General features: G+C 39.2%; 1 protein-coding gene across 1 annotated transcript; it reads left to right on the top strand.

Annotated features, from left to right (window-relative positions):
• The first annotated feature begins 13190 nt into the window (after positions 1-13190).
• BBX (BBX high mobility group box domain containing) lies at positions 13191-61329 on the top strand. Its single transcript, XM_053454981.1, has 17 exons — positions 13191-13383; positions 16310-16376; positions 39286-39456; positions 41610-41852; positions 43234-43432; positions 45039-45148; positions 46227-46307; positions 46995-47075; positions 51638-51718; positions 53729-53809; positions 53974-54808; positions 55084-55219; positions 55485-55630; positions 57483-57572; positions 58499-58690; positions 59019-59208; positions 60104-61329. Exons 3-17 carry the CDS (start codon positions 39295-39297, stop codon positions 60186-60188), a joined length of 2712 nt encoding a protein of 903 aa, XP_053310956.1. The 5' UTR covers positions 13191-13383; positions 16310-16376; positions 39286-39294; the 3' UTR covers positions 60189-61329.
• The last annotated feature ends 10760 nt before the right edge of the window (positions 61330-72089 follow it).

The raw sequence follows: 72089 nt of genomic DNA, 5'->3' as shown, positions 1-72089 counted from the left end.
GTCGACTGGGACAATATGTGGGCAACTTTCAGATATCTGCTGGCCCACAAAGCAGGCTCGGCCAATGTGTAATGCCAGCCCGCAACTCTTTAAAGCTATGGGAGCATCTAGGACCAAGGTGTAACCTAACCAACCCTCCACTTTGGTTCCCCTTTTTCGCAATCCAGAGTTCCCAGCAGGTTTGAACCCAGCTTCTTTTAGTTGTTGGCAAGCCCATGGTATCAAATAGGTGAAGCACTTTTACTGTATAAACTGCTCACAAGATTTCCATACCCTTGAAGGGAAGCTACAGTTACCCAACTTAAAATACCATGGCTGACTTTCTGCACTACACATGCTACGTTCCTACTACTCCACTCTATACCTTGCTAAAGAAACCTACTCCACCCCCCTCATCTGCTCCCTGTCTCGTAACCCTAAACGACTCTTTTGCACTTTCAATTCCCTTCTTCGACTTATCCCTACTACCCCTTCCACTAACCTTAATGCCTCTGACGTTGCCACATATTTCAATAATCAAAACGATACTATCAGGTATGACATCTGTACAGTCACCACCCTGCCATCACCCTCCCTCTGACTATGTGCCACCCTACCCACTGACCTCTTCTCCCTTCACTACATTACATCAATTCTCTTCTGTCACTGAAGAGGAGGTACGTTCTTTTATTCTTTGCTCTTGTCCACCCAATGACCTGATGCCTTCCCATCTCACCCAGTCTCTTTCATCTACTCTTGTCCCTACTCTAGCTCACATCTTCAACCTCTCCCTCACTAATGGATCTGTCCCATCCTCCTTCAAGCATGCTACTATTACTCCAATCTTGAAAAAGCATTTACCGCCCCATCTCTCTACTTCCTCTCACCTCTAAGCTTCTTGGAAGAATTGTTTATACACAATTAACTAAGTTTCTTGATTCCAACTCCCTACTTGACCCTCTTCAACATTGCACATTAACGCCTTCCCATATTCCTTTAGCTCACCTTGCCTAGTCCCTCTCCTGCAATACTTTTACTGGTGTGGCTGGTCCATCCCTAACAACAGCACTTTTACCTATTGTGTAATACACCCTAAATCCCAGGACCCTCCTCACCTGTTGTCTCTGTAAGTCAAATTGTTATTTTACATACTACTTGTTATGTCCTCTCCACCCATTGTACAGCGCTATGGAATTTGAAGGCACTATATAAAACAATAAATAATACCTTAGATAATGTACATGATACACAAATGCTTCATTGCCAACAAACATTATCGGTCATCTGAGGCCCTACTCACACCTTTTAAACATTTGTGCTCCTCTCCAACAAGCTGTCAGATGCTATCTCCAGACTATATGTACACTTCATCACAAGCACCACCCCAAGCACACTATCCCATCAATAGTTGCATGAGACCGAATTGGGGTAGCTAACAGCTAACATACTAGAAAATGCATATAAAGTGATCATCAGGTGGTACTTGTACCCCATGTGCCTCTCTAGAATCTACCTGGGACCGTCAGGTTTATGCTTCATAAGATGCACAGCCCTCAGGACTTACTTACACATGGACTTGTCCAGAGGTTTATTCAATGTGGGCCTGGATATTTAATACAATCAGTGAAATTTCCATGTTGCGGATTGTCCCTGACCCTGGTTGGCTTCCAAATCGCACTAATGACCTCATAAATAGGATCTGAAGGGCTACACGTATGGGTTCATGGTTCCAAGCAGCCATACAGTTCCATTAATTTGCAGCTAGGTCTCGGTCAGGCATATTGTGCGTTTCCTTGCTTGTAGAGCCCCCATAGCCGGATAGTTCATGGGAGTCTGGTTAAGGCAGACCAGACGGGGGTTTCCCGTTCACCCTGTGCCCCACAATGAGCACAGGGCAACTTAGACATATGAGGGGACTGGACAGGCAGGTAAAGAGTCTCCCCAGGAATCCACCAATGCCCCCTCCCAAACTCAAACATACCCCTTTTGTCCTCAGCTTCTTTTTTTTTTTGTTTTGCAAATGTCAGACAAGCCTTTTTGGTAGCATTCACCTTGCAGCTCTCCCAGAAATGCCATTTTTGTACACTCTTTTTTGTTGTAGAATTGTGAACTATGACCTTAACTGGGGCAAGTGAGGCCTGTATTTCTATACATATTAGTCTGGGTTCCTTTGTGACATTCTGGATTGGTCATTATTGCTCCAATGTAGTAGTCCAGCCACTCCTGGGAAAGTTCAAAATTTTTTTAAGATTTGTCCATGTATAGATAATGGCTCTTATTGTGGTTCACTGGAGTCCCAGACCCTTAAAAATGCTTCGTAACCCTTTCTAGATGTCAATGTCTTAGTTTCTGATCGGTTCTTGAATTTATTTTATTAGTGGCATCATCCGCCAAGACAGGTTCTATTTTATCCAAGACAGGTTCTATTTATTTAATGGTTAGGTTCAACGGGGTTGGAAGTAGACTTGTGTATTCGGATTTGTACCAATTGCAATTTTTTTTTTTAAACTTCTTTATTACAAGGAGAAGATAAAGCATACAGCATAAAAAAACAATGGTACATAGAGACACGGTGACAGACTAGATGCAGACAGGTACAAGCAATGCACAATTCCAAAAACACATACAGTGCAGGTAAAAACACTTCCTCAATCACAGAACACCGGGCCACAACACAGATATGTCCTGTCCCGCAACGAGATCAGAACCCCGGTATGGGGCGAATACCTTTGAGGACCTGAAGACAATACCACTCCGTGGTATTGAACGCTTGAAACAGTGACAACCTGGTGGCGTTATCTAAAGTTGCGATATATGGGGACCAGCGACTCAAAAGATATTTAACTTTGCTTTCCTTATGAAGGACAGCTTCAAGCCAGTCCATATGAAACAAAAATTGCAGTCGCGACAGAACCAGAGGAAGCAACGGAGGTTGAGGAGCAATCCATTGGGACAGTGTTGCCCGTTTTGCCACTGCGGAAAGTATAAGCAAGAGAAATTTAGCCCTCGCTACAGGTGGGGGAATGTATTCAGGGAATATGCCAAAAATAGGCCATTCAACAGATATTACAAAACGAATGCCAAGAGTGTCGTTGATATATGTTTGTAGGGCATCCCAAAATAGGGCAATAGAGCTGCAAGACCACAAGCCGTGCAGAAGATCGGCCTCAGGCAATTGACATTTTAAACAACAGGAGTGATCCGCTAAGCCCGTTAAAAAACGATGTTTTTATAGTGAAATGTTCTTGAGGAACATTTCACTATAATCCCTAGAAACCAGGACTTTAGGATTTAACATATACGCCGAAGAATCTGGTTTGGAGGTAGATTTGGGAAATCAGCCCTCCAGGAGGGAAGACCTGCGCCGTGGGACTCCCAGTCAATGACAGGCCTGAGCAGACTATAGATAGTAGATATCTTGAGCAGTATGACAGGGGACAATACCGTTACCTGGTCTAAGGGACTGTTAGAATTAGACCCAGAGAGATGAGGGAGCAGGGAATTAATATAATGACGAATTTGAACATAGTGAATAGGGTGAACGTTAACAGTAGGGAATTTAGATTGGAGCTGCAAAAAGGACAACAATTTACCCCCACGTGGGTCCAGAAAATCGCCAATGGTGCGACCCCCCACCCGGGCCAGGCGTCGAAAGACAATATCCTCCCTCCCATGCTGGAATTGCGGGTTACGAATCAATGGCAGGAACTTAGAGTAGTGGACCTCCAGGCCCAGGCGCCGTCTAACACGCCCCCATGCCTTTACAGTATGATACAGCAGCGGGTTGGATATGACCTCTGGGGGCAGGTTGACTTTAGATAGATGCAGGAGAGAGGCCAAAGAAATGGTAGGAGACAAGCATTGCTCCAGGGACACGTTGGTGAATTTAGACCCGCCTCGCAACCAATCAGCCGCAAAACGATAATTAGAAGCCAAATTATAGTCCAACAGATTAGGCAAATTCTAGCTTTTTTATTGCACCACAGGAATTTACGCAGAAGTGCATTATGATGTTGGATATCTTTATTCCTTAAGGTAAGAGGCAACATATGGATCGGATACAAAAGTTTGGGGAAAAAGGCCATTTTGTACAAGTGGCATCGTCCCAAGAAGGAGAGGTTAAATTTGGACCACGTTTTGAAAGAATCCTCCATTTGACGCAACAGAGGAGAAAAGTTTAGCTTATAAAGGTGTGCCAAATTTGTAGGGATATTGAGACCCAGATATTTTAAAGAGGGAAGTTGCGTCCAATTGAAGGGGAACGTCCCTCCCCAGCCACGTTTAGCCTGAGGAAAAATAGGAAGCGCCTCTGTTTTGAGCTTATTTATGAGAAATCCCGAGGCTTTATGAAAACAATCAAATAGGTTAAGAAGGAATGGCATTGCCGCTTTAGGGTTAGAAAGGTATAACAGAAGATCGTCAGCAAAGGCTACGATTTTGAGCTCAACATCACCTATTCGGATTCCCTCAAGCTCGACGGAGCGCTCAACAATTCGTATGAGGGGTTCGAGTGCTAGATTAAACAGAAGAGGGGACAGAGGACAGCCCTGACGAGTACCCCTGCCTAGAGAGAACCAGCGGGAATTCACATTATTCACCGTAACTTGGGCCATAGGCAAATGATACAGTGCACGAAACATCTGTATAAAGGGTAAACCAAAATGATGGAATTTAAAGAAACTAAAAAGATAAGGCCAGGAAATTCTGTCAAAAGCCTTATCAGCGTCACAACTAATTACAATAGAGGCTTTACTATTTGTAAGTTTAGCAGTAAAGATTGCTGAAATAAGGCCTCTAATATTCCGCGTAGAGTGGCGACCCTTAACAAAACCGTTTGAGAGGGGGAGGTAAGCTTCATTAAAACAGGTTGTAGTCGGGAAGCCATGATTTTGGCATAAATTTTAAGATCCTGGTTCAACAGGGAGATGGGGCGATAAGAGGATAGCAAGGCAGGGTCCCTGTTGGGTTTCGGAATAACTATAATGCGGGAAGCCGTAAACTCCTTTGGGGGTATCTTTCTCTGTAGAAATCCATTAAAAACATCAGTAAGATGTGTCGGTAAATAAGTAGAAAGTAATTTATAATATTCGGCACCCAGGCCATCTGGTCCCGGGGATTTACCGTTAGGGAGGGACTTTATGGCAGCCGCAATCTCGGAGGGGGTGAAAGGCGTAAACAACCGTTCTCGGTCGTCAGGCGTCAATTTAGGAATACCAGCCTGGCGAAACATTTGAAGCATCATATCAGGATCATTGGATTCTGAGGAATAAAAATCCTCAAAATAGTCAGCAAAGAGTCGTGTGATTTTATCGGGTTCAGTCACGACCAATTGAGAACCATCACGAAGCTGAGTTACACTATGATATTTAGATTTAGAGTGGCGGATAAGGTTGCCCAAGAGCTTACCGGGCCTATTGCCCCAGCGAAAAAAGGCGTTGCGAGTGTAATTATGGGAAAGCTGTGCCTTCTCAGTAACCCAGGCATCGATCCCGGCGCATAGCACTGAAGCCGCGTGCCCTCTGACCCGGAAGAAGACAGAGAAGACAGAAGAACTGAAAAAGAGGAAAAGAAGCTGAAAGAGGAAAGGAAAGGTAGGAAAGCATTAAGTGAGAGTGGATTGGTATGTGTGGATTAGTATATATGTGTGGATTAGTATATATGTGTGGATTAGTATATATGTGTGGATTGGTATATGTGTGGATTAGTATATATGTGTGGATTGGTATATATGTGTGGATTGGTATATATGTGTGGATTGGTGTATGTGTGGATTGGTATATGTGTGTGGATTGGTATATATGTGTGGATTGGTATATGTGTGTGGATTGGTATATGTGTTTGGATTGGTATATATGTGTGGATTGGTATATATGTGTGGATTGGTATATATGTGTGGATTGGTATATGTGTGTGGATTGGTATATGTGTGTGGATTGGTATATGTGTGGATTGGTAAATATGTGTGGATTGGTATATGTGTGTGGATTGGTATATGTGTGCATTGGTAAGTGCGTGAGAGTGATGGGTGTTATGCTGTACCATTTCCAATGTCTGTTTCATGATCTAATTATGCTCTAAAAGTACATCATAACTCCCATCACTCTATACTGTTCCATACAGTGGCAGAGCTGGGAGGCAGAGGCCTTGCACCCCCACCGCAGGACTCCTGAAAGGTAAGTGAACTTCAAAGAGGGAGAGGGTAGATAGTTAGGAGGGGGTAGTTGCGGCGGGCTTAAGGGGCTCTGCATTAATGCGGCCATATAGGACCAGTCAGTCCAGTCCTGACTGGGCCTATTTTAAGGTGGGGGCCACAGCTCCATCAGCCCCTAAGTCAATCCTGCCCTGCCACAGGCGCGGTCGCAGTTGCTGCTTGCTCCGGCAACAAGGTAAGTAGGGTGAGGGAGGGGGGTGCAGTGAGAAGGGGCAGAGGGGGGTTAGATAGTGAGAAAGGGGGAGAGGGGATAGATAGAGGCGGTACATATTGAGAAGTGGGGAAGGGGGTTACATAGTGAAAAGGGGGAACATAGTGAGAAGGGTCAGATAAGATGAAGAGAGGGGGTAGTGTGAATGCGTATGAGAATGAATGAATAAATGTGTGGAGGAGTTGTGTGAATGCGTATGACAATTAATGAATATATGTGAGGATGAATTGCTTGAATGATTTGTGAGACTGCATTAATGAATGTGTTAATGATTAAATGCAAAGATGGTACATGAAGGGTGGCCTTTAACAATAAATAAATAAATAAATATGGGCTGCTCAGCCTATTTTTTGTCCCAGTCCGGGCCTGCTGGAGAAGATCTGGAATCAGCACGAAGAAATTCCTTGGCTGCCGCAGGGGTGTCAAAAAAGTAGGCTTGCCCCTCATGGGTTTTCCTGAGCTTAGCCAGATAGAGAAGGGCGAACTTCACTCGCTTGTTGTAAAGTTCCATACAGATTTCGGAGAACTGACGTCGTTTGACCGTTACTGCAGCAGAAAAATCTTGAAAGAGTAACAGCTTGTGCTTGTGATAAAAAAGAGCTGTGACCTTTCTATAATCGCCCAGGAGCTTGACCTTGTCAGTATAGTTGAGGACCCGGAAAATCACCGCCCTAGGACGAAACGAAGCAGAAACAGGTAATTGACCAATACGATATACTCTCTCGATCACCAATTCACCCTGAGGAAGCACCAGGCCTAAAGACTTGGGAAGCCAAGTCGTTACAAGGTCGTGTAACGCTGTGCCCTTAACCTCCTCAGGCAGGCCAACCAGACGTATGTTGTTACGTCTACTACGGTTTTCAAGATCGTCAATACGGTCTTGTAAGGATGTGATTAGATGATCCTGTGAGCGGAGGGATGCAGACATGGAAGCGCTCCCATCCTCTATGTCAGAGACCCTGGATTCCAGAGAAGTGATCCTCTGTCCCTGAGAGACCAACTCAGCAAGAACGGCATTGATGGAATCAGACAGTTTCTCAAGCTTTGAATCCAAGAGTGGAGATATAACACCAACAAGGTCTTGAGCTGTCAGTGGATCTTTTGAGGAGGCAATGGACACAGAGGGCCCCTCCGCTACAGTAGAGCCTGACCCAGGAGGAGGCACCTGCTTGAAGGTCGCTGTGGATTTATCTCTTGCCTTGCTTTGCCTGGTGGATGATTTAGATGGAGGATCCATATATTTTTCCATGTGTAGACAAGGGGCCGTGAGGAACTCACCCCCCAGAGTAGAAGAGAATAGGGCAGCACAAGGAAGAAAGAAAAGAGAGAAAAAGAAGAGTATGGGGGTAGACGGGAAAGTAAAACCTGGTCACAGATCCTTTGATAACATAAAGTAGCAGAACAGGTAAGTACACAGCACAGTATACCACAGAAGCAGTGATCTAAGCACGGCGACCGCAGATACAAGGAAATGAACACAATCCCCAAAAAGAATAAAGAAAACCCGTACCCTGCCTCCCCACCTAACTAGAGCCCAACCTATCCCCAAATCTAACTAAGTGCCAGGAATGTCAGTAAATCAGAGCAGGAGCAGTCAGCTGAAATGTAATCTTGTGCACTTGAAGCTCGTCGCAGTTCCACTTGCCATGTGATGCACACCCTTCCCAAACCAAACCCCAACCTCCCAACCTAACTATAACCCACCCTTAACCCCTACCTAACTAATGATGGACCCAAAACCCTTACCTACCCTCCCAACCTAACTATAACCCACCCGAACCCGTTACTAACTAATAGCCGATGAAAATAACAGAAACCGCCAAATGGAAAAATAAAAGAACAAAATGAATCCAGCCCTGCAGGTGCACTGCCGGGGCCTACCTGACCGAACACTGAGGTCAGTCGCTAGTAGTGGCGCCGTACGGTGTAGCGCGGTGTAGAACCGTGGAGGAGCAGTAGAAGGGACCGCGGACGCGGTAATTTACAGCCGCGGATGTGGTGTAGCCGTCGGTGCCAATCCCCCGGAGACAAGCGGAGGAGCCAACGAGGTAGTAGAAACCCCAACCAGCGCACGCGGGGAAGGGAGATAGCCCCACAGGAGGGTATCGGCCGCAGTACGTACCACAGCCCCCAATGCAGGTGAGTTCGCCAGTCCAACCCCACTCCTCCCGGTACGGTACGGGGACTCCACCGCTATGCGAAGGGGTCACGGAAAGGCGGAAGGGCAGGAGGCAGTAAGAGGACACGGCTCCAACCGTGTGGCTGGAACCAAGTGGCAGAGTGGAGATAACGCCTCACTCCAGGCCTAACATGTGCGGTCCGCACACGGCTCCTGGGGAGTAAAATAGCGAGTGCTGCGGGACAAATCCAACGCCGGAGAACAAGCCCACAGCAGCGACGGTGAGCTGGATGAAAAATTGTGGCTTGAAAGCGTGGATGGTGATATTAGTAGCACTCAGGGAGCACAGCTAAAAAGCGGCCATCTCAAGAGCCCGTCTCCCGGAAGTCCCCCAATTGCAATTTTAATGAAGTTTCTAAGTTTAGGGATTCGTACAAATCCTGGAGCGCCCCCCCCCCGTGAAACAAACGAAAACTAAGCTAAGAGCTCAGAAATTTCCTTTTAATTTCATAGGTGCTTTCACTCTCATTCAAACACTCTCTTTCACTCTTTCTTAAGCTCTCTTGGAATGTCTCCCTATCGTCTCCCTCAACCACTTCCGTGTAACTGTCTCCACGTACCACAGCTCTGCATCTTATTTTTCATTTTTTTTGTTCATCTGTCTTATTTCTTCTGTCTCCTTTTTTATTTGAGCAACTGGGGAGAAGTTATAGTCAGTGGCTCAGCCCTTTTACAAAACATCAACATATAGCAGTAGGGGAGAGAAACAAGTTCCAGAGACACTAAGTGTCTGTAAGGGAGTGCGAGGTCTGTTTGTGTGTGTATGTGTATATATAGTATTCCGTGCATTGGGAAGTAATTGGGGCTCCATTGGCAAGTCCTGGGGTACAATGGCAGGTCCTATGGGTGCAGTGGCAAGTCAATTTTCGAATTTGGTGATAAAATCTGCACCATAATAAGAAGGTGGAGCTAAATTATGTTAATTATGTGGGTTGGACAGAGTAAGAGGAGCTTTGGATAGTAGGAGCGGTAAATTGAGTAAAAGTAAGCAATTGATAGCTGTTCTGCAAAGTGCACCTGGAGATGTTTTTCAACATTTTGTCAACCCTGGTAGATTAAGTAAGCAGCCTTTAAACTTTTTTAAAAATTGCAAAATATTTTAACTTTTTAGGAAAAAAGGTATACTGACACTTGTTAATCAGAAGACTGGGCAAAGACTTAAATGTTCCCCTTTTTTCATATTTCATGTGGGATGCAGAAAAATATTAAATTAAGGCAAAATGTATCAAAGATTAGAAAGGTGAATCACGTAATTAGAAAGGCAATCACCAAAGCAGCGGAGTCCAAAGCTGGATATTCTGTTATTGAAAGCTGTTGTGTGGTTCAGGTATCAAAGATGCAAACTATATTTACTTCAATTTCACTGTATGCCACATGTTCGCGCAGGTTTTCTTGAAAGTTTCCATGAGAAATGCTGCTCATTTACTTAGCTAAACGCAGCTATGACATAGTTACATAGTTACATAGTCATATAGGCTGAAAAAAGACATGCGTCCATCAAGTTCAGCCTTTCCTATATCTGTTAATTTGTTGCTGTTGATCCAAAAGAAGGCAAAAAAACCCCGGTTTCGCTCTTTCCAATTTTGCACTAACCAGGGAAAAAAATTCCTTCTTGAGTCCAAAATGGCAGTCAGATTTCTCCTTGGATCAATAAGCTGTTTCCCCATAATTAAAGATTATATCCCTGAATATTATGTTTTTCCAGGTATCCATCCAGTTGCAGTTTAAACGTCTGTACAGACTCCGATAAAACTACCTCTGTAGGCAGAGAATTCCACATCCTTATTGTCCTTACTGTAAAAAACCCTTTCCTCTGCTTTAGTCTAAATCTCCTTTCTTCCAGTCTGAACGCATGACCACGTGTCCTATGCATAGTCCTGTTTATGAACAGATTTCCACACAATGGTTTGTATTGGCCCCGAATATATTTATATAATGTTATCATATCCCCTCTGAGGCGACGTTTTTCTAATCTAAACAGATTTAAATTTGTTAACCTTTCTTCATAACTATAGTGCTCCATTCCTTTTATTAATTTTGTAGCCCGCCTCTGCACCCTTTCTAGTGCTATGATATCCTTCTTTAGAATAGGTGCCCAAAATTGCACAGCATATTCAAGGTGCGGCCTTACCATTGATTTATACAGAGGCAAAATTATATCTTTATCCCGTGACTTGATACCCCTTTTTATACACGACAATACCTTACTGGCCTTAGCAACTGCTGACTGACATTGCACATTGTTGCCTAGTTTGTTGTCTATAACAATTCCCAAATCCTTCTCATTTGTCGTTACCCCTAATTCACTACCGTTTAGGGTGTAGGTTGCTTGTGCATTTGCTACTCCGAACTGCATAACTTTACATTTATCTACATTGAATTTAATCTGCCATTTGTGTGCCCAGTCCCCCAGTCTATCTAGATCCCTCTGCAGCACAGTAATATCCTGCTCGCCCTGTATAACTTTACCTAGTTTAGTGTCGTCTGCAAACACAGAAACATGACTTTCAATGCCTACAGGTCATTTATAAATATGTTGAATAAAATTGGTCCCAGAACAGAACCCTGAGGGACACCACTTACATCATAGTTTCAAATACTTACCAGTGTGCCATGTAGCTGGTAAATGCTAACTGCTTATATGTGTGCACAAACATTAGGAGTTTTTAAAATTTTTAATAGTTCAATATTTATTACTTTGACTATCATTTTTGTATATTTGTACAGTGTGTCCTGTTTTAGGTATACACCGGTATTTATCACTGGTTATGTAAATCAATTCAGACTACCAATGGAGTTTCTCATTAATAACATACCTTCCAGAGGTGTAAAATCTTTTATTATTTTTGTTTCACAATGCAAAACGAAAAGTGTTACCAGGAGTCCTTTGAGCAAAAAAATGTTTTTTAATAACCTCCTGTATTTCAGACATGTTTTTAATTTATAAATATTAGTTTTATTGTAAATTATAAGCCTTTCCTAACTATCTCTCCAGTTCAATAAAATTATAAACTCTTCAGACAAGGCCCTGCCTTTCTTTTGATCTTGTGATTATGTCCTTGCCTACTTGCATATTTTCTGCCAACTGTACAGATCCCCTGAAATTGCAAATCTAATAACAATTGTGTGTGTGTGCACTATTCATATTCCTACACACCAAGTGTAAAAACTAAGGCATTGTCAGGAATGTCTAAATGGGGTTAGACAAAGCTTAAGATAAAAGAGAAAAAAATGTGCAGATCCAAAACAGTAAATGAAATGCAGAAAAACTAAATAACAAAAGTTCAAGCACATGTTATTATTATGATGATCATTATTTTTTTTATTTATATAACAATTTACGCAGCGCTTCTTACAATACATATATTAAAGGGGTTTCACAAGTCTAGAATTGAAAAAGACAAACCGATACATTGATCCCTGTTCGCAAGCTTACAATCTTCAGGGATTTGATGCAAGTGATATTTTGAACACACAGATGTACCATCCCTATAACATAACTATATATTATTATTAATTGATTTATAAAGCGCTATCATCTAGTAGTACATAGCATAACAATTTTACAGAGAAGGTCAGGAGGGCCCTGCAGAGACAAGCGTGCAACCTATATACATAATAATTATATGTTTGTATACTGAACCCATATAATGGGCATATTATTTGCGTAACCACATCTGTACTCTCTCCTCTGCCCTTTGCCCAAGTTATTACAGTTCTCTTTATGTGAAGCCCCTCTAAATATGTGTTTGTATGAATTAATAAGATCATCACGGGCAACAACATTACACTGTTGGGTTGGAGATCTCTTCGCTTGGATCTCATTTACTTTATGGCGCTAAATTATCAGCTGTGCCAATAAAACCCACTGCCGTGTGATCCTCTTCTAGTCAATGGAAATCACCTCCAAGAGATATGTTTTTTTTTTGCACTTTCTTAATAACCGGTGTGCTTGTGAAGGCATAGAGTGGATGCGTTCCACCTGTCATGTAAATGACAGAAGGTGACACAAGCTGTGACACCAACTCATCTTATGTACATGGGGGGGGCATCAACGCACAATACACTGCTTATGCACTGAGAACCAGAGAAAAGCTGACACAAAACCATATAGCAGCAGGCTATGGCATCCATTGGACCCCAAAGGCTACATTCTATCACATGTGTGGCTGGTTTTTTTTTGTCTCAGCCTTTCCTATTGCAGTCTATTTTATTACCAGGGGTATTTTTTCACTGACAATAGAATCTGCCCCCCAGTGTATTATCTGCCCATCCCCTTCTTCAGTTCAGCCACTTTGCACTGTTTGTAAGTACATTGCACTGTGCACATACTGTGTTCACCTGTGCCATTTGTTTCTAGAACAGAATGTTCACAAAAGGAAAGAAAACACAGACATTCTACCCGGACTTCAAGTGCAGTATGTTGCACATCTAGTGATACATACATATATATATATATACATGTATGTGAATGCGCGTGTGTGTGTGTGTGAGGGAGACCGGGCTGAGTGTAACAGGCCATCTGTATGGTTGTCCAGGCTGTCTCTCAGCCCCCGAGCCAATCCCAGGCTGCCTTATAAATGAATGTTTGCCGTTTTGTCGCTGCCTGTACACTATGTGAAGCGCTGTACGGAGCGGCTCAGAGGAACAGAGCCGAGTCCCCTTCCCTATACCTCCCCTGGTGTGAAATTGCAGGGGCAGTAGTGGGTGCACACTCTGTCACACAGAAAGAGAGGGGCTCCATGTCAAACTAATATATATTTATATATAAAAGGAAAAAAAAGTGGTTGTGTGGAGCACAAGGTAAGTGAACACATTGAATGACACTAGCTTATTCTTTGCATATGGCTCTCCTCCCTTCAAACACTTTGTATTCACTTAAAAGCTGCTCGGGTGCCCGGGAGGCAGCAGGCAGTCGGTAGAGTACATGCAGTCGAAGGCATGCGAGCAGCTGCTGCCTGTCCCTGTGACAATTTTCAGTCACTTTTTTGGGCCGGTGCAAACTTCAGCCGGGGGATGTGGTGAGTGTGTGTGTTATGGGTCCGCCTGCCTTGTGCTCTTCCTCCTCCCCGGGTCTCTAGGCCGGGAGGTGAGTGCACGAGAGCAGACATTGAGCCAGGCCACTGGTGCCAGGCTGCTTCCAGCAGCACCCGGGTGACAGGGAGGGTACCCAGCGAAAGAAGGTGGGTGGCATCGAAACCTGCTTGGCAATTAATGGCGTGCATCCCCCCTCGCGCACACACCCTAAACTTTATACATATGGTATATAAAAAAGTGGGTTATGCCCCCCGCACGGGGTCTATGACAATCCATTAGAGAGTGTGTTTTATTGCTGCTCCCATCTGCTCTTTTTTGTTATGGCCAATATAGTGTGTATGATATAAGTACCTCCCTCGTAATGCTTAAGCGAAAGTGCAGAAAGATGGGGTTAGAGAAGGATGGTATCATGGTATCTGGAGGCTTTGATGGCTGGGGTGGGTCTGTTGGTGGTGTTGAGGGGGGGGCGGCGGTTGATGTTATGGTTGGAATTATATTGTGTCAATAAGTTGAAGGTGGGGAGATTTGCTGATACAGAGACACTGACAGAGAGAGGGGGGAGAGAGAAAGCTCGGGTGGGAAGGCCTCGCGGTTTAAAGTCCCGTTTGGGTGTTAAGTCCCGACATGACAGGGTGGTGATGACAGAAAACTTGGAGGTGATGCACCCCGGCATGCCGTGGATCCCCCTACTCGACAACTACTGTGTCATATCAATCCACAGAGCTGATCGCCTGTGAAATTAGAGGAACCAGACTCCAGCTTTCTCCTCCCTCTTCTTGCCTCTCTGTCTTTTTTTTTTCTTGCAATACACTAGGTACATGTGGAAAGAAAAAAAACTTGAATGGTAGAATTTGCGACAAATATGAACTTATATTTGCAATCGAATCGTGAGATCCCTGCTTGAACCTGATTGTATTGTTTGTGAATATTTTTTTTCGAAGCGTTATTGTTTTAATGGAGGTCCAAACAGATCCCGTAGCGTGATCCGGCTCACGCAGGAGGTAAAAGCGAAACGATGCACGAACAAGGCTGGGGCATAAATGTAAGAGGGAAAGAGGCAAATCCTTTGCACCCCCCTCTCTTTACAGAGGTCATCGTCACATGCACTTGTTTACTGGGGGGCCGGGGTTCCATGATGGAACTTCGATCTGTCACTTTGTATCAGCTGGAATTCCTGAAAAAGTTAGTTTTAATTTCTCATGGAATGGTGCGAAGTGGGAAGTGGAGGGCACAGAGTGAGGCACAATGGGGTGAATTTGTTTTATGTAGCCATATACAGGGCTGTGTGCTGGGGGATTAGATACAGTCCGCTGGCCTGGGGCTTCGAAACCATTACATACCCTGCTAATGACACGTCCAGATCAGGCACCCTGTTTGAGATGCAAACAGTCCTGAGACCCAGTACAGTAAATACAGACGCACCATAGGGGAGATCTGGGGACACGGGGCTCCTGGTACCCATGTGGGTGTATGCACATGAGCCGTGGGGCCCACGGGAGGCAGCTCTTAGCTACTCAGTCTCTCACTGTCGTCACTTTTTCATGTGGGGTATCGCAAAGTGCATTCTGGTATTGTTAGATCGGGTGGGCTGGTCGTGGAGGACCCCGCTCGCTCCTTCCTGATTTCACATGGAGGTGTTTTGCAGAGTTTGCCGGGTGAGCTTTGCACTTCGTCAACCCTACCTCCCTTCTCAACGCAAGATGGACTCTCTCTGTCTCACTCACTGTGTGTCCCTCCTGTCTCTCTCCGGGTTGTCTGTCTCCTCAGCTTTAGAAGAGCGACATTTTGCACTGAGATGCAAACCCGATCCTACATGCCACCGTGATCGCTAGATTATCATCCTATCTCTTCCTCTCTGTCGACATCTTTTTTTCCCCTCTGCCCTCAGTTGTTAAGAAAAAAAATCTGATCCCGACTTTGTGGGGGTTTTATTTAGTACGTCCTCTGGATCCTCAGTCCTGTAATCTGTAACCGGCCAGGTTTGTGTCCGTGTGTATGATGAGAGGCAGAGCCATCCCCTGCCTGTACAGCTTTTCCTTGTTGTGTGTTTGTACCTAGGATTTGCAGTCGTTTCTAATGAGGTGGAAGTGCGTTGGGTGGGGGCTTAGATGACACAGTAAATGCATGGGGTCTGTTCTTTGAAAGTGCTATAAATATTACAGCATCGGATTGTGCATTCTCTCTTGTTTTTTTCTGGACAAGGGGATCCTTATCCAGAAGCGTGAAATATGTAGTCCCTCCCACAGAAAGTCGTGTAGACATAAGAAAGCAAAGTAATGTGAAGCATGGCACCATCTTTACCTTTTCTACTCTTATGGGAAATGCTATGGGAGTTGGAAACACGGTGTTTGCAGCGATGTCAGAATTTGTTATTCTTCCTGTTACATCATCTATCATAACTATAGGGGCAGATTTGTACTAGGAGATGCATGCACCTGGTATAAAGCGGAATACATAATACATTTTGTTATAATTCTAATGAAGATCATATTCTGACAAGATGACAATTCTTTTTATATAACTTGTTTAAAGTTCTTGAATTGTGAAAGTTACAGTAAAAACACCATCTTGCCAGAATGGTGTATTACAATGACAAGTACGTGACAAGGTAACAAAGGACAGATTATTTACCTTTAATATATATATATATTAATATATATTTATATATTTCTTTTTGTTTGGTACTTTATAGATCACTGTCACATGCCAAAAGTCCCGATACAGATTCTGTATTCTGTGATTCCATTTGCCTTTCTTTGGTAAGTATTTTCGCTGTTTTCTACAAAACAGTTATATGTGGATTATAGTATATGAAATATATGATATAATAATAAGTTATTGTATCGCCAGGATAAAATAATTTGACCGGAGGAAAAGAAGGGTTTGATTGTGAAGCAAACTGAGTTTTTTTTTTAATTAACTTTAGAGGTCTGAAATAATTAACCTGGTTTGTGTTCAGCATGCCTTATATATCATGAACATGCTTGGTGAGGTTTCAATCTATGACCAATTTAGTTTCACCTAATTATAATAATGTATGTATACCACTGGCATAATATATTATAATATATGGAAAGGAGGCCCCAAACAATACCACAAGCGAGCATTTCTTCCTGCATTTATCACAGTACTATGACTTCTAATATATATATGACTTATACAGACTTATAACAATTATCCTTAGGCTTTAAAACAACATGAGTATAGCTATATATTTTCTTTAGCTCTCGCTTTTCCTTGAGAGACACAGAAGTCAGTGCCTTGTGATTTTTGGTACTTCTAATGAGAGGAACTTGCTATTTTACCAATGAACCTGTGGCTCAGCAGTTTCCTGTACCACTTACCAATAAAGTCTGCTAGGCCTGACAAAGCTATGAAGAATTTTTTCTTTACATTGCCTGGCACGTTTCTCCCTCAGAAAGGACTGAGCTGGCCAGCAGATATAGATTTATTAAATATCATCTCATCAATGTCACTATGCATTACGCAGGGCTGGTCATTCAGGAGGAACTTGTGTGTTGACTCTACAGTGCTTAAGAAGTCAGGGAGCTTATTTTGACTGCTTATTCTTGGAAAGGTTTTAGTTTTCTTAAAGTGAAACTGCAACAGAGTTGAGCATACACAATCAATCTTTGTAATTGTCTACAGACTAAATGAATTTACCACAAATGTAACAACCTGGAAAATAAAGTACACATTATTGTATAGTTTTCATCAATATGTATATATAGTAATGCCAATAGCAAATGTAATTGATAGGTCAGCTTCAAAGGTTAACTATAACAACATAGATTTTGCATCATTAAATGCAATTCGAGAACCACCTAAAACTCACACTTTATGTGTTTTAATCTGTTGAATTGTTTGGTTTAAAAGTAAGGGCATACTTCACTCCAAGGAAGCGGTCGTCTCTAGCCAAAGCTGGTGAAACTAACATATTAGTTCATTTTTATAAAAGTCCCTTCTCCTCACCCACTCCTACAAAGCCAGCCAGCTGACCCTCTGCAGGTTAGGAGGGGTGCCAAAATAATTTGGGGTGGAATAATCATGCAAATCTTGAGAATAGAATTATCATGTCTAGTGATATTCTGATATGGTTGCTTATTTTAATTTTCAGATACCAGGATTAATTTTGTGTACTGAATTGCAAAATGTAAGATTTGGGAAAGTAACTTTAATAATAATATATTTTTAGAGTGCCCATAAACGTTTTAAATAATTTTTGTATTTTCTTTTAGAAACCAAAGTTATTTTACAGCTGCCGTTTAAATGTTCATAAAACAAGGTGTATCTACTGAGATACACCTATTTTTTGGAAACTGTCCGATTGACAGCTGGGTTGCAGATGTGTGCCAATCAGCTGAGGCCGAGTTCTAAATCACAACCTTCAACCTGCTTAGAGGGTTGCTCATTTTGGCTTACACGTTTTAGAGGAGGTCTAGTTAAGATCTTGGTAAACAAAACTCACTTCAGAACCAATGTATGCGTCGTCTACAGCACCTCAGAGAGAAATATAGATGTTTGCAACTGGTTTATGGCAAAGTACACTCAGTCCCTTTCTCATAGGGTGTGCTGTCATTTACCTCAACCTTAACACCAAATGCCTCAAGAGAGAACCTCGGTAAGGTGATTTCACATTTTAGTACAGATAATATTCTAAGTAAATAGTAATTTTATCATCCCCCAAAAATTGTTTCATGCCCTCTTTCATAATAGACATTTGCAACACCTTGTATTGTTTCATAACTGAAAAAAATACTATTGTTTTTGTCTTTGCCTTTTGTATTTGAGATTTGCAAAACATTCCAGACTTTGTAAATTCCAGTTTGGAAAATATTAGACTTGTACAATTAAATTTCAGTTATTTTTTTTAACACATTTTGTTAAATTTGTCAGTTCATTCGAATGTCCACTAACAAGAATGGGCCCCAACTAAACAAATGAAAAACGAAGCAGAGAGCTCTGTATTTTCATTTGCATTTCATTGGGTTTTTTTCCCTCTTACTCCATCACACACTCCCTGTCATTGCCTCTCTACCTCAGTGTCTCTGGTTCTCCTTTGCTCCACTTCTTGTTCCCTGTTTCTTCTATCTTTTCCGGTGGTCTGCTTGTCCTGGCTCTCCTCAGCGTTATCCTGACCTAGTGTAGCAGTTATGCGATAGAACAGAGCCTTTAGCGCATACCCTCTCCCTGATTGGAGAAAGTACTCTCCCCGGCCTGTACTACACAAGCCAAGAATAATGCAGATGAGTCTGTGGGGAAATAGAAACATTTCTATACTTCTCTGTCTCCCCAGATCTATATATATTATTCTGCCCTGGTATAGCTTTAGCGTACACCCTCTCCTCTTTACACCAGCCTAGAATAATGCAGATGGGTCTGTGGAGGAAGAGATCGTTTCTCACAGATCCATCTGGGAAGAGGCTAGGATAATGCTGGGGAGAGCCGGGAGAAGGATAATAGAAGAACACGTAGAGGAGCTGCAGTGAAGAAAGCGGAGGTATGGAAGCAGTTAGCCAGAGATGGTAGAGACATCGAGAGAGAATGTGAGAAATCATGGGAGAGTAAATGATAGTGAGTAACAATGAATTTAGTTTCCAAATCAAAAAAGTCTTCAATACTAGTATTTTTGGAAGCCACAGCTATTCTAGCTGCTTGTTATACTTTATCTACATCCTGATCAATAAACTCATTCTAAGACCCATGTATAAGTACTGAATAAATCAAAATATCCCCCCAAAATTTACTGTTGTGTGCACTGCGCCTCTCGCCACACCAGCTGCACCCTCCCTCTAGTTGTCTCAACCTAGACACATAAATTCAATCAATTTAGGATAGTGCGGTTCTTACACCCAAGTGTTAAAAATAAAAATGGCACCTTACAAATATGAATGTATATATGAAAAACAGAAAGGGAAAAAAAAACACTAAAGCGTAATATAGTTAACAAAAAAATATTTCAATTAAATGTGGGCAATGGCAACTCGCTCTTTGTTGAGCAGTCCACTGCTCATATGTTTTGCGTGGAAATGTATGTAATAGCCATTCCTTGTTTAAATGGGAACTCCCACCATTCTCAATGGATGTACTGCACTGGGAGAAACACCCTTCCTGGTCTCTTATGTCAAGTGACAAAAACCTGCTAGTACATATTACTAGGTAGCCTCCTGACACATACAAAAAACTGGGTGTTCCCCTATAAACTAGCATTTTTGTCCCCTTGCAAATGCATTGAGGGATTCATGAGAATTCCCCGCTCCATACATTTCAATTGTTTCTCAAGCTAAAGTGGCTTGTAGTACAGTGGCATGTTAATGTACTATGACCTTTTGAGAACAATCCCAAAGTTTCTCTAATAAAGAGAGAAACAAGTGACTGGTGCGTTGTTCAAGTTTACGTTCAGCTAGTATAAGGTAGCATGCACACAAACCTTTAGAGCCTGAGATATCACAATTGAAAAAGTCACTGATTATTTTGAGGTTTAAGTACTCTCTTCACAGCTCCCACTCTTACCTAGTTTTATTGTGCCTTTTCCTGCTTATCAGATGGTATACTCTTGTATACTAATTACACTGCATCGTAATCCACTGATCCCTGAGACTCACTGTGAACACAGGGGACATGCTGTCCTTGTTCACTGTGATGACATTATCCCTACTTCCTAAATTTCACACGTTATCTCCCATTGGAAACTTGTGGTTCCCAAGTTGCTACAAGTTTCCCCGGAAAAGACCCGAGTTCTCAAAAGCTTTTGTGACTTTTGACTTTTTTCTATGTGGGCCTAATAAAATCAACTTTGAATATGTTTTTTTCTTGGCTAATACAGCTATATTTTTTCTTCTTAAAAAAGTGAATGCTACATCCACAAAAAAGTTAACCCTTTCGTGAGGAAGATATAAATCATGCTCTAGTCCAGGGGTGTGCAAGTTATTTGGCCACTTCATCAGAATTGTGTATGTCCGTGGGCCGCACTAATTTTTCACTGTGAGAAAGTATGGCCTTTAATAAAATATCCAGATTAAAATAAAGTAAATGACACAAAACCTTTACTTTTCCTCTCACTGATTTCTGGGCCTAGAAAGTGTTGTGACTACAAATTCAGGATAATTAAAAATGAAATAGTTCTATTTATTCTAGGGATGCACCAAAATGAAAATTCTGGACCAAAACATTCACGGTTCACTTAGCCAAAACCGAAAATAACCCCCCCACCTTTAAAAATAATAATAAAAACTCACATTTTTAATAAAAGTAGGTAACATACCACAATTGGACAAAAAAATTAGCAATATGACTTAGCATGATAGGAGTGTGATTGCTAACAGCCCAGGCAACCAGTAAATGCTGGTACCTAGGCATGATGGGACTGTGCTTGCTGTGAGCAATCACACTCCTATCATGCCAAGTCAGCCAGTACATGCTGGTACAGGGTGGCTGTAAGTGATGTGCAGACCCCATACTGCTGGCAGCATCAATACACAAGGGGGGCAGCTAGCCAGGTTTCAGCATGTGCTGGCTGACTTGGCATGATAGGAGTGTGATTGCTAACAGCAATCACAGTCCCATCATGCCTAGATTCCAGCACTTACACATCCATGCTATCACACACACACTCATTCATTCATATACTCATTCAAACTCCCTCCTCACCCCCTTACCTGCACTGCAGCTCCTCGATGCCGCTCACAGACTTCAGCAGGGGGCGCGGCCTCCCTCTGCGTTCTCTGGTACTGAACAGAGGAAGCAGGACTGGAACAGAGTCATGTGATGTCACGTGAACTCTGCTGGGTTCCGCTTCCTCTGTTCAGTACAAAACACCCTCCCACAGGTAAGCAGCAGGGCTCTTATTGTAGCAGGGCTCGAGGTGCGTAAGATCAGTTGCCCTGGCTGCCGATCTTACGCGGGCCGCACCTGGAGGTCTCGCGGGCCGCATTTGGCCCACGGGCCGCATGTTGGACGCCCCTGCTCTAGTCTAATGCTCACCGCTGGTAAGGTGGGTTTGTTCCATGGGAGATGCCAGATAACACCACGTTCTCTTCTCTGTCAGCAAAAGCCAACATTGCTTACTCTGAGCTAGCAGAGACCGCGTAATGGCTTTTGGTGCTGTTGCTGTTACACCGACGCTATTTCAATGCCCAAACAGACATTCAGGCATTGGTTTCCAGCAGCATCAGCGTTGGTGCCATAGGAACCATCAGTACAAAAGGGGCCCCTGTGCTGTGATAACCCTGCCTCAGGTGTGATCAGGAAACCAGACCCACAGAGCCCTAATTCCTGATCCTCTGTGTGAGCGATCAGTGTGCAGTTCGAAGAGGAACGTTTTTAGTCCATTAAAAAGTGAAACAAAAATAGTAATAAAAAATAAGTAAATAACTAGAGGAAACCACCATGGTATCAATATGACATGTGATCTGATTACAAGTGAGATCCAAGCATGTAAAAGAGTTGTAAGAGTGAGCTCTGTAAAGACACCAAGTTAGGTTGCATTGAGGGCATTGGGAAACAAGCTGTAAAAAAAAAAAAAAACTAAAAAAAAAAAAAAAAAACTAAAAAAAAAAAACGTGCAACACAAAGTTAGACAACAATCTCATCACTTAACTCTGATTTCTATCTTTCTTATTTAGTGTATCTGCACAATTGAATAGAAACTTGAAAAAAATATAAACAAAAACCCCCCTACAATATATTAATTTGCTTGCCTTGAGTTTAGAGACACCTCACATACCTGGGATTTTCATGTATGTTTAATATTTAAAGATGAGCATCGCTTTTTGGAACTATAGCCTTAACACTTACAAATTGCAGAACTGAAAAAACTTTCTAAAAAGCACATATCTGTTTTATTTTTAAGATATATATATATAATTGTTTTCCTTTTAAACTTTCATTTTGCGCTGGTGCATCAGGTTAATTTACCTGTTGAATCAAGACAGCATGAGGTGTTCTAGTACGTTTTATGTCCTGAATAGACGTTCTTACGTCTTATGACCTGACGAGTTAAAGTTCTTACAATGTATTTTAATATGTACATTTCATGAAAACCATTTGGTTGCCGCTATTGACAATAACTGCAATAGAATCCTTTCTAGGGTTATATAGATAAAGGTATATGAGATCTTCTCGTCCTTGTTCGTGTTATTTGGATTCTCCATATACTGTACATTATTATAAAACATGCCAAAATAATGTTGAAGGGAGCAGCCGTTTTGATGATACCACTGGAAATTAACTTGTTAAGCTGATGGTTTACTGGCCAGATGTGGCCCCCAGTTTTTGCCATGCAGATATCTTGTGTGAAAGAAAACGTTGGTTATGTTGCATCAAATAGTCGATTTAATGGTATAGGTCCCTAGGGTCATGCTGCCTATGGACATGTGGTGCCAACTATTAAAGAAGGCTAGACAAAAGGGATGCTTGTAACACACTTTATAACCCATGTGGTCATACCAGAGTAATTAAACATAAAATTTCACTAGTCTGCCTCGAACTATCGTTTCTTGGTCTTATCTTAGATTCATGATATCCATATGCCCCCATGCATTTAAAAATGGAGATGTGTCAGTACTTAGTTTCTTCCTAGGTAGGTTATTATTGCACAGCAGAAGGTCAAGTGTTATGCTGGGTGCAGTAGTGCCCTAGAATCAGAATAACATATGGTAACATTTCTTTCATTGTACAAAAGTCCAGGTTTTTTTAACTGGATTTTGAATATGTGACAGCATATGATTTAAATGTCCTTTATAATGTAAAAGATATTTAAGACGGGTTTATCACCTGGCCTGATGCCAGCAAACCTTTTGGCTGTGGCTGTCCACTGATTATTTTATGAATAATGTGAATGGGATGAAGTAAGTCTTGAAATCATGATGAAAGCGTGACAAGGTCTGTCAAAATGAGTGAGCAATTGTACAAGGCTGAAAGCTTTTATTTGTTTTTTGTTATTATATGTTTTTCACGTGCAGCTCTTAGTAAGACACATAGTATCAGTATGTACACATGCGCCCGTGATGACTCTGCAATTGTTAAAATCCTGTTTGTTGCCTGTCTGGAATTCTTACCTAATGCGCTCATTGCAGTCATTCCAACACTTTTTTGTCACCTTAACCCCTTCCGTACCGGGACGTACCTGGTACTTCCTGGTTAACAGTCACCGGTAGACCGGGACGTACCAGGTACGTCTCCTCCAAAAAACGCCCCCACATCACCACAATCGCGGTGATCGTGGAGGCGCTGCTGCTGCCGTCTGCCCAGGACTCCTGGGCAGACAGCACAGCCTCTCTAAACCCGCCCCCAAGCCTACGATCACTCCCACGGAGTGATTTTGTAGGCAGAAACAGCGATTGCAGAAAAATCTGCAATCGCGGTTTCAGCTGCCACAGGCAGCTTCAGGCAAGGGGAGGGGGTGTTGAATGGGTCCCCACACAAGTGTGGGGGCCTGATCCAACACCCCCCTGCTGCCTGATCGCTCCATGAGAGCGTCAGTGCAGCGTTAACCCCTTCAATGCCGCGATCGCGGCATTCAATGCCGCGATCGCGGCATTGAAGGGGTTAATTGCCGTTTTGTAGGGGGCTCTGCTGCTGGTGGTCTGCCTGGAAGCCCAGGCAGACCAGCAACAGCAAAAACGACCCCCCAGAAGTCCTCTGATCAGTCCTGTAGGACTGATCAGAGAGACTCCTCCCCTACAATCTCCAGTCTATTGGAGATTGTGTCCCAACTGCCAGAGGCAGCTTCAGGGACAGGGAGACAGGGTTCTTTGGTCTCCACATGAGTGTGGAGACCAGCCCCCCCACCCCCTCCCTTGCTCAGTTAACCCCTACCCCCCCTCTTCCTCAATTAACCCCTTCAATGCTGCGATTGTGTATGACCCCCCATCGCAGCATTGCAGGGGTTAATATTAGTCCCCACAAGCTTGTGGGGACTAAATATCAGTCAATGCTGTGCTTCAATGGAGCATCAGCATTGAAAGAGTTAAAAAAAAATTAAAAAAATAATAATAATAAAGAAAAATAAAAAAAAATTAAAAAATAAATAAATAAATAATTAATAAAATAATAATAATAAAAAAAAAATAACAGCACTGACCTGAAAGTCCAGGGTGCTTCCAGGTCAAATGCTGGGCTGGGCTGGGCTGATCAGATCGCTCCTAGCCAATAGGAGTGATCGGATCATTATGGCAGCCCATGGATGACCCTGCTCTACAAAGAGAGAGGGGTCATCTAGGTTAATTATGAAAAAACACAAATTATTAATAAATAAAAAAATCATAATTATTACCTGATCACTTGTCGGTGACATTTTAAATCGCTGATTATTGATCGGTCTCCCTGATTGATGTCAGCGGCCTAAACCTGTCACTTACAAGTAATCTGATAAAAAAAAATATTTTAAAAATGTAAATGCACATGTTCCAGTTTTGCCCTCATAGCTTCCTCAAAAAATGCATGAACCATGCATGTGAGGCCTTGTTGGAATCAGGGGATCTTGGTGAACAAAATGTAATTTTGTAAATGATTAAAAATTAAATCAATGTAAATGATTAAAAATGCAATCAAATAATTTCCCTGTGAAGTTTGGCAGACATCAGTGAAGAAATGGCTGGCTGAAAACTGTCAAAACTACCCTAGTTGAACACCTTGACTTGTCTACTGTTCATAAATATATACTTTTATGGGGTAATTTACAGTGGGGGGGCTTCCAAAATGTCCCAAATGGGATATGGGCTCAGCAAACCAATTTCTGAAAATTCCAAATTTGAAAAGGAAAATGCGCATGTTCCAGTTTTGCCCTCATAGCTTCCTCAAAAAATGCATGAACCATGCATGTGAGGCCTTGTTGGAACCGGGGGATGTTGGTGATTTGTTCTGCAGTTGCACATATTCTATACAAAATATAATATAAAATCTAAAGCAACATTGCAACAAATGCAAAAAAACCAAAAAAATATAAAAATACCTCAAAATTTGGCAGCAATTGGCGATAAAATCCCTGTTTGAAAAGTGTCAAAATGACCCTAGTTGTACACCTTGACTTATCTACTGTTCATAAACATATAATTTTGGGGGGATAATCAGTATTTGTGACAACTATTGCAGTTATTAGACTACCATGCCAAATTTGAAAAAAATTACATTTCAAAAACGTGATGCATGCCTTGCAATATTTGCCCTATACTGGTCAAAATAGATAAAAATCCTGGCCATGTTGGGTGGTTTCCAAATCAGGACAACTTAATGAATATATTTGGGATAATTTTTTCCCATTGGTTCAATGTGTGTACAATTTGTATGTATACAAAACTGTAAAAAAATGCTTTTTTTTCATTTTTTCCCCACTTTTTCCAGTTTATTTCAAACAAAACAATGTACTACCCAGCTTAATATGGTTTCAAATGAAAGCCCTACTTGTGCTGAAAAAAAAAATATATGATTTGTGTGGGTGCACCAATTGATAAGAGAGAAATTACAGTTGAAGAAAGACATGGCAAAAACACAAAAACGGCTCTGGTCCTTTAGCGACACGTTAGTATCAAAATCCCGGTCCTGAAGGGGTTAAAGGGGAAGTTCTCCCTAAACATTTTCTAGGTTATAAACTAGTTTGAGTTGGGCTCTCCTCAACTTTCTTCTTCTGTAAGTTCAAGTTGTTAAGGGATGTACTACTTGTTATGTGCTGTTTGCTCATGGTACCGCTCTGTAGACAAAGCTGGCAATGTATAAATCTAATGAAAATAATAATAATGAGCATAAGTTGCTCCTATAAAGAAGGAGCATATTGAGCAAAGTTAAAAAGGTTATGGACATTATTGTCCATGAGGAGGCAACTAATATAGACCAACTGACCTCAATTTAATTGTAGTTATATTCTATTTGACTTATGTTTTGGTCTCTAAACTTCAGACTTCAGTGCAATAAAATACAACATAAGCAGGTTATTATCTTTTATATACATATCTGAACTTTTATGTGTATGAGCTATCAAATTAAAGGACAGTATTTTTGCTTATATGATGTCTAAGAGTTTTTTTCTTGGAATTATAATTGTTGGATTTTATTTAAGTCACTCAGATGAATTTTCAAACTGCCTGCAAACTCAAGATGTAAAGAATAAAGCAGTACATTCATAATATGATGCAGAGTCATGTTTTAAGAGGTAACCTGTAGTGGCTTAGTTAAAAATCTAAAGTTCTAAACAGTAATTTGTAAGTGAGCTGTGGGGAAATGAATAATCAAATTTTCAATAAGGCATTTTCAGAACCAATCTAATATGTGGTGTTGTTTGGCCTTGGCTGACCTGACCAAGGCAGAGGGTGGTAGATATTGGGGGAAAGACAGTAGCCTACAATCAGGTGGGACACTGAGATTGGTGCACAGGTGCCACTAAATGGCATTATTGCAAGGACGGGCAGCAAGATGGGAGAACTTCCTCCATCCAGCCATATAGAGAAGTGAATGATAAGGAGGGCAGTAAGGTTTGGGGTAGGAAGAGACAGGCAGATGAGAATGTGATAAACGTCAACAGTTGGTGGAATTTGCTAGGACTTAAACCAAAGCACCAACTCTAAATACATCTATGATCATCATCCCTGCCAGCAGTTTCAATGGCCAAATTGGGATACTTGTTTTAGGGGGTGTGATTCAAGGTGTGCCTGGGGTATGGCTTTACCAAGATAAACACTTTAGAGATTTAAGAAACACATTTGCTTAAAAAGACAAATAAGGTGGGTTTTTTTTGTTTTAATTTTCTGAGCTGTAAAACACAAAATACTGGTGCCCACCAAACATTATGAGCTCCTAGAAAAAAGGAACATCTTGGGATGAAAGATGGATGCTTGGGAGTTGTGGAACCTTAGTTTGTTTGTCTTTCACTTCCAGAAAATTCCCAGAAAACACCCTCCAATGTGTCAGAGATGGGATCTCCAGAATTGTACACTATACTCTAGGTGAGGCCTGACCAGAGATCTGTAAAGTGACATGATCACCTCTCTCTCCCTGCCACTAATACCTCTCGCTTTACAACCCAGCACCCTAATAGTTTTTTTTAACACTTTATTGTGTTGTTTGCTTACCTTTAAGTCATCAGAAATAATTACTCATGAGTCTCTATTTTCATTTGGTACTGACAGAACAGTGTACCGAATGCTATATTCTGCTATGGGATTTGTATGCATTTGTTAACAAACTGCAGCTGCCACACTCTCGACCATTCTTCTCATTTACTTAAATTGCATGCCATTTGACTGGTTCCACTCAGAAGGTCTACCCATTTGCAGACCTTTATACCATTTGTAAAAAGACATAGATTACCATTCAGACCTTCTGTAATATCACTAATAAAAGTATTAAAAAGCACAGGTCCCAATACCGATCCCTGAGGTTCACTTTGAATATAGATCATTAACTACAACCTTCTGCCTCCTGTTGCTCAACCATTGCATTGTCCATTCAACTATTTTAACTTCCAAACCCAAATACCGCAATTTATTTATGGGCTTTCTATGAGACAATGTCAGATGCTTTACTGAAATCTAGATAGGCGATATCCACACATCATCCCTTTTCTATTTTGAATAAATTAACCATTACCCCTAAAGAGGAAACATGTAAAACAGTTTTTGAAGCTCTGTCAAAACAGAACAATTAAATCTGGTATATGGATAAGTATATCTGTTAGTATTTTACCTCTTTGGTATGTAATTGCTCTTAGTTTAGCAAATAAAACCCCCTTTTTTGTATTATAAAGTGTCAAAACCTTGCGAAGTGCTCTGAACAATTTCCAGAACTACCCTTTACAGTTTCGCTACACAATTTGCAATTCTGGAGCGTTCTTGTATATTTTAATATTTTGCCTGTTGATTTAAAGCTAAACTGATCTAAAATATCATTGAGTACTTGGTCACCAGAAGGGGTTACATATAATTAATTTATAATAATATAATTTCTAGGATTTTTTATGTAACCTTTTGTGTTTATTGCGGAGGGGGGGGTGAAAACGTATGGTATATACCATCTGCTGAACTACTACTCCCCCATTCTCAGCAAACAAATGGTGAATGGTGGAAGCAATGCAGCAACAGCTGTTTGGGGATCAGTACTAGTTTTAGTTTGGAAACTTTTTCTTTTTTCTTTGCACTGGTGTAGGATTCCTGTTTATAGGTGCTGTATGTCTTATACATTTTTGCTCACTCTGAAAGGATTTCTAATTGCATATATACATATATTTGGCTACTGAGGTTTGTTTTTATTTTCTAGGAAAGTGCCTCAGGCCTAATTTGTGTTGTTATTATTTATTGTTTTATATAGCGCCTTCATATTCAGATTCTATATATGTTGTATATTACATAGAAACTTTAAATTTGACATCAGATAAGAACCATTCAGGCCATCTAGCCTGCCCATTATTCCAGAAGTAAGACTCGGGTCTTAATCAGTCCTTGATCTTGTCTTACATTCAGGATTGCTTAATGAATATCTCAAGCATGTTTAAATTCCCTTACTGTATTATCCTCTACTACTTCTGATGGGAAGCTCTCTCAGTAAAGTAACATGTCCTTACATTATATATATATAGTTGTAATGTGCATGTGTGTGTGTATATATACACTATATGGGCAAAAGTTTCGGGACACCTGACCATTACACTATTAGGGACTTTTATGACATTGCATTCTAAATACATAGACATTAATATGTAGTTGGCCCCCCCTTGTAGTTATAACAGCTTCCACTCTTCTGGGAAGGCTTTCCACCAAATTTAGGAGTGTTTCTTTGGGGATTTGTGCGCATTCATCCAGCAGAGCATTTGTGAGGTCAGGCACTGATGTTGGATGTGAAGGCCTGGCTCGCAATCTCGGTCCAGTTCGATGGGGTTGAGGTCATGGCTCTGTGCAAGCTAGTCAACTTCTTCTACACCAAACTTTTCTAACCATATCTTTATGGAGCTTGCTTAGTACACAGGGGCGCAGTCATGCTGGAACAGAAAGGTGTCTTTCTCAAACTGTTCCTACAGTTTCAGTTGGAAGCATTGTCCAAAGTAATTTTCCTTCACTGGAAGTAAGGGGCCTAGCCGAAACCCTGATTTCAATAATTGGTGTGTCCCAATACATTTATCCGTATAGTGCTGCTCAAAGCAAGGTCCATAAAGACATAGTTAGATTAGTTTGGTGTTAAAGAACTTGACTGTCCTGCACAGAGCCCTGACCTCAACCCCACTGAACACCTTTGGGATGAACTAAAACAGAGATTGCAAGCCAGGCCTTCTCATCCAACATCAGTGCCTGACCTCACAAATACTCTACTGGATGAATGTGCCAGAAAATCCCATAGAAACATCTAAAAACTTGTGGAAAGCCTTCCAGAAGAGTGGAAGCTGTATTAATGTCATTAAAGTCTCTGTTGGTATAATGATCAGGTGAGCCAATACTTTTGTCTATATAGTGTGTGTATAACTGCTACTTAGCATCTGAGGTTGTATTTACCTAATTTATAGACCTGCTAAGGAACAGATGATTGTTATTATGTCCTGATATGTAAAAACATAGATTATATATAGACTGTGTGCTTTTTTGGTATTGTATGATTAAACAGACTTCTTTTCATTTAGTGTGGACACTAAGTATTAGCATTACTTTTTTCCGTGTTTGCCCCTGTAAAATAATAATAATAATATTTACCTAAAATATTTTTTCTATGAAAAAAGATTGTTCTCATGGAATGGATACAATTCTGTACACTCTGATTTTTTTTATTTTTAAGAATATGTGCTGTGTATTTTGTTTCTTAAACATGCACTACATGTGTTTAATTTATTAAGAAAACGGATCCAGATCTTTCCTTTCTTCTTGACGGCATTTTGCATCATTGAAAAAAAATCAGATGACATGGCTAGTGAGTAGGTTGGATTTTAATGTGAACCTAAAAACTCCTCCTAGAGCATGAAAAGCAGCTTATACCATGCATTATTTTTTAAGCTTAAGCCATTTTAATTATATTGTAATAAAATGTTTTAACCTGGTCATGACTGCACTTCTCTCCACCAATTTCTTTTCCAGTTATGATGCAAACTACAAATGTGTTAAAAATAGAAATAAGATCAGCCAATTATGAATAACATTGGTTAGCTGGGCTTTGCATCCGCTGGAGAAAGCTAATGTTTACCGGCATGTTTCATGTACTCCTCATGCAAATGACAGGGCCCCCAATATTAAAGCAGACACTATTATCAGATCTATATCCCGAAAAATATATTTTCTTAACATAAATTCAGTTGTAAAAATTTGACAGCCTGTGAACTAAATGAATAAACCCAATTGTATGAAAGTGGTATAATCCACAGAATCCAAAATGTATCATATTGAGTGCTATATTGTTAATCTTTGGAAGCCACTTGCTCAAGCAGCCATCATAGTGATTTCTTCATGGTACTTCATGAACGATTTGGATACTTTGGATTTATGTGCATGTCAACTGTGCCAATTTCAACAATGACGTACCACAGAGTAAAGTGTTAAATGTAGCGTTTAATTAGCTCATTTGTTGTCATTTAGCATGTAGAAGTATAACATCATGATATGTAGGATGTTGTACTATATTTACAACTTCCATGGAGCTTTGGACTGTCCAAAAGCATCTTTTTACACAAATTACGTGTGGCCATTGTAATTCACCTATTATAATAAGCATCCAAGAACAGGCCCCTCTTCTCCTTCTGTAATCTTATGTTTAGTTAATGCTATTTGCAGATTTATATATTGTATGCTAGTCTTCCCTACTACTGTATCAGATAGTACTGCTTGCTTAACAGTAGTCACATTTGGTTGGTTCGTCACTGATTTGGAAATAAGTGAGAGCTGCAAAAAGCACATGAAAAAAACCATTGTGTGGATTCTTCTTCTTCTTATTCTTATTATTATTATTATTAGAGCTAAAACTAATTTGAGCTTCTTAGAAGTATAGAAATCAGTTTGTTGTGCTGTTTATCCTGCTAGGGGCAGCAAAGAGGTTAGATTGAATATATATTCATTTTCAGGCTTTTTTCCAGAACAAACACTAGGGGTCACCATATGACTTTGTTCTACACCATAGCACCATTTTCAAAGGCTACCTTGTGTTGTAAGTCTTCAGAGAAAAACCCATGAACAGTGTTGATAAATGCGCTTTATTTTTTCTTAGTTAAGTAAGTAACCTTTAGAGCTTTTTTACGTCAGGTATTCTGATGTTGAGAAATGTTCTCGACATTCACCCTGTGACTATTGTTTAGCCAAATGCCCGTCAATTGATTTTTGAGAGATAACCACTGTAACTGTGGAGATAAACGAGGCTGTAACACCTTTCGGATACTCATTAATAGGCTTTGCATTCGCTCAAGGCTTAATTCCCTGACGTCGATCCTATGTAGAAGATGGACCTTATGTAGCAATTTGTAAATCATGGATAGATTGGGTTTGTCATGATGAGAATCACGAGCATAACGCTGGCTCGTGGGACAATACTGTTTCCTCCTGTTTTCCAACTTTTTTGCAGTACACAGTATATACCTGGCTTGATGGTTTCCTATTGAGTTAACATTTAAAAAAATTAATTGCGTTTTTTTTAGTCTACATGTTCCACCTGTCAGCATACTTATAGTTATGATAGTATAGTATACGAGTAAACATTATTTATGTATCATAAAACAGGGCTTGACAAATTTGTTTTGAATCTAGGAGCCAGCTAAAAAAGTTAGGAGCAAGGATTTTTTTAAAACTAACAAAGTTTTATTTTCAAGACAAAAATTAATGATGTCCCAAGGGAATTCCCCCCTCTCCCTTAAATACAGGTCCACTTTTCGTCGAACCTCTAACTATTTTTTTTAAATACTAACAGTTTCGCTTTTCTTTTTTTCCCGCTCTCCTCCGAAGGTGACAATAGTCTCTCCATCACGAGGACTCCGCCCCCTTGAGCATCACGTCTTGAAAGGGGCGGGACGAAGAGCCTCACTGAGGCACTGCCACTCAGCAGCACGATGTGTGCAAGCCGGCCGCCTAATAAAATTAAAGCAGCCAGCATGCACACACGGCGGTCTTACTACCCCACCTCCCGGCCGCACCATGTGAATGTTGGTCTGCCAGCCCTCCCGGTGGGCTGGTCCGTGAGCCGGCAGACCAACGTCCACGTGGTGGTGGTAAGAAAGCTGAGTTCCATTGACTTGCATGGTTGAATGCAGTACCTGTATTCAACCTGCAAGTCAAGCCAGATTCTCAGGAGGGTCTGGACCCTTTCTGCACCCGTTAACCCTTTGTTTTCGGGTGACGTGCCCGGACCGTCAATTGTCATTACGAGGTTAAGGATGCTTACAATATTGCACATTAACCCCCTCCCATATTCCTTTAGCTCACCGTTCATAGTCTCTCTCTTGCAATACTTGTACCAATGTGGCTGGTCCATCCCTAACAACGGCACTTTTGCCTATTGTGTAATACACCCTAACTCCCTCTAGATTGTAAGCTTGTTAGAGCAGGGCCCTCCTCATCTGTTGTTTCTGTAAGTCAAATTGTTATGGAATTTGATGGCGCTATAAAAAACAATAAAAATTAATAATAAATAGAACCTCTCTTGGAGAGTGAAGTAGGCTAAGAGGTCTCAAAAACAAATCATGCAGGAAATTCAAGAGCAAATCAAAGCCATTGACATATGGACATATCAGTCTGGAAAGAGTTACAAAGCCATTGGGACTCCAGTGAACCAAGGTGAGAGCCATTATCTACAAAAGGAAAGAACTTGGAACGGTGATGAACCTTCCAGGAGTGGCCTATTAAAATTCTAACTAGAGCACATTGATGACCCACCCAGGAGGTCCCAAAAGAACCCAGAATGACATCAATGTTCACAAGTCCACAAAAGAAAGACACTGCAAAAATTGCATACATGGGAGAATTGCAAGGCGAAATACAATGCTACCAAAAAACACACACACACAACAAAATCTTAATGGCCTCTTAGACATTTGGGATATATTCTGTGGACTGATGAGTCAAAACTGGAACTTTTTGTAAGACATAAGTCCTGTTACATTTGGCTAACACTGCATTCCACAATAAAAATATCATACCAAAAATCAAACACTGTGGTTGTAGTGTAATGATCTAGGGCTGCTTTGGCGTTTTAGGACCTGGGCGACTAGCCGTAATTGATGGAACCATGAACTTTGCTCTCTACCAGAAAATCCCAAAGGAGAATGTCCAGTCATCAGTTCCTCAACCTAAAACTCATGATCCGAAGCTCTCAAGCAAGTCCACCTCATAATGGCTTAAAAGAAATAGAATGAAGTCTTTATAGTGACCTAATGAAAGTCATTTTTTTTTAAATCTGATTGAGATGCTGTGGTGACCTTAAAAGGCAGTTCATGCTCGAAAACCCTCCAGTGTGGCTGAATTAAAACAATTTTACCAAGACAACTCAGCTAAAATTCCTGCACTGTGATGTAAAAGACTCATTGCTAGTTATAGCAAACATTTGATTGGAGTTGTTGCCAAAGGTGACAATACCAGTTATTAGGTTTACAGGGGCAATTACTTTTTCATATGGATAAGTTAGATTTTAATTAATGCTTTAACTGCAATAAATTAAATGATCATTTAAAAGCTGCATTATATGTTTGTGCATTTTGTCTAACGGTGAAATGCCCTTCAATCATTTTATCTATCTTGAGCGGTCCTCTAGTATTATAAAAAGGACTTATAGCACTTTTGAAAAACTACCCTTGACACATATGCATGCAGCCTTGCGATTTAGAAACACACTAAAACAAGGGTCTGAGGATTCGGACACTCTGTGTCAGTTAAATTATTTACTTGTCATGTATGGCTGCTAAGTATTGGGGATTGCTGTGAAATCTGAAATCACTACTGAACGGCTGCATTTCAGACAATGGAAGTCCTCTACTTTGATGCTTCAACTGAAGCACTGTATGCAGCAAGGTAAAGTTTGCAGTAGTATTTTTGTGTTTTCTTTTTTCCCACACACATTCTACTTCAGGTATGAGTTTACAGCTCCTGGTATATGTCAAACAACAACCTAATATGTGTTCCGCAGCATCTCCTGAGTACAGTAATACCCCCATGCATGGGTTGGTTGGGGGATAAAAGGCCACATTTGGGACACGTGCATTTTTCAAATTGGAAATTTGACATGTGGTCATCCTGTGTAAATTGGGACGTTGTTGAACACAGCCAATTCATTTTGCCCCACCAAATCATACATTTTTACAGCGCTAATTGTAGGATTTGCTCGTAAAATTAAACTTTATATATATATATTTTTAATATTTTATTGGTCTTTTTAAAAAAATCTTTGGAACTGGAAGGTTCCTGTGATGGTGACATCAGTGGAGAATTATTTTTACATGTTACCATTTTTTTAAAATTATTATTTATTTATTTTTATTTATTTTGCTAATCACATTGACTGGGCTCCATGGACTTGCATGGTTGAATGCAGTACCACTATTCAACCTGCAAGGGCCAGAGGAGGATCTTGAGAGACCCTCTTGGAAACTTTGGAAACGTGTTTATTTTTTTAAAGGATGCTGCCATCTTGCGAGTGTCAAAATCTCTCCAGAGCGGTCATAGTGCGTCCTGGGGTGGGTGTTCGGTGTCTCTGAATGCCCCGCTATCAAGGCATTTCAGCGACACCATTAAAACTTAGGAGACGATCGTTGATCGCCTCAAAAGCTCATCTAAAATGACCATCCTGGGAGGGCCCCTGATGTTGATCGTTTTCTACACCCGTTTAAAGTCATGACGGGTCTGGGCCGTTAATTGTCGTCAAGGGGTTAATCCAATCTGCAAGCCAACTGTGTCATTGGTATGGTGGCCTTCTGCAAAGGCTAGTATGCCAGATCATCGAAAGGGATAGGAGTCAGATGCCTGTGTGGATTATTATCACTGGAACCTCTCATGTAAAACCATTGTATGCCTAGGAATAGTGACAACTTAATGAAAACCAAGTGATACCCACCTTTCTCCAGGGGGGGTGCCCACCAACCCCTTCCTCCCAGGGCTACTTAAAACTTTTTTTTACGATATTAATCTAGTTTTTCTATGTGGAAAATAAATTGTAGCATGCATCCATTGTAGCATTGTAGCATAAAGAGGTGAATCCATGTGCCTTTTGTAAAGAAGATCATGTGCCTGATTCTGCAGCATTCATTTGCCATTTTACATATCAAACATAAGTGTTTTTTGTAAAAAAAAAATACATAATCAGAAATCCTTTTCTAAGCCTAAGTAGAAAATTTAAGGGTTAATCCTCAGTAGCTGGATAGAATAATGAATCTTACTTCTAACAATTTTTGTTTTACATCCAAACAATATCCCATTTGTTCACAGCGTTCAGCTATTAAACCATCAATTCAGTGAAACTTGAAAATGTTCATTAATGGCATAGTGCGAAGTAACAATAGCGAATGCGTTGTATAACTAGCCTGTAATTACCATCCCGTTCACTTCTCTCCGTACAGCGTATTAGGCCGACATTTTAATTACACTGATTTCTAGGACAATTTATGCATTGGTCCTGCTTCAACAACTAATTTTTTTTTGTACATGAGCTCAAACTTGAAAGCTAATCTGTAGTGGTGGTATTGTTTGAACCATTTGAGCTAGTTTTTTGAAGACTGCATTTATAAGACAGCATGCTGAGAGCATCTTTTTATCCGTTCACTGATTCAAGTCAATAATACTTTAAAAAAATTACTACAAAATGTCCAAACTTCAGTTTTTCTATTAATGATCCATGGGTATCAATAGATGTCGCACTGTGCTACACAGTGACAGTAATGTGTATTGACTATCTTCATGTTGTAGTAGAATGACTGCAAGAAAACATAGCAGTCAAGATGAAAACGATTTAAATTGTTGAATTCACTCCCTTTATGTTGGCCCATATGTAAATCATTTTTTGTTATAATAGCAAATATACATATAGTGCTGCAGAAGGGCCAACATACTTAAGTTGATAATATTCATGAGCTGATTAATGTTCTGCTGGCACATAATATTAACTGTTCTGGGGGATGGAGTTCTTCTGGTACATTACTTTTCCTCAGTATAGTCTAAATGTTAAATTTTTTTGAGTCAAAAAATCACAGATAAATAGGAAATAGTAAATATTCAGAGCACTCATAGAGGAACATAGTTTACTTAGATACATGTTGAATCCATTTACTATACCAAATCTGAAGATCAGGGTTTCAAAGCTTTCTTGAATGTTTTGTGTATGTATCTTTTACGTGGTATGTTCGCCCCCACCTTAAGAAGCAACAACTGTTACAGCTATATTATGCTACACATAAAGGTGAACTCCCACCATTTTATATTTATAGTATCAGATTAAAAATACGTTTTCTAGGATATTGTGCTGTTTAAAAAAAAAAAACATTTCTATTTTTTGCATAATATAATTATTTCAAACTGCTGGATATTAGCCATTTTTATGTGTTTTAGCTAAGTTATCTTAACCCAATCTACCCAACAAATAACCTGACTCCTTATCACGCTGCTCATGATAAACGATAGAATGACACAGTTGGACACACCACTAACGACTCTATGGACGAACAGACTTCATTAGCATTGCCATAAAGAATCTTTTCAGTGTGGTGTTCGAGCGGCTAAAGTCACCCAAAATATCACATCACTAACAACAATGGCAGCCTCCAGGCCTATAGATAAAGGTGGCGTGTTGGAACTGTCATGCCTGAAAATCCAGAATTTAACATATATTCAAATATAGGGTATAAAGAAAGGGAAAATATAACCCCAGAATATAATCATATAACCCGCAAAATATAACCCCAGAGGATTTACATATATTTTGCAGCATAACTGCATATGCCGATGGAACACAGCTTTTTAAAGTTTGCTTAAATTCTCTTATTCAGATATATTTCACATGTTTAATAGTCTCCTCGTCCAAACCCTTAAAATGCCTCGTTTTGTTCTTAGCACAAAAAATATTGCTTTCATGATTAGCCAGACAAATCTGACTGTTGAGCCAGTGACTTGTAGTTCTTCTTTCTTCATCCCCTTCTCCCCATGTCTTTCTTTCTTTGCTATTGCGTGAACCTAGCCTTCCAGTGGACCTGGCCTCCCGAATAATGCACATAGATCTGTTTGTCCATCCATATGTCATTTACCATGTCCTACAGTCATTCTATGTTTGCTAATGTTTGCAATTGTATCCTAAAGTCTATGAGAGTCTGTGCTGTTATTAAAAATGTTTACGGAGAACTTGTAGTCATTAACCCTTTAGGCTAAAAGGCAGTTTGTTGCATTTTTAAGATGTACAGTCCATTCATTTATAATGAAATAATGAATCATATAGAGGGAACGTTTACCTTTGCTTTTATTAGCATGCCCAACAGTCCCCAAACACTTAATTTGTCTACCTTAATAATCTGTTTGTTTGATTTGATGATATATATTCAACCAAAGGCATAATTTAAACTAAATTCTTTACATTAAATGGATCCTTAGATGTTAAGTAGAAATGTCACCAACACTTTCATTAGACTGTTTTAGATGGAGAAGTAGAAGTAGTGAAAGTACTATATCACTTATAATCGATAGTATTATTCTACATTAAGATATCTAAGAAAAGAATCAATAGAGTAGTATTCATTACATCTAAGCAGTAGACAGCAGAACTCTGAATTCAACAAAACAATCTCTCTGAACAACCCCTTCTCTTTTAAAAGGTGAAATGTTCAATACAAATTTAAATTTTACCAGCTAAATTATTAAATAACATAAACATTAAATATTTGGTTTGTTGCTTATGTTATTATAAGATTCGTGTCACTAAAGCTTATTCTACCACATGTAGATATTGCTTATTTGGAGCTGTGAACAATGCTAAATGGTGCATCTTGAAATTTTTGGATCTCTGGAGTTCATTTAGTAGATTGTGATGTCTTTTAGTGACCCACCTTATTGGGTCAACTTTTCAAGAGTCCTTTCCTCAGACAGATTACATCTGCTGTAGGGACATCTTAGTTCATGAACACTCATGTGACTATATCTCTACACAACAGGTTTTGTTTAATACATCCCAGGATTTGCATCCTGTCTACAAATACTAAATGATTCTGAATAGTAACATTTTAAATAACTTATATATGCTCTGTTTTTTCAACCTGAAGAAGTAACTAATAGGTCTGTCTGCAATTGTTCAATGCTGATCGCAATGTGCAGAATCAGCCAGCAGGGGTTCCCTCCAAAAAGCTTACTGTGGGTGTTAATAGTGACACCTACAGGAAAGAAATACACGTTTGGGTATTCCTCATGTAACAGTGTATCGGTGCGAGCGCTGTTACACATCGGTTGGCAGGAAGCTAGAGATGCTGGCTTCTGCTGACAATGGAGTCCAGGCTGTCAATAAACAGCCTGATCTCCCACGCATTAAAAATGCATGAAGTACAGGTATATCCTAAATGTAATCTTGCCACACCTTTTGTGAACACACATCTATAAGGTAATAAATGGGTTAAAACGCCACACAGAACAAATTCAATATCAGTAAATCTTCTAGCAGTGTTATATTATATTATTTTTCTTCAGATGTGGGGCAACCATAGTCCTAGATGGTTTATGTTTGTTGAAGTTTGAAACACCAACATACTTCTTTGTTATATAGACTACAGTAATGAAAGGCAGTACCAGAAATAAAGATCATTCTACTGAAGGAGAAGGAACTGGAAAACGACCAAAGAGAAAGTGCCTGCAGTGGCACCCACTTCTCGCTAACAAAATTTTAGACTTTTCTGAGGAAGACGAGGAAGAGGAGGATGAGGAAGATGTTGATAAAGTAAGTGTTTGCGTGTTTAACAACTCCATGGTTAACCTCTAGCACATAGCCATTTGTATCCTCACATGTTCTTATGAAATATTGTGTTAGGATGTAATTGTAATTACATTTAATGAAAGTTACAATATTTAGTGGACACTGAGAACACTACTATGTCCTGTACCTTGCACACATTCACATGCTTTATAAAAGGCCCTCTCAGCCTTTCTACTTTCCTTTCTTAATAGCTTCTCTATAACTTCTTTCACACCTTTTCTTTCCCTATTTTCTTTATCTTTAATCTTTCATATTTCTCCTCTCTCTTCTCTCTGCTAAACCTAACATATTTTAATGTTGGGTAAATAGAAAATGCCTGAACTCTTTGGAACAACATGTAGATTTGTTCTTCGTTCATAAGAATAGAATTATCCCTTCTAATTACATATGTATTGAAATTATCCGTCTGTAAGGTTTCAATGATTGCATTGTTTAGCTGCATTTGTAGAGCTTTAGTATCCATTCTGTGCTCCCAAAGTAAAGGACCATAATTAGTTGGACTTACAAACATAGATGTACATGAATCTGGGATTACTATAACACTTAAAACATTTATAAAAATATCTAGAAACATTTATAACAGGTCACTTAAAAATGGAGAGTGGATAGAAATACCTTTATTGCGAAAAGTTAAAATATAAGTATCATATCATATATAAAAAAATAAATGATAATATTCAATGAATAAATGAATTGCGCTAAACTACTTTCTGATATAATGTAACTGATTGAGTTCCAGCAACTCCCAGAAATAGAAAGTGTTGCTATGGACACGTAAACGGTTACCTTTTGGCATCGCTCAGTAATGCCCTAAAGTTTCTTTTTCCAGTTCCACAAAGATTCAAAACTGAGTGTTGCTGCGCTGTTATCATTAAGTTGTTGATGGCTATACACATTTCTTCATTATTCATTAATCACTACAAGTGAAGCAGTAAAAAGGCTATCAAGGACAGTTATAATATTTAAAGTGTATCTCTTCAGATACTTTACTTCAGAATACTTTACTTTATTGATGTTTATTTTAAAGAGACAGTAACAAAGGTATGTCTTTCAAAACAACAAAGACTTGAACGTTCTTAATCTTTGCTACCATTACGTTGATGTACCTCTTAAAAATAAACCTGTCTGCGTTTATTGCCCCATAAGCAAATACCCTGTAATTGGACATGTGGACTTCCATAGATATTACTCTTATGGTGTAAGGGATGCCAACATTATTGGCGTTTTGAAAAAGTGATTTAAAAACATGGTATCTTATACCTCCATCTCTTACAGTTAGTCATTATGCATTACAGAGTTTTAGTTCAGTTTGTGATGTGATTAATGATGAGGGATCAACAAAAAAGGTTCTGATTGTCTTCTGACAATTAAAAGGAGTAAAGAGGATTTGTGCAAAGGCAACGTATTGATTTAAATAAATCATTTAAATTTAAATTGAGGGTCAGGCTTATAACATGTAAAATATTTTTTGGAAGTAAAATCAACTTGTGGACTAAGTTAACTTTACTAACAAAACAATAATATTGTTTGTATGTTAACACTGATAAAGGTTATTTATATCCTTTATACGAAGATCGGTTTTATCTAGTAGCATACTGGCATTTGCTCAGACCGACCCATACTTTCTGTAATGGACTGTTGGCTGTCTAGAAGCTTACATGCAACTTGGTTTTAAACTTAACTTAGTATTGTAGTGATTAGAGAAGAGAAGGACATCCTTCAGCCATGTCTTTTCTTTGTACCTTAGTGTTAGTTGTGTGAAGTTGCATCAACTCACTTGATCACTAAGCTTGATGATCACGACGATCTTATGACCTGGAAAGAAGGCTATCTGCTCCTGTGGTGTTCCTCACAAGCAAGGAAGTCTTCTACACTATAAACTAGTGGATGGCAGTGGATGCTGCAGCACTTTGTCTATGATTTTTCATGCCATCACAGTAGTCAAACCCACTGTTTTTATGATAGCACGTGAATTGTGTTTTCATTATGAAACAATTTTACATCTGATTATATTTCCATGTAAATGGCAAACCTTGGTCATATTTCATCACTGTCTGCTCTCACCTGCTACATCTGAATGATGAAATATTTGACCATAGTTTTTTATTTCTCTGAAGGTCCAACTTGTAGATGCTGATAGTCTAGAACAGGATGTTGATGAAGCAGAAGACAACGAATCACCTGAACAAAGAGCTCGCAGGCCGATGAATGCTTTCTTGTTATTCTGTAAGCGTCATCGCTCTCTAGTACGTCAGGAGCATCCTCGTTTGGATAACCGCGGTGCTACAAAAATATTGGCAGACTGGTGGGCTTTTCTGGATCCTAATGAAAAGCAGAAATATACTGATATGGCAAAAGAGGTTTGTCAGTTTATATGTACAAAAACATGCAATCCTTTCCAGAATTTAAGAAATTAAAGTGGCATGTGTGCTTTTGTAGCTGTGTTGGGGAAAACTTTGTTCTCCTCTGTCCTTAGTTCCTATTTTAAATTACAGTTTTCCTGCAGAAAATAATCTTAAAAAAAAGTAAAAGCTTATTTTCTCTTAACGCATAAGAAATTTGTTTTTAATTAACAAATCAAGTGCTATATAATATCAAATACAGAAAGGAACTCTTTCATGAGATGTGTGTGTGGACATTTATTTTCTTATTTCTAATTTTATTTATGTATTTCTGGGTGTGTTTTGATTTAGAAGATAGTTCACAATGTGACAAGGATGTTTTATATAAATAGAGATTGTATGGTGTTTGTATATGCTAAGATTAGATTCCTGGCATTCTTTTTTTAGTTTTATATGTTTCAGTATTGTTTTTTTAATTTTTATTTCTTGCTAGTCATAGGCTAGACATCATCATCCTTTATAAACGGGCATATAATATGGGCATATTGATCATATTGATCGTGTGTACCAGTTATCATAGCCGTCACTAAAATCAAGTGTTAATGCCATCTTTAGGAAATGCCACCAACACATCAAGTAGCTGGATATGGCCATTTTAGCTTGCTTACACGTAGGCTCTTTTACTTTTAAATCTGAAGGGTTTTGCAGTGGAACATAGAAAATCTGATGTGATGTTCTGTAACACAGATCTGCAAATTTTCCTAAATCGTACATTTCACTGTTCAGCACACTAATTAAGCCTACATAATGGTGTTTAAAATAAGAAATACATACTTGTTAGAAATGCTCATGATGGAAGTAATTGTATCTTCATGTCTTCAAGATCTGTATTATTATTCCTCTGTTTTTCTTGGTTGTTTATTGGTCCTGGTAGCCTATGTAAAGGTACAAGACATGTTAATGTAAACACCCTTCAGTTATTAAGCAGCTATCCTTGCCACTTTTGGACCAGGGTAAAGAAAACACTTAGTTATCCATCCTACACTTTAGGGTTTTGCAGGCGAGTTGCAATTTCAACAAGTTATCTTCATTATTCATTATAAATTACCAAATCTGGCATGCTTCTCCTGTGAGAATGAGTGTGGTGGATCCACATAATGTATAGTTTTGGTATGACTCAAACCTGCTTTAAAACACTTTTTTACATTATTTGTTATTTTCCTGTGGATGGCCAATGACGTTTTCTGAATATACATCTGAGTGTTTATAGAATTGATGGGTCACTGTTCCTCCCCAGTTTGTACTTTGTGCTATGTTTGTACTACTTACCTGACTTCAATGTTTCTTGGCATACTATTGACCATTAATTCTTACGTTGTTGTTTTTTTTTTCTTTCAAGTATAAGGATGCTTTTATGAAAGCAAATCCAGGCTATAAGTGGTGTCCTACGACTAACAAACCAGTAAAGCCTCCATCACCAAATGTTGCAACAAGGAAAAAAATATGGCCGTACCCTCCAGAAGCTGTCAAAGAACTTCCAAGTCCCAAGAATGTGTCAAAAGGAGATGAAATGCCTCAGCTTAATTTTGGCATCGCAGGTGAGTTAATGAAATGGTCGTCTTTGACAAGAAAATGCTTTGTTCGGTTGTAATAATAGTTTGATGCTGGTGTGTTTTAGTTACACAAATATAACTTACATTTATTTTAACTATTATTTTATGTATATTTGTTTTGCCACTGACACGTTATAAAGATACGCTGCTTAAAAGAATAGAAAATAATTAAAGGTAGTTTGAGAAGTGATTATTGTACTCTAATTATTTTGTTTACTTTAATAAGTGTATTTGACTTGCATTATTAAAGAATGGATGTCCAATTGTTACAACTAGAGAACATTAGTGGTGTGAGTGCATCATATAATCATTTTAACAAGCATTTCAGAGCTGGTAAATTGCTTACAATCATAAATTGTTTCAGTAGAAGCACAGGATAATTACTTTGTAAGTAACCACTTTAGGTGGTCCATGCAGTGGTTATTTGCTAGTGTTATTAATGGTCAGTTTACCTATTTGAAGTATCCAAATGCATCCAAAACATTTAATCCTAATGCTTCTCAACTATCATTCCACAAATGTTATTTGTATACTGTATAAGTATATTTACAACATGAAGTATATTATACTCTCCAGCAATGTTAATAGGATATAAACAGTGCGGTAGACAAATTATGTAGTTCTTTCTTCTACGGTTTCTTGAAGGGCAAGCCTGCAGGCCCAGTATTTTTCTGTGGGCATGTAGACTGACTCAAGCAGTGAGTTACCTTTGTTGGAACAAGAAAGCCTTATCTTGTTTAAGTGACCATTGCTAGGAGAAAGGGTTTTGTTGTGTGTATGATTCTCAGCAAATAGTGAATATCTGAACAGCACATGGATATTTTGTATAAAGGTGATCATGTAAGTTTGAGCAGGGCCCTCCTCACCTGCTGTCTCTGTTAGTCAATTTGTTATATTACATACTACTTGTTATGTCCTGTCTACCCATTGTATAGCACTACAGAATTAGATGGCGCTATATAAAACAATAATAATAATAATAATCCCGAATAGACTATTCCACCACTATATTGATGACAACAGACACAGCACCAGAATCGCTTTCTAAATATATTAACACAATTGAATTTACCAAACACCTTGCAGAGGTTCATTTTATAGCATATTATTATTAATGCCTACATGGAAGCATGGAAAAGCATAGTGAAATAGTATGTACTAATGTCCATAAATCCTAAATAACAGTAATGGACATATATATATAAAGGCAAAGATTCACGTACATGATTTCTATTGGTGTTTTTTTTTCATGTATCTACTCCTGTGAAGCTAGACTATAAACCTTCTATGGTGGCTTCGCAAGCATGTCACACCTCCTTAATAGTCTGGAGCTGGCATGGAAAGTAGGTACTGTAGTGTTCACCGTGATATTCATGTGAACGAAACATAATTACACAGCTTTAATAACAGTAAAATGGAATCTGAATGGATGTATGCTCACAGCTTGGCATGGTTGACAAAAATGCATACATAATTTGGTGTAAAGGTGACAAAACTAAAATCATATTGGGTAGAAGGCATCAGTTCATTATGTTGTACATTTTTAACATGCATCTTTAGATACCAGATTTTTTCTTCTTTTGTTCCCAAGATCCAACACAGATGGGTGGACTCAGTATGCTGCTTCTAGCAGGTGAACATGCTTTGACTGCACAGGGGGATCACGCTTTGGCGGAACACATAGAAAGCTCAGTGACCGAGGTAAGCCAGACTGCTCTTTTATCAAAGCTGTATTGATTAGGTATTTTTCTCTTGTTTTAGCCATAGTGGTATAACATTATGTAGGTTTAGTGTTTTTGTTCTGTTCTATTTTTAAGTGGTCTTGAGGCTTTAGTCTTTCCAGCTCAATTATACTGCTTATACCAGTTTTGTGTCCTCACTGGGCATATATCATTTTAACTCTATAGACCGAGCGAATGCTTTAAAGTAACAAAAAAATTGTTACATTAAGCAAGTACAGCTCTTTCTATAGAATTCATCAGACTCGAAGAAAAGGTCAGTAGTGAGATGTTACTGTGCTGAGAACATGGATAGGTCTTGGAAAAGTTTTGAGAAGCTGTACATCTCAGGTGGCAATGAAATAAAATCAGCTTACAGATTGTGTTAAATAAATAAGGAAAAGTATAGTTATAAAAGGTATGTTTTAGTGCCTGTGAGAAAAAAGTACTAATGTATGCTCTTCAATTACTTTCACAATAAAAAAAATCTACAAAAATGTCAACTAGCGCAAGTATAAAATGAAAATATGAAATCCTTTATATAGGCAGCAGTAATCCTTAAAATATACATTTTTCATTTCCTGAAGTTTAGCGTGTTACCGTTTTTCAAGACTTTTTCTTATAACAATTGTAGAGAGAAATTGAAGCTAAATTGACATTAATCATCAAGAGGAAATACATTAGATTTTATGCAATACTAATAAACCAAGAGGCCCATTTTCACAAAAAACGATAAACTGACGGTTTTTCAAATTGAGGACATGTCTAAGTTAATTAACCTTGCTACATCACTGATTGAATGAGAAGGACTAAATATAAGTCATCGTAAAATAACATCGAAAGACAAACTTTCCATTGGTCTATTTATGTAAAAAGTCTACAATTGAGGAAATGGATTTATGAAAAAAGGAAATCTCTTACACATTGTTCTAATTGTGAACAGTTCCGTTGAAAGAGTCCTCGGGAAAACCCCTCGTGGAACACACATTCTCATTATTGGTAGTTTGTAAGTTCTGTTGGGGGTACATCTACACTGACTTTGTTTTACCCCCTTTTAACAGGTATCTTCCAGTGTTTGCAAGTCAAAGGATTCAGACTCTTCCCCACCCAGCAGAAATTCTGAATTCTTTCAGTTTGCTGAAGTATGTACATTTATAAATTTACAAGCACATGGCGGATATGTCTTTGTTGATACCTAGACTATAATTCAAAAAGGCAGTGATAGCCAACAATAAATGCATGTATGTTAGAGTGACTAGAAACACAGGAAAGTATGTTACAGCTACTTGGTGCAAATTAACCCCTTAATGACAAAGCCTGTACATGTACGGGCTCAAAATGCACTGTTTTCAATGGGTTTAGGGACCGCCCATTGTCCTTAAGGGGTTAACAGGATGTGTTTGAAAGTAAGTGTAAGCAGTACCGGCTTACCCAAAACATGTTAAAAATTGCACATGTGGCCAATTGATGTTCTAAAATATTCTTGTACATAATAGTGATGTGAGTATTTAGTGTAATTTATATCTGCTAAATCCAGCTATAAATAAAATGTTAGCACAGCATACACAAATTATTAAATATAGCCTATAATAACTTTCTGGACCTGTTCAAAACTAGAATATACTGAAGGGAAAACCACATATCATCTAAATAATGTATAATGCAAAACTTTTTCTTAACTATTCTTCACTTTCATCTTAAAATACAGTGAGATTGGCAAACATGAAATTCACATATCTGTAAAATGTATTTTTGTATTGTTTTCGTTTCATTTCCTTTAGTAGCCATTCTGTCTTTCAGAGTTATTGATGATTATGTATTACTTTAAGATTTCTTCCAGTACATCACATTCAGATGTCCCGACACCTGCTAAGCGATGTGAGAAGTCAGCACTGTTCCAGTTTGCTGAGGTACAGAACATTGTGAACTAAAAGTGATAGAGGGTAATGTAGGTTATTGGAAAACGCCAATGCACAGAAATGAAGATCAAAATGGCACACATTGCAAACAAATTATAAACATTTAGTAACAACGTTCAACAACTTCCAAGTGTGAATCAGTATTTTTCACACAAAAAGGATGGCGTAATTTAATGGTGGTCATTCGTTACATACATAATACATTTATATAGTGACAGCAGAATACCAAATAAAAAATGATTTAACAATAACATGAAATGAAGAGGACCCTGCCCTTGCACACTTACATTTTTTATACCACAAATCAGAGCCGGCCTTAGGTGTTCTGGCGCCCTGTGCGGACTACTCGTCTGGCGCCCCCCCATCCCAAAAAAAGAAAGGAATCAAAACTTGTAACAAAACCCCAATCACTATATACTACGCCAAACATTGATGTGGTGTAGGCCTACCACTTCATTGTCTGGCTTAGTACCGTGTTTCCCCGATAGTAAGACACCCCCGATAGTAAGACGTATCGGGGGTTTCAGAGGGGTCGGCTAATATAAGCCGTACCCCGAAAGTAAGACATATGTCTTACTTTCGGGGAAACACGGGGGATTTGCTGGAGCAGCAATAATGTTTTCCGTGGTCCATCAGGACCAGGGCCGGCCTTTGGGGTGTGCGACCTGTGCGACCGCACAGGGCGCCACACTCCAGGGGGCGCCGCCGCGGGGTCCGCCGCAGCGCGGTCCGACGCCACTGCCGTCGCGGGGTCCGCCGCAGCCCGGTCCGACGCCCCTGCCGCCCCTCCAGAGACGGACAGTAATGTCCGCCGCTGGAGGAGCAGGCTCGCAAGGGAGCAGTATCGGAGGTCTTTAACAGACCTCCGATACCGCTCCCTTGTGATCCCCAAGGCAACAGCTGCTGTGCGCCGGGGTTTGCTGCCAGATCCCGGCGCACAGCACTGAAGCCGCGCCCACCGGTCTCCGTGCCCTCTGACCCGGAAGAAGAGAAGACAGAAGAACTAAGAAGAAGAGCGAAGAGGCGGCAAAGAAACTGAAAGAGGAAAGGTAGGAAAGCATAGAGTGACAGTGAGAGTGGATTGGTGTATATGTGTGGATTAGTATATATGTGTGGTTTGGTATATATGTGTGGTTTGGTATATATGTGTGGTTTGGTATATATGTGTGGTTTGGTATATGTGTGGATTAGTATATATGTGTGGATTGGTATATGTGTGTGGTTTGGTGTATATGTGTGGTTTGGTGTATATGTGTGTGGTTTGGTGTATATGTGTGGATTGGTATGCGTGTGGATTGGTATATATGGACAATTTTTTCCCAATATAAGACATACCCCGAAAGTAAGACATAGTGGGGCTTTTAGGGATAAAAAGAAAGTAAGACACTGTCTTACTTTCGGGGAAACACGGTAGTAGGGATGCACCGAAACGAATTCTGGACTGAAACCAAAAGTGCAGCATTTACCTGGCCGAAACCGAATATGACCCCCCCCCACCATAACACATAACAAAACAATTAAATAACAATATTTATATATATATATATATATATATATATATATATGATTAACAGCAATCACATTCTTATCATGCCCGCAGATTCCAGGATGTACTCGTAGACTACTTGGCATGATAGGAGTATGATTGCCCTATGTACCCCGTCTCACTCCATTCTCCCTATCTACCCCCTCCTAACTATCTACCCTCTCCCTCTTTGAAGTTCACTTACCTTTCAGAAGTCCTGCGGTGAGGGTGCAAGGCCTCTGCCTCCCAGCTCTGCCACTGTATGGAACAGTATAGAGTGATGGGAGTTATGATGTACTTTAGAGCATAATTATATAATGAAAAATACATTGGAAATGGTACAGCATAACACCCATCACTCTCACACACTTACCAATCCACACACATACACCAATCCACACATATACACCAATCCACACACATACACCAATCCACACACATACACCAATCCACACATATACACCAATCCACACATATATACCAATCCACACACATACACCAATCCACACACATACACCAATCCACACATATACCAATCCACACATATACACCAATCCACACATATACACCAATCCACACATATACACCAATCCACTCCACACATATACACCAATCCACACACATACACACCAATCCACACACATACACCAATCCACACATATACACCAATCCACACACATACACCAATCCACACACATACACCAATCCACACATATACACCAATCCACACATATACACCAATCCACACATATACACCAATCCACACGCATACCAATCCACACATATACACCAATCCACACACGTATACACCAATCCACACACGTATACACCAATCCACACATATACACCAATCCACACATATATACCAATCCACACGAATACCAATCCACACATATACACCAAACCACACATATACACCAATCCACACATATACACCAAACCACACATATATACTAATCCACACATATATATATACTAATCCACACACATATACCAAACCACACATATACACCAATCCACTCTCACTGTCACTCTATGCTTTCCTACCTTTCCTCTTTCAGTTTCTTTGCCTCCTCTTCGCTCTTCTTCTTAGTTCTTCTGTCTTCTCTTCTTCCGGGTCAGAGGGCACGGAGACCGGTGGGCGCGGCTTCAGTGCTGTGCGCCGGGATCTGACAGCAAACCCCGGCGCACAGCAGCTGTTGCCGCGGGGATCACAAGGGAGCGGTATCGGAGGTCTGTTAAAGACCTCCGATACCGCTCCCTTGCGAGCCTGCTCCTCCAGCGGCGGACGTTACTGTCCGTCTCTGGAGGGGTGCCGGGTGCCCCCATACTGGCGGCAGCGGACCCCGCGGCGCCAGGGGCGTCGGACCACGCTGCGGCGGACCCCGCGGCGGCAGTTGCGTCAGACCGCGCTGCGGCGGCGGCAGACCCCGTGGCGGCGCCCCCTGGAGTGTGGCGCCCTGTGCGGTCGCACAGGTCGCACACCCCAAAGGCCGGCCCTGCCACAAATGTTACCTTGTCTTGGATATCCTACACCTATATGTATTAATATGTGTTATTACATAGCTTGCTAGCAAGATTTTGTGCTTTTGGCAAGGACATGATGATACTGGGTTTGTGGCAAAATGTTTTGGGGCTATGCAAACATGCACTCAGAGGTCTGTGCATTAGCAGGCAGCCAGTGCGTAAATGAAAAACTATTATTGTAGGGTATCTTGGCCGCTTCCAAACATGTCATAACAAAATAAGTCATGGTCATGTTTTCACAGATCTATGATGCTACTGGGTTTCTGAATGAAGCTAACACTAACACCATAGAGTAACAGACACATGCTAATGTTTTATGCTCACAAACACCTTACAGTAACACATGCACGCTAACATTCTACACTCATGTACACATATGCTAACACCATACACTATTACACACACTATGTTCAAACATACACACTCATGCTAATGCCAACATGCACACTATATATATATTTATATATATATATAATTACACATTCTAACACAATGAATCTGGCACTACAGTACAGTAGACATACTGACTCTGACACTACAGTATACACACACACTCACAGACTGACTCTGGCTCATACATATTACACACATACACACTGACACTGTAAGTATACACTCGTTTACACTCACATTCACTACTACCCCTCTCACCTCATGGAGACCTGCAATGCCAATCTTCTATCGTCGTAAATCCTGCACATCAAAGCGCCCAGCAGGGTCACATAACATGCATTACGTGACCCCGCTAGGTGCCTCCCAGTAATAGCTTCATGCCCCCCCACAGGAAAGCGTAGAGTGTCGGATTCAATATGGCCACTTTTTACCCACTTGTTCCCCAAAACCATGAGTGCCCAGGGTTTGTGGAGCCCTAAAGTGAATGAAACGCTAGTTAGATTTTACTAGAATAAAAATCCAAACATGACTGTCTCTTTAGCATGCTGCATATAATTGTAGGGTATTCTGGCAGCTCCCAAACTTCATCACATGGCCATTTTTTTCCACGTATCAGTTAAGCAATTAGTATGTGGCTCACTATCCAGTTCGTTTTTATCAGAAAAATAATAGAGTGGGTCTTCCAAGTAAACTGTTAATTTGATATTCTCTGAATGTGGACATTAATTATTAGGTAATATAATATAGCAATTTATACACTGCAATAATTGGAAATGGACCCTTCATCTATTTTAGTATGCAGTCAACAGCATCAGAATGATAAGGCTGTATCCTGTAAACATCACTTTAATAATCCATTGTGCGTTATATTTACTTAATAATGAAATGAACATCACAACTAGGGGGTGTATTTGACAATGGAGAGTGGCAGTTTACTACACTGGGAACCATTACTTTTGAAACTTCTATATAAATATTATAGGCATTTACTGTATCATCTTTTGTATTTCCAACAACAGCTGAGGAGCAACTATTTATCTTCTGTATGAATGTTGTTGAAATGTAATGTTGTGTTACTAATGTTGTGTTTGCTTGTTCTTTTATCCAGATATCTTCAAATACTTCACAAATTGACAGTCTAGAACCCTCGAAACGTTGTGGGAAATCTGCCCTTTTCCATTTAGCAGAGGTAACCTAATGGTGTTAAGATACACGATCCATCATGTTTATTGAACCCTATATAACAGAGCCTTAAATAAATAACTGCATTGTCAGCTTTTTAATTGATTATTTTTGTTGTCATTGTGGTGTGTCTGCCATTTGTCAACTGGTGCAATACATGTATTTATTAATTGAATTATAAGGATACTGCAGTCAACATGATTTTTTAATTCAGGAGTAAGGTAAGGCAATACACAGGGTAGGGAATTCTTTTCAGTGAGGGCAGTAAAGCTCTGGAATGCTTTTTCTGTTAAGGAGATGTTTGTAGGTGGTGTGGATTCATTTAAGAGTAAATAGGACCCTTTTTTTGGAAAGAAATCATTGATATATGTTATTATTTAAATGGTTCAATTTGTTTTCATGGCACTACTGTAGATTGCGTCCCACTTTACAAATTAAATTTGAAGGAGCTTAAGGAGAGTATTTTTGTCTAATAAACTGATGTTACTAAAAAAGTACGTGGACCATACTCTTCAGTTGATAATCATTTTATTTTTTATAAATTATTTTATTTTATTTAAATATTTATTGTTTATGAATTCTTCAACAATTTCAGACTCAAAAAAGAGCAGATATTACAATAATATATTCACTGGTTCTCCATGTTACTGTGCTACCTCATAAAAAGTGGTGCAGTAAATGTTTAAAGGGCCACTCCAACCATCAAATGCACTTTAATGCATCAGATAGCTGTGTGGTCCCTATTTAAATTTTCATGTGTTTAATTTTGCAAATGTATAGGTGGATTCTGAATGCTTCTCCTTGCACATGATCTACTCACCTCTAGTGAGTTCCAGAACTGCCTGTGGTAAATGCTGCATGAAGGGGTCTGTTAAGATCCCAGTGCGCATATGTAAAGGTCTCCGATTGATTTTCAAGGGATCACTATCCTGCCACTGATTGACAGCCTTAATCAGCCAGTCAGTGGCAAGAAATATTAGATCATGGAGTTAGATGCCTGCAAACATGATTGGTTTTTTTGTTTTTTTTTTCGTTTTGGAAGAATGCATATTAAAGTACTCTTAAGAGTTAACTCATAGGTTTGCAACATTGCCAGGAAAATATCACTTCTAAATAACCATTTCAAAAGAATTTTACTGTTTCGGTACAATGGTAAGAATAATATTAAGTGTATTGGCGGAAGTCCATGTTCAATTCCTTTTGAGGTGGGGTTTCCCCAGTTAAGAAGTGATACATTTATAGAATTAAGACATTATTCTTTGTTTTTGTGCAGCTTGGGGGGGGGTGATTTATAGACCTGTGAAACTAAGTGCCCAGTAATATAATGTCGGTTTAATTTAGCTGCAGCAAGGTTATAAATCTGTTTGCTTTTGTGCAAAAGACCATATAACTCTGATAACTGAAAAAAAACAGATATTGGTCATTAAAAAAACTATACTATGCTTATTGAAATTACAAACGATAATGTATGGGTGGGTGTTGGGGTACTTGGGCTGAAAAGGTTTACATGCACAAGCAGTCTTTTATACATTTACTTTTCAGCATGTGAGCTCTGTATTGCATCTCTTATTCTGCTTCAGCTCCAGCAACAGCTCTTTGTAAAGGCTAATTTCACATTGCAATAGTAGAGTTAACGCCCGCTTCACAGACTCTGACCTCACATCCTAGAGTAAAGACTGCTGATCTGCACACCTCGCAATCTGTGGGGTGTAATAATAGTGAAATAAAGCAATGTTTGTTTATTCCTGATTGGAGATGTGTCTATGGATTTTTGTTTCTTGGCATTATTGCGTTAGTTTTATTTCAGTTACAAGATGTTCTCTTATGTAGAATAAGCGCTTGTTTGGGCAATTCGGCCACAGCTATGCTAAGCCCAGGCCTGCGAGTCTGGCAAGATGTTATAGGGTCCATGCATTATCTCTTTTAGTGTCATATTTATATATTATATTGTCATTTTATGTTTTATTATCAGCTTCATTTGTATGACTGTTGTTGTGTCTATTGATTTTGAGTGTAGATTTCATCAAACACATCACATTCCGATTCGCCCGCATCAACAAAGCAGTGTGGGACATCAGCATTGTTTCAGCTTGCAGAGGTATTAATGGGAAATGATTATTTAAAAAATATATTTTATGGTGTTTCATTGATAGAACTGAATTATTTATTGTAATTTATAATTTGTTTTATATATATATATATATATATATATATATATATTGTTTTATTTATTTATATATTTATATATCTTTATTTTTAAAGATGTGTGTGGCATCAGAAGCTGTGAAAATAGAAACTTCAGGAGATGTAAACACTGATACAATTATGGTGCAGAATCCACTATGCTTGAAAGAGACAAAGTCTGAAGCATCAGATGATGAAGTGATTTCCAGCAGCCTTAAAGATTATTCTCATGTTTGCAAAAAAAATGAGTTTGGCCATGTCAAAGTTAAAAAAGAGAGCTCCGCTTCCACAAATCCTTCTGAAACAGAATTTCTAGGACTCCTGAAACGAGAAAAAAATAAAAAGAAGAAGAAAAAAAGCAAAATAGATCATGATGTTGGAGAGAAAATATCCCCAAAGAAAAGCTGTAAAAAAAGACAGTCATCTGAGTCAGACATTGAAAGTGTGATGTACACTATAGAGGCTGTTGCAAAAGGAGACTGGGGTGACGAAATGCCTTTGGTTTCACCCAGCAAAAAAGTCTGTTGTGGTACCAGTCCAAATCATCATTTTTCAGATGTTAAGCAAAAAAAGAAGAAACTGAAGTCAAAGGAAAAGAAAGTAGTAAAGGATAAATTTGAAAAGTTCACAGAGGCTGCCAAAGAGCTGGTGATGCCTGAGCCTATAAATTGTGCTCCTGTTTTGAAAGAGTCTACTGACATGGCCCAAAACGTTAAAGACGAAGCACTTTCCCCTACAGAAGAGGTTCCTCCTGTGTGCTTGCCAGAAATACTCAAACCTGAGGATTGTTCAAGTAATAAAAAAATAGAGGCCTGTGGTTCAAGAAAGTCAGAAAGGTCCTGTAAAGGAGCACTTTACAAAACATTAGTGTCTGAAGGCATGCTGACCACTCTACGTGCCAATGTTGACAGAGGTAAGCAAGAAAAGGAAATGCGTACTTGGGAAGACACAGTGTTCTCAAAACCATGACCATCCTATATTCTGTGAGGCTATATCCTAAGCTTCTGTTTAATACAGAACTGTATGTTAATCTCAGCATGTATCCTAGTCCATAAAGTAGTTTAGAAAATTCCATTTTCACCATGAGGGAGGTTTAAATGTGTTATTCACAATATTTAAAAACCGGTGAACGATTTTCACAGATGGCATTAGTATCTTTAGTCACCATTAACGTTTCTTTACATACAGGCAAACGAAATTCAGGAAAGGGTAACTCGTCAGATCATGAAGGCTGGAATGAAGATAGCTGGGGGTACAGTCAAACCGGACTAAGTGGGAGCAAAAAATTGAAAAAGGCAAAGCCCTCAGAAGAGTCAGCTGTTGGGTATGTTCTTTTCCCAGAGACAGTTTCTATTTAGGACTAGTGATATTTTGTTTACATTTCTTTGATTTGTTGTCTTGCACTAGGCAAAATGTACTCCATACTATTGCATCCATTAGTGTAAGCCTGCCTACAGTCAATTCCTGCCTACAATTCACAGAACTATTCAATTCACGTAATTATGCAGTTCACATAACTATGGAATTCACATTACTACAGCCTTGTTTATAATTATGTTCTTTCTGCGACATTCCTTTGTGGGTTTTAGACTAGCAAAACTGGAAGAGGAATTTGAAAAGAAGTTCAACAGCCTTCCACAGTACAGTCCTGTTACATTTGATCGCAAAAATGTGTCCGTTCCTAGAAAAAAGAAAAAGAGTGGCAATGGACAAAATGATCAGAAAACAAACAAAGGTAGGTGCTGTGGTTAGCCTTCCTGCTTACACATTTAACTGTTCTAATAGCCTCACTTTTTTCCTTAAAGCAAATCAATGTGCAATTAAATACAGAGCACATCTCCTAACATGTGATATACTTACTGTCAGTCAGCTCCAAAATTGCCACTGCAAATGTCACCCGGGGAGGCTCAGACACCCCTCCTTGGCATGTGCAGAATACACTTCCATTGATTTTAAAATAAGTGCTTTTCTGCTCCTGATTGGCTGCTTCAAGCTTTCGTACAGTCTTAGATCGGGGTTTTAAAACAGTCTATAACAACAAAATCTGAAAACACCTTGTTCTGACATTTAATTTTAATTTATTTATTTTCACATATTCAAGACATCACCTTCCAGAGTAAATTAACCCAGTTTTGCGAGGCACTCCTCGTACTTCAAAACAGTTCTCGTAATTATTTTAGTAGCTCTTTTATGTGCTAACTCCAGTTCCAAAATATTGTTCTTATGGATCAGTGACCAATTCTATATTGCAGACTCCGGGAGAGGTTCTTTGTATTGTGGCAAAATAAAATTTTTACAAGCGCATAAACAGATTTTTTCCCTAATTCTCCACTACTCTAACCACATGACCCAATGTATATTAAAATTACGTATAAAAACACTTACCCCTTGGGGTCAGGCAGAAATAAAAAAAAATATTTATCTTTTTAAACCTGGGTTTTGAGTAGACTTGGGCACCAGGGAGGTCTTCGTGTTCATCTTCGTGCTCGTCTTCGGCAAAACAAAATCTTCATATTCCGTGAATATTCGCCCGTTCTGGCTTCTCCCATAGAGTCGCTTGTACAGACTTTAAAAATCCTATTGCAGCAACTGGTCCGACAGAGACCACTGGTCTCCCTGCTCTATCAGTTAAATGTCCGTACAAGCAACTTTATTGGTCGTTCATACGGACTTTTAACTGTTGCGGCAGGGAGACCAGTGGTCAGGTTGCCCCTTAAGGAGTTAAGGGGCCGTGCGAGTGAACCTATTGGTCGCTTGCACAGCCCTTTAACCTACGTAAAAAGGTCGTGCCAGTGAGCCTATTGGTCACCTGCAGGGTGATGCCAGAGGAAGACCCTGCAGACGACCAATAGGCTCACTCGCACTACCCATTAACCCCTGACGGCGAACCTACGGATTTCCGCTTCCGTCAACTCCTGCGATGCCGCAAAGATAAAGTAGGCTAGATGGGGAAGGGACCGGGGAGATTAGTAGACCAAGATGAAGACGATCACGAAGATTCTTTGTGTTGTGTGTCTTCGTCTACGTTTTACCGCTGCTGTCTTCTCTTCTTCATGTCTTCGGAACGAACGCGAAAACGCACTCTTCGCGTTCGTTTTCATGTTCGCCTGAAGACGAATGCACAAGTCTAGTTTTGAGACACTTTATTAGTTTTTTCGGCCTCTGTCTAGCTCATGATCATAGTGAGGAGAGAGACAAAAACAGAACTCCCAAGGACTGTCTTTTCTGACCTTATCCATGCATGTGATTGGCTGCAGCAGCAGTCACATGCACAGAAGTGCAGGGGATTTGCTGTGGGTGACGTGGAACCAGTTTTTACGTCGTTGTTCGCGAAATGGATAAAATGACAGGGACGGGTCTTTTTGTGTTTTTAAGAAAATGTGTATGAAAAGTATTGTTAACGCAATTCACATAAAAGTGAATAAAGCCTTTTACATGCCAATGCTCACTTTTGCTTACCATCTCCCCATTCTTCAGTCCAGAGCCGGTCTCCAACAGTACTGTGTTCATACCATGCTATCAGACCCTCATTAATCACACCTTAGCTTACTGAATTGACAATTCTGTGTTTCTTGTTGTTTTTTCAGGCACATTCCAGTCCCAGAAAAAGAATTTGTTTCACAAGATTGTAAGCAAATACAAAAATAAGAAAGACAAGCAAAGTATTTCGGATAAAGGTAGTATATTTATTATATTTATTAACGTATAGTAATTTGTATAGTTTAATTTTTTATTAACATTATACACTGACATGCGAGAAAAATAGTGGGGGATGTCACAATAATCTCATTCTTACTCATCTTGATATTAAAATGCCTAATGTTCTGTTTCCCTGAAGTGCTATAGTGCCAGGACTGGTGTGATATAGGTCATCACAGCAGCCAGGAGATCTTTCTCTACCTTGGCATTTGTTGCCTACATGTCGGGTAAAGATCTGCCTTCACTAAATATTGTGCTTTCTATTTATTTGTTGCACTTTAATGATACGTCTGTGTATTACTTATTTTTATATAATATAGTTTATAAACATTGGTGTGAAAAGTGCTGCTTTTCACACATTTTCAGATGTGCTAGAAAATTGTTCACCTAGCTCTAGATATAATCTGGAACCCTGAGCAGAGTAGATCAGTTCAGTACAGACACAGGGCTTGGTTTCTATAAATCCTTTTAGTTTCTATAAAGCCTTTTTATTTTAGTTGGCAAAAAGACATAACATTTGGAGTTGCCTATGCTCAAACGAAAAAAAGTTTTAACAGATCAAACTAATTTTTTTACGTTTTAATACGTTTTTACAGCTGATGGTAGGATTTACTTTTTACAAGAAGCTGGTTCACACCCATTTTTAAGAGGCTTATGTGTCAGACCCTTTTGCCTCCTTGACAGCTAGTATGGCTTGACATGTTTTTGACTCGGTCTTTACAGGGATATTTTTATTCATACTTCATTTTCAACATTTTCAGTCCGTGCAGACTGGATTTAGGGATTTTGTTCTAATGTTTTATTAGCTTCTATTACAAACAAATGTATTGTTATAGCACTTAAGAATGCATTCTATGGTAAAAATTTCCTATATGTACATTGGGTAACAAATTATTTTTTTCAGCCATATTAGAAGATAAAACCACCAGAGACAGCTCCGGATCCAGTCATTTTGCACCAGTTCCCAACATTCCGGAACCTATAGCCATTCAGGAACCTCTGGTTGGAAGCCAAAAACGAAAAGCGAGAAAAAATAAAATCACACATCTTGTTCGGCACGTGGAGGGTCAGTCTTCCACTGGAGTACAGGGTCTTGGTAAGATGGGGCATTGTTAATTAATGTCATATCTAAATCAAAGAAAACATATTTTAGTAGGTGCCTTACACAAATAGTTTGCATTAAATATGAAGAAAATCAAGACTGTTGTTCTGATTAGAATTTTAATAGCAACTATACATTTAGTTGTGCTTAATAGTATAACATAAAGACATTAGATTACACTAAATTGTCAATAATTTTCTTTTGGTAAATTGTGATCTGGAAGATAATTTTACCCATCAGTGTGCTTTCAATGTGAATGGTATTAATGTACGCTTGTAACATAACAGTCTATGGTGACAAGTGATGTTTATTCTTTATGCAGAAGAGCAAATTCTCTCAAACAATTGTCAAAAAAATGACAACAAAAATGACAATTGCAAAGGAGAACTCGTAATTCCAGGAGAAGAAGAGGTGGACCAGAATCATAGTATTAGTCAAGATATGCCATCTGTATCTGCATTTTTTAGTCTGGCTGCTCTTGCTGAAGTAGCAGCAATGGAAAATATTCACAGGTTAGTATGTTTTTTTTATTATTATTCTGATGTTGACATGTGTTATCCAACTTGGCTACTGTTTTATTCCTCACTGTGTTGCTAACTGGCAATGAGAGAGGTAATTAAAATAATACAATTTAAGATGGATTACACATGATGCCATGGAATCTGCCTGCCATGCTGCCATTATCTTAAAAACATTGACCGCACCTGCCCCATCCTTACACAAGATGCCACTAAGGCTCTTGTCCGTGCCCTCATTATCTCCTGACTTGATTATCGTAACTTTCTCTTAGCTGGTCTCCCTCATACTTATCATCCTCAAGACTTATGATCCTCTTCCATCGCTTTACTAACACCTCTCTCTTCTGTCAGTCTTTTAATTGGCTGCCTGTACGCTTCAGGACTCATTTCAAAATCTTGACTTACATCTCATCACTCATCTCTAAATACACTCCTAACTGGTTTATCCGCTCATCCAATGATCTCCTTTGGTCCTCTTCTCTAATTTCTAGCTCTCATGCATGCTTATAAGACCTCTCAAGGGCTGCCCCTTTCAGCAGGGCACTCTTCACCTGTTGTTTCTACATGTCATCTTGCTATGTAATATACTAGTCTGTATGTCCTGTCTACCCTTTGTACAGCGCTGCAACAAGTACAGTCCAGTCATGTTGAGTTCCCAAGCCAAGTCCTATTTGGAATATATTGAAAGTTAACTTTGGGAAAAGTGAATAGTGCAGTGAATAGCGAATTTTCCAAACACCACTAATTAACGCACCATAGCTACTCTTAGCAGAAACAAGCTGTTTTAGTTTTTGGTACATGAAAGCCTAGATTTGAAGCAATGCCTTCATTTTGCCCAATGTGCACACATTGCCATTTAACAGCTTGCATACCTCATTTCTTTTTACAGAAATCCCAGGACCACACATCCTTGTGATGGACAGAAGAAAGATATGCCCCAGTCAGCTGTGCTGATTTCTTGTGCTGACCAGTGAGGCTTCACCTTGTTGCAGAACATTTCTCAATATTAAATATAAGTTTTCAGCCTTGTGAAGGCATATTTTTCCAAGAAATGGAAGACTAGAACGGGGCGGCCAAGTGTGTTTTTTATATGGAGGACCCTGATTTAACTTGAAATTTAGCGCTTGGGCTTGTGAGTGGCCTAATGTATGGAGTAATCCTCGAGCTTGATTTGCTTTGAGGCTAACAAGTGGAATGACGATCGATGGCGTAGAAGAGGCTTGTACTGTGTCTCATTCAAGAGTCTCTTGTATGAATCAGAGCGTGATATTAGTTTCATAAAATAGTTATTCAAAAGAAGAAGAAAAAAAAACACTGATGCACTGCACTAGTTAATAGTTAATATTTTCAGTCATTTTGTACATTAAGTTCCAAATAGTTTATAAAATAGTTTATGCTTACATTTATATTGAGATTTAGTTTTAGAAAAACAAAAATTCCAGCAATGCCTAAGATATAGAGTCGGATGTACCATTCTTAGGGTTCTTGTGTGCCTAGGCTGCAGTCCTTATACTTCTGCACTTCCTTAATTCATAATGGTTTGCTTCATTCTGTATTTATTAGAATCGTGGGAGCTTAATGCTGACATTTGTGTTATTCTAGCCCCTAAATTAATTTCTCCTGCATATTTAGAGGATTAATTATATCCACAACAGCCCATGATTCAAACAGACACCTGTAACTGTATTATAAACGTTGTTTTCGGTTTTCTAATAAGAAGCTTCCATTGCTGCAGAAGAAATTATATATTATTTTGAAGAAAACACTCAGTTGTATGCCTTAATAGACTGGTTACTGAGCTGCCAGGTGTTACAGTGAGAACTGGCATATTACTAAAAGCTACAATAGAGCTGGCGACAATATTGAACACACCTTTTCCAGGGGTATTAACTGGCTTTGCAAGGAGAATTTTGTTCGTAAACCTTTGTGTTAGATGCTCATTGTTGTAATGCATCTCTTACTGAACTGTACATCTAAACAACCAAACTGTTGAAAGTTATAAGAAGATTTGTAGATGGATACAAATAATCCAAGTATAGCTACTAGCCAGCTGACTCCAGGCTAATAAATATCCTAACTATGCACTAATTATCTGATGCAAATCAAAAAAGGAAATTGAAAGTCGTAACTCTGCAATTACAATGTTGTCATGCTCACTTATCCATTATTTACTCCAACTGTTCTACAGATGACTGTGGTATATGTGTTGTTGAAAAATGCAATAATATTTTTTTTTCTTCTAGCTAAGAAAGGATATGTTGCTAGAGAATAGGTTATACTAACTAAAGCAAAACACACACATTTGATCCGTGTGTGTGTGCAAGACTGAATAAAATGCAGCCATTCACATTAGCAAACACGTACTGAAGATGCTTAGTAGCCATTTCAGTCCCCAAGGCATAACCTTTGTGAAGTTGCTAAAATACCTGTCAGTACCTCAATTAGCCTTCAGTCTTTGAAGCATTGTAAAAATGCATTTCAAATCAAAATAGGTCCATACTACGTTTTCTAATTCAATTAATTAATCTTCCCTTTGTAGTGCACTCAGGTATCTTACTTTACTTTGTCGGTGTTTATGTATATGTGTATGTATATACACATTATATATATATATATATATATATAATTATGAATATCTTGTGTACTTGCAAAGTGGTATAAGCCAAATAGCAACCTATTTATTGAATTTCTGATACTATTGACCGTGTGATATTGCCAGATCAACAGTAACAGAAATATTTAGATCATAGAGCAATAAAAATATTATCTCTAGCTCTCCACATCAGCTCTCAAAATCAAATACTCTTTGCTGGCAATCTTCCCTGTATTTTAAGAAAATTCACAGCGTTGACACCAGGCAAATTCTTGTCCCACTGTATACAATGTATGTACAGCTCAAGTGTCTCGAGAGTGTAATCGTGAACCGATGCTCACTTGTACTGTGTTTTGCTTATGCTAAGGATAGACTAACAATTATAGCAATTCTGCAGGTAACACTGGTCATTAATACAATAGCCATAAAAAGGAATGTAAGAACCATCATATTAAAATGATGCCTTCACACTGCCAGTAATTGATGAAAAATGTGTTATATTAAGCATATGACTTGGACTCAAACCTAACTTACTTGATAAACATAATCTATAGATATATATATATATACTTAGCTACCTGTAGTTTTTCCAGCTCATATAAAATGCCAGGATATAAAAGGCTTAATCTCAAAAGTGACATGTACTGAAAGCATCAAGAAATCAAATCATGTTAACAGGAACAGAAATCTGCATCCCTTACTTGTGTGTCAACATTTGAATTAATAAAATTAGCTGAAATCCAAAAAAATCTACTAGTAGTTTACAGACCTAGTTTTGCCCATGCACCTTAATAGTGGTACAATATATTTCTCTATAGATTTCCCTTAGATATTTCTATTTTTGTGGATTGCCCTCGTAACATTTCAGTACTACCCCTTGATATTTCTGTACGACTATGGTACCTTTTTAAAAGGAAAGAAAATAAACCTTATTTTATATGTGATTTAATGATTTACTTGATCTGCTTTCCTAAACCTCAGTGGCTTTCCCCTAGAGTAGTGGGGAAGATGGATCAATGTACTGCATAAGACTGTTTTCTGAGACCTTTTTGTAGATAATATGTAAAAATTAAGCTACTAGGAAAATTAGCAGAAATGCTCCAAAGCTTTAGTTATGTTTTTTAGTTAGCTGTTCTTAGTTGGCTCTTAATACGTGATTCCCAGTAGCTATTTTGCTAATGCACTGAATCTCCTAGATGAGGCATTGGTGTGATCAGGTAAAAAAAAATATTAGCACAAGTTCTTGACATTTCAGAAGACCATTTTCTGCTTTATTTAGGTTTTTGCAATTAGAACCGATTTATTTTACTTTTAAATGTCTGTATGTACTTTTAAACCATATTACCTTGCTTTCAAATGTATCATCTTCACATAAACTCAATTGGGGGGAAAAAACAAAATGCCTCATAGGAAACGTATGCACCTTATGAAAAAAAAAAAAACACCAAAATGAAAACACCGCATCTGCATAATATTATCCCAGTTGCACTGTTCTAGCTTCTACCTGCACTAGCTTACACATGATATATATTTTGCTTCAATCTTTATTTCCGTAATCTGGAATCTGCCAGTTAACTGTGGTGCATAAACATTTAGTTACACAATGGGCTATCAGGGTGGCAGTGAAGATGTACATAAATTATAAACTGTGCTTGTGTAGTTTCATTTTTTTTCATGCTTTTACTATGTTTTTCTTTTGTGCTGTTACCTTTCATCATTTTTGCGTTGTGGTTTGTGCCATACAGAATCTCATTGTAGCAAAACAAAGACATAATAGCAGGGTTTTGTGGAGTTCATAAAAGATGGAGAAGAAAACAGGGTTCTCTTCCTCAAATTAGGTCCTTATTTCAGTAACGAGACCAAAATTGTTTGTTTGATGCAGTTAAACATTATGTATTTGACAATATATTCATCCCAATGGTGTGCTCCAAAACTGAATTTATATTTATTAAATAACAGTAAATTAATGTTTTATACAGCTGTGATGATTTGATTTTGTGCCCATGAAATCTATGTGTAGAGTTTCTAAAATATATACATAGAATATTTGAGGCGGAAATAAAAAGTTGACTACACTCAAGAATTATAAATGATTTTGCAATTATTTATTAGACGGTGTTTTGTATTTGTTAGTCTAATGCTACATCTCCTCAGAGAAGCTACTCTAACATAAACCCAGCAGAACCTCTTGATTTTTCAATCATTTGGCAAAGATTTGTCATGGGAAATATAACATTTTGCTCTGCTAGGGGGCAGCATGTTCAATAAGAAGATATGAATATTTAAAACATGAAATGGCCCGGTCAAAAGAAGACCTCTGCTGTCCTGCAATCTTGAAGGATTAAAATAAGCAGCCGTGAATGCCCCTGTTTCTGAGTACTCCAAAGATGGCAGTGGTTGAACATTTACACCTGGATGTTACAAGTATGACTTTATTTAGCATACAGGCACTACGTCTGCGCAAAGCTGATGTTGCTAATTAACTTACTACATAACAGCTATGCTTCCAACACCTTTCAACCGCTACACTCTAGAAAGAAAATAGCTTTGGGCAACTTACGCCATTCTTTACACACACAATGGTCAGTGTTTAAGAAAATGTTCAAAATAAGATTCTGAATGAATACATGTACTTACTGGATTTTTTTTGTTCTTTTCCAATACTTGACTGCACTAATTTAATTTCTCAGTACCAAGCCTATTGTAATATGGCTACCTCTTCTCAAGATACTTATATTTGACCTGCTATGAGAACCATCTATTAAATGTTTCTAGACTCTACTTCAATTTGTTTTTTTTTTTCTTTTCATATATTCACCTTTCACGTGCTATGAAAAATGTTCAGGATACTCCATATACACACTGAAATAATATTTCAAGTAAGCAAAACTACTATATTCTTAATTATTCTCATTTATTAGTAACTATAATTGGTAATCATACTCAGGAACTACTTAAATCAATTAATATCTCATAGAGCCAGTAACAAAAACACAGTCATTCTAAAACATAGCTTTTAGTTAACCCCTTAAGGACAATGGGCGGTCCCGAAACCCATTGAAAACAATGCATTTTGAGCCCGTACATGTACGGGCTTTGTCATTAAGGGGTTAATCATAGTAAATCAAGTAAAAAAAAAGTTTGGAATTTATATATATATATATATATATATATATATATATATATATAAATTCCAAAGGTAGTAGCCGGCACTCGTGCGACTTGTTTTCAAATAAATTCAAGAGACTCTGTGTTGTAAGTCAACGTTTCAGTCTTTTATTTTCAGACTTTGATCAGGACATGAATTGCATTGGTGTGCAATTGTACTATTTGGATTTTATATATATATATATATATATATATATATATATATATATATATATATATATATTTAAAAGTCTACCACATGAGGAACATTTAAAAAATATTCTACTTTTTTATAACATCACTGCTGCATTCAGCTGGATCTTCATACACTTTTAGTGTCATGGTTTATACATTATAGATACCATTTCTTAAATTACTCAATGCCTAATGTGTTCGGTCCCTATTTAAACCTCATAAGGGAGCAGTTCTGGGCACTTCAACTGTCTTAACAAAAGTGCTGCCCGAGTACCTTATCTCTACAGGTGATCCATGGAAGGGCCCCACTGCTCAGACCGTAGCTGTATTTCCTATGAACTTATCTGCTTAAACCATCTCCTTGTCCTGAACGAAGCTCCCTGATTGCTGTAAGGATTGTCCTTTTGCCTACCAATCATTGTACAGAGCTGACTGATTTACAGACCTCTGGACTTTATCCCTGTTTACTCTTATTCTGCTGCATCGTGCTGAAGAATTCTCCTTTATCAGCCCGCTTAGCGTTTACTCAACTTTATCTGATTGCCTGCTGATTTGGATCCTTATAACACCGTTCACCCCTTCACCTTAAAGAGACTGTTTAACGTTTGCTACTCACCTGCTCCGTTGGATCTCCAGCCGATTGCTCTGTTTGTTCTGCCTCCTAGCTACTTTCCAGCTCGCTTGCAACACTGCACTACAGCCCTTCTGAGAGACAGCTACCAGGACTCCCCCCTCTCACTATCCTCAGGTACTACAACTTTACTCTGGGCTCACTACCCGGACTTTTCTTCTGTTATAAGCTCCATAAACTCTATACCCTATAACAAGGGGACATCCTCTACGGCTGGAGGAAAGAAGGTTTCTACACCAGCACAGACGGGGGTTCTTTACAGTAAGAGCGGTGAGACTATGGAACTCTCTGCCAGAGGAAGTGGTAATGGTAAACTCAATAAAAGAGTTTAAAAGGAGCCTGGACGTGTTTCTTGAAAGCAATAATATCACAAGTTATGGATAGTAGATTAATAGGGACAGAACATTGATCCCGGGATTTATTCTGATTGCCATATTTGGAGTCGGGAAGGAATTTTCCCCCTGGTATGGGGCAATTGGCATCTGCTTCATAAGGGTTTTTTGCCTTCCTCTGGATCAACACGGTAGGGACACAATATGTATATAGGTTGAACTTGATGGACTTTGGTCTTTTTTCAACCTTATGAACTATGTTACTATGTTACTATGTATGTAACAGAGTCTATTGCTGACGCTTCTTGCCGATCAAGTATCATTAAATTGCTTAATTAGAATAAACGTCGTTGAATACTCACTCCTCCTTGATTCTGTTGCTACCAGTGTGGAATACTAAAATGATATTACATTTAGTGCCAACGCGTGTTGGGTTTCTGTATGTCTGGAAGTCATAGCTCTGGTCCGTCTAGATTATATAATGTTGGGTTTAGGGAGTTGGTTTATATTTGTATAATATATATAATAATATTTTTATTTCAACAAGATAATAGGGATCTGCTGAATGGAGCAGCAATGTTATATGTAGTACATCAAGGCTCCTTTATTCATACAGGAAACTTGCTGTACTTTTCATCTTTGCTGTCTTTTACCTTTTAGTAACTTGCTGGGTGGATTTGATAATGGCCTTAAAACCATTAATTATAGGGAGGAAGCTATTTTCTGAGTTGTCACCTATATGTATTTAGGAATTTCAAGTGTGATATACTAGTGCAGGGGTTCTCAAACTGCAGCCCTCCAGCTGCTGCAGGACTACATCTCCCATAGTCCTCAGCCAGCCCCTTAGCTGAAGGAGCATTATGGGAGATGTAGTCCTGCAGCAGCTGGAGGGCCGCAGTTTGAGAACCCCTGTACTAGTGATAAAAATGCCTTGTAGGAGGATAATATATAATTAAGAATAAATGATGGAGGAGTCAGCTTCAGACTGTGTGACTCTTGAGAATGTGTCCATTCATACCTAGATTCTCGTGGTCAAAATGTTAGAATTCCCAGTTACTTACATAAAAGTACCTAAGGCGATGACAAAAATGGAATAAGATGTATTTAGCTAGAAGCATATTTTTTTTCTACCACTGGTTTTACAGAAACAAAATTGTAATAAATGTTTGCCATGTTTAACTCAATGGGACTGGTTTACACAGCTGTATTTGTCAATAGGATATACAGTATGTTGCTTACAGTTTAAACGAGAAACAACTTTTGGCTTATCTCATTGACTATGCAGGTATAAATATCTTTGTATGGGTACCACCTATGCAAAGAACTATGATGAGTGCTTACATCCTGGAAGAATATGGGAGAATGCATTGGGAATATGCAATTGAATGGCTCTTCATTTAGGTACCATGAGTGTGTCCACTCATATGAGAGGCCCTGTATTTAACGAAGACCCATGGAAAAAGATTCTCCATACAATAATATAGGTTTGTTGCAGTTGCAGTTTCTTCTTGACTTTATATCATGACGGGCTTATCCTAGTGTGCTTCTACTGCAATAACAGATTGGATGGCCCTGTGTAAAACATATTTAAATTAGAGAATTTTTTTGGAAAGTCATCTCACTGACTGGACTATGCATTATGCTCGGCAACTCTTGCAGAGAAATTAGCTTACTTTTGTTTACATAATTCACAGGAAAAATAATACCTATTTACCTGTTAAGTTACGACCAATGGAATCATTTTTCGAGATATTCAGTTGGTGCCGGCTGCAGTGAACACACCTCAGGGCCGGTGCAAAGATTTTTATCACCCAAAGTCATATGAGAGCATATGAGAGCATCATACACATAACCCGCTCCCCTGCACCGACATTGCAGGAATAGATTACAGGTCACACAGCCCAAAGGCCAGTCCCAGTAGCCAGTTTTCAAACTATCTTTCTTGTTATTTTTCCCCATCACTTACCTTGCTGAGGTCCTGTGGTGGGCAGTGTTCCCTCTAAGCTGTGCGCTTGTGCGCGCGCACATAGTTTTTTAAGAGAGCGCACACGTCCAAAAATTGTGCGCACAACAGTTTTCCCCCCAAAAAAGAAGAAAATAATAATTTTTTTAAAACTTTATGTGGCGCGGATATTGTGCGCACAAAATTTTTGCTCTGTGAAAATTTTTGCACAAGAGAAATTTTCTGCGCACGCCAAGTAAGAAAAATTAGATGGAACATTGGTGGTTGGAGAGTAAAGCCTAAGTCTCACCGCTCTGTGGCAGTGCGCACTGCATCCTTGATGAGTCATGGGTGGATCCAGAGCCTGACCTCAGGATGGGCACTCACATTAACACATATAGACACTCACAACAAGACACTCCACACTAACATACAGTTGTGATCAAAGGTTTGCTTAACTTTGGAGAGTTGGAAATATATGTAGCATTTTTAAAGAAAACATGAGTGAGCAGGCAAAATGCAGTATTTATTTCTTATTGGGTTCAACTGTAGGTTATAACAGAATGGCCCAATCATAAAACAAAACATGACAGCAAAGAAAAAAAATGAAATGACCCCTGTTCAAAAGTCTGCATACCCTTAGTTCTTAATACTGAGTAGTGCCCCCTTTAGCATCAATGACAGCATGCAGTCTTTTGTAATAGTTGTCTATGAAGCCCCAAATTCTTGCAGGTGGTATAGCTGCCCATTTGTCATGGCAAAATGCCTCCAGGTCATGCAAAGTGATAGCCACTCCAGAACCTTTTTTCTGCTGTAACCACTGGAGGGTTAACTTGGCCTTGTGCTTAGGGTCATTGTTGTGCTGGAAAGGCCAAGTGCGTCCCATGCGCAGCTTTCATGCGGAAGAATGCAAATTGTCTGCCAGTATTTTCTGATAATATGCTGCATTTAACTTTCCACTAATTTTCACAAGATTCCCTGTACCTTTAGAGTTCACACACAGCCAAAACATCAGTGAGTCACTACATGCTCACAGTGGGGATGGTATTCTTTTCACTATAGGTCTTATTGACCCCTCTCCAAACATAACACTTATGGTTGTGACCATAAAGCTCTATTTTGGTCTCTTCACTTACGGTGTGTCAGAAGGTGTGAGGCATGTCAAGGTGTTATCAGGCATATGGTAGCCTACCATGTGCCTGATAACACCTTGACATGCTTCTTTCTGGCAACATGACCATGCAGCTAATTTTTGTTCAGGGTATGCAAACATTTGAGCACAAATATACATGCACGCAGGCTATTATAGGTACCCACACAAACATAACCAGATACTCACATTAACTCAACCAGACACACACATACACACTAACACACCCAAACAAAGGCACATGTTCACACACCAACATACACAGACACATAGATACTAACATAGCCAAAGACATACAGTCCTGTGAAACAGAAAGTACAAGCTATTTGCATTCAATGGTTTTACATATCAGAACATAATTACTATCATCAGCACACCCTCACTGTTTCCAGAGCAATTAAAATGCTAAGTAGCAGACAGGTGCTGCTAATCAAATGCCATTGATTATTAAACTGATCATCAGCAAGTGTGGCCACCTCTATAAAAGCCGAAGTTTTAGCAGTTTGCTAGTCTGGAGCATTCATGTGTGTGTTAACACATTGCCACAGAGGAAAGACATCAGCAATTATCTTAGAGAAGCAATTGCTGCTGCCCATCAATCCGGGAAGGGTTATAAGTCCATTTACAGTGAGAAAGATTATTCAAAAGAGAAATTGCAAAAAAACACAAGCGTTACACCTCAGACTCTACAATTACTTCAAGTTATTGCTCCTAAAGGTGGCTCTATATTACATTACATTACAATAGGATGATGGTTGGGAGCACTGTAAAGGAATGTTGTACGCTTCCCTGAACAAGTGGGTTTTCAATATGCTATTGATTCATAAGGTGTACTTAGTTTTTCCACACACGGCTTCTCCATTTTGGCTTTACTTTTGTTGAATAACCCATGACACAGTGTAATGTCATGTGTTGTTCATTTGAGGCTGTATTTACCTAATTTATAAGCCTGCTAAGGAGATTGTTAAGATGATTGCTACTTCGTCCTGATATGTCAAACCATAGAATTCAAAGAGGATGTACTTTTTTCCCACACAACTATATGTTCAAAGACTAAAACACTCCCAACACTCACAAACATACCCAGCCACTCACACTAACATACCCAGGCAGTACACAAAAAGACACGTTCACACACTAGCATCTCCAAAAACATATGTTCATACACTAAAATACCCACCCACTCACCCACCCACACACAAGCACACTGACAAACAGACACATGCAGTTCCCTGTATGTAAACCAGGAACAATTTATTAAACAATGAAAAGACTTGGTACTTTGTACAGCACCAAAGCTCTCTATTTTCCTCAGGAACCGCCATTTGCTCTTCCCATGCAAAAATTCTCATGAGACATCATTATGAATGGATGCATTATGTTCTGAAGAAACGCGATGCGCCATTTATCTAAACTAAGTGATGCCAATTGGTCAGAGACCGATTCACAACCTCAGTACAGCGAAAACAAAAAGTAAAAATGCACCTGAGGCAGTCCACATGAGCCACCATTATCCTTCCACTACACGAAGACTTGCACGATACTTTTTTGAATGGATTTGTGTAAAGTTAGGAACCTCAAAAAAAAAGTTTATAAAAAAGTGTTCCAACAAGTTGGAACTACAGATCAGCTGGCTGGCACACTGACACAGCCAGACACAGCACATACACCCGCAAATAAAATCAATAACATTTCTTACAAAAAATACACCAATACAACACAAGCCCTTTCTTTTTGTGAGCCTACCTTGCCCTATTCTGTGTCCTGGTGCGTAGTGAAATGTAGTAGGCCCTGTATATTTAAAAATATATACAAAAACCTATGCACCTGGGGCGGATCCTGTATGTGGCACCCCCCCACACACACACACACACTTTAAAACTGCATAGCTTCTACCGTTATATACCGGCACAGACACTGAAGGTGGTACAGCATTACTGTTATGATTATATACTGAGGCAGACATTGACGGTGGTACAGCATAAAACTTATCACTATATACGGAGGCAGAAATTGACGGTGGTACAGCATAACACCTAACACTATATACTGAGGCAGACATTGACGGTGGTACAGCATAATCCCTATCACTATACATCGAGCCAGACATTGACAATAGTGCAGCATAACTCCTATCACTATATACTAAGCCAGACATTGATGTGGGGTAGATCTGTTTTATCCATATACCTGTTATAAGGGGCTTTTTGAAGGAAGAGTCCTTGGGGAAGCTACCACATATGTGTTCCGAGGAATGAATAGAGGGTTAAAAAGCTAAGTACCCTGTTTTTATATTTTTTCATTCTTGTAGAACACAGTTACAACTGTATTGATGTGGGGTAGGCCTACCACTTCATTAGTAGTAGGGATGTACCGAAGCAAATTCTGCAGCATTTACCTGGCCAAAACCGAATATGACCCCCCCACACCAAAAAAAAAATCTAACATTTTTATTTAAAGTAAGTAACACACCAAAGTAGGACAAAACAATGAAATAACAATATTATATATATATATATATATATATATATATACATACATATATATATATATATATATATACATATATATATATATATATATATATATATATATATATATATATATGTTGATTTCCAGTTTTTGAATCTCGCGGAACTCACCGATACAAGTAATTCACACTGCCTTTACACACACCTGCCCATGAACACACATATACACATACACTGCCTTTACACACACACACACACACACTGCCCTTACACACACCCATATTCACGCACACTGCCTTTACACACACACGTATACATGTACACTGCCGTTAAACACACACATATACACTGCCCTTAAACACACACATATACACTGCCCTTACACACACATACACGTACACTGCCCTTACACAC

Source organism: Spea bombifrons, chromosome 2, assembly GCF_027358695.1.
Source record: "Spea bombifrons isolate aSpeBom1 chromosome 2, aSpeBom1.2.pri, whole genome shotgun sequence".
NCBI classification, from domain to species: domain Eukaryota; kingdom Metazoa; phylum Chordata; class Amphibia; order Anura; family Pelobatidae; genus Spea; species Spea bombifrons.
Note: the sequence above shows the minus strand (reverse complement) of the source record. Positions and strands in the feature narration are given on the sequence as shown.

Excerpts from the sequence above, each read along its gene's own strand:
- BBX (XM_053454981.1), top strand. The coding sequence starts at position 39,295 with ATGAAAGGCAGTACCAGAAATAAAGATCATTCTACTGAAGGAGAAGGA. Across the intron at positions 41,853-43,233 it reads ATACTGATATGGCAAAAGAG|TATAAGGATGCTTTTATGAA; the intron begins GTTTGTCAGTTT and ends TTTTCTTTCAAG. Across the intron at positions 46,308-46,994 it reads AATTCTTTCAGTTTGCTGAA|ATTTCTTCCAGTACATCACA; the intron begins GTATGTACATTT and ends TATTACTTTAAG.